Source organism: Diuraphis noxia, unplaced genomic scaffold (genome assembly GCF_037042655.1).
Source record: "Diuraphis noxia isolate RWA-SAM2 unplaced genomic scaffold, SU_Dnox_SAM2 contig0002, whole genome shotgun sequence".
Lineage (NCBI taxonomy): Eukaryota > Metazoa > Arthropoda > Insecta > Hemiptera > Aphididae > Diuraphis > Diuraphis noxia.
Window position 1 is genome coordinate 72,411,042 of NW_028301712.1, and position 72,089 is coordinate 72,483,130.

General features: G+C 30.7%; 1 long non-coding RNA gene and 4 other non-coding genes across 5 annotated transcripts; all 5 read right to left on the bottom strand.

Annotated features, from left to right (window-relative positions):
* Positions 1–1,290: 1,290 nt before the first annotated feature.
* LOC107173426 (uncharacterized) lies at positions 1,291–57,676 on the bottom strand. The gene is made up of 3 exons (XR_001506370.2): positions 57,532–57,676; positions 33,511–33,763; positions 1,291–1,528 (listed from the first exon to the last, which is right to left on the bottom strand). It is a non-coding gene; the product is annotated as an uncharacterized LOC107173426 (long non-coding RNA).
* Positions 53,278–53,349, bottom strand: TRNAP-UGG (transfer RNA proline (anticodon UGG)). The gene has a single exon. It is a non-coding gene; the product is annotated as a tRNA-Pro (tRNA).
* Positions 53,475–53,546, bottom strand: TRNAP-UGG (transfer RNA proline (anticodon UGG)). Its single transcript has one exon. It is a non-coding gene; the product is annotated as a tRNA-Pro (tRNA).
* On the bottom strand, positions 53,723–53,794 carry TRNAP-UGG (transfer RNA proline (anticodon UGG)). The gene has a single exon. It is a non-coding gene; the product is annotated as a tRNA-Pro (tRNA).
* TRNAP-UGG (transfer RNA proline (anticodon UGG)) lies at positions 53,923–53,994 on the bottom strand. Its single transcript has one exon. It is a non-coding gene; the product is annotated as a tRNA-Pro (tRNA).
* Positions 57,677–72,089: the final 14,413 nt, after the last annotated feature.

Below are 72,089 nucleotides of genomic sequence, written 5' to 3' on the forward strand. Positions count from 1 at the left end.
TGGTCATACTGATTTAATAGCTAATTACTAATAAGTGATCATTATTGGTTCACGATTATGTTTTTCTTTGATGTCTATAAATTGTAATAATAATTGATAATACTAATATAATATAATATTGATATATTAATATATTAATATACACATATATGATATCATACTAGTCCTATTGGCTGTAAATTATAATAATACTATTATATTATAAACCTCAAAAGATATATTATTATAATAGAGACTGACTCTTGCTATAACTATATCTAATGAGTAATTATAAAATATTAAATAAACATGAATTAAGAAATTTATATAAGTAATTCATGTGCATTGAAACTTTTTTAAGTATGTTATAACATAACTAGATATGCAAAAAATATTTTAATAATTTTTCTACTCTATAGATTTAAATTTAAAATGATTTTTATTATTTTTTATAAAAATGAAATATATCATGAAAGTTTCAAATATTAAAAAAAAAATAATTTCATGAAATATTAGAACCCTAGATACCGTACAGAAAAATGCAGGTTTAGGCAAATGTAACAATTTTGTTTGTTTTAAAAATTGATTTGTAACTTATAATTGATGAATTTTGGATATATTTAGTTGAAACTATAAAAGTGCTTGAAAACAAAACGCAAACCCTCAATATATATATGTCAGTTGTTAGAAATACTTAAAATATTTACGTTGTTAGATGTACAAACAGTTATTAATATTTTGAATTATGATACAATATATTTACATGAATATTTATTATGGGACTTTCACGATTTTATATATTTATGTAATGAACTATTTTCGTGAGGATTACTAGGAGATTTGAGTTTTAAACGTATACAACTACTAATTTATTCCATAAACTATTATTAATTATTAACTTATAACTTATAAGTGACATTTTATTGATAAACAGTAAAATTGAATAATTTTTTGATATTCCAAATTTTACCAAATTTTACTAGATTGAAACATTGAAAAAATCAAATATATCCGTGTGATATAAATTAGTAATTAGTAAATTAATTTTACATAATTTATATTGAAAAGTCAACAAATCCGAACTTTATCAAATAATGATAATAATTTCTAATATTTACTAATTATTACCACTATATTTTTTATGCCTAAAGGCTGAATTGACTATTATTGTATTGACTTTGTTTCAATATTTTAATTTCATCGAGGTTTTTTGTTTCTTATATGTCAAGATTGATTTCATTTTTGTAGTTATTTGAAGTTAAAGAAGGTACAGTTTATTAAATTTTGTCTCAAAAAAAAAAAAACAATAAATAAATAAATAAATCAGTATATATACTCAAAAATTATAAATATTTATTTTAAACAATTATTAAAATTATTATTATTATTTTGCTTAAGGCATTTTAGAAGCGGCGATGGTTCTCAATGGACCGCTATAAGCCTAAGAAGAAGAAGAAGAAACAATTATTATTTTATTCGTGTTACTTTTATACTATGTTGAAATTCTAGATTGCTTGTTGCAATTGTCCGTTGTAAGCAGTATGAAAATCTGAAAAACAAACCAAAAACGATAGTTTAATAATCTGTGTATCACGTAGTTAATTTTTTATTTTCATTTAATGTTTTTTTTAAAGTTTGTAATATGTTATTTTCATTGAGTGTACCTACATTATAAATAGCTTAAAACGTAACACGATTTGAAGGAGTATAAAAACAAGGAAACATTATTAAACGGAATTAAGGATAACGTAAAGCCAAATAAATGAATTTGACAAACAGACGGTTGTATAAATGTAAGCCAAGGGATGTCGAAAATAATGAGAACCGTCAAGGGCACATATTACCGTGTTCGTTTAAACAAATGTTGTTTACATAATAGATGTTGAAGAATATTTTATTTGTTACGGCGTAATAAAGATAGCTTTATAATAATAAAAGCCAGTAAAAGTTTCTTCTTGTGCCTTATTGTAACGCATTGCTAAATATAAGTGAGAATATGAACGTGTGTAGATTAAAAGGCATTTTATATAATTGTGACGTAAGACATCAATGTGTCCTCTATACTTATAACTTATAACTTATAAGTGTATAAGATATAACCTATACAGTATATATATATATATAATGCACACCTAAGTGCGCTATCATAATATCCGTAGGTACACTTATCGTTCGGGCTTGTGAATTATTCCGTTTCACGACATAACACGACATATGTAATTGTTTTATATAATATAATAAAGTTTTATGTACCAGACAAATACGTATATGCTATGATAATAATTTATATAATATGACCTGTTTACAAATATAACGCATAAAGATGTGTGAGGAGGAATTCGCTTCATTGTAGGTATCATACCATTATCGCACGTTATTCTGATTATGTATATTGTGTTATAATAATTATTTATTAATTATCAACTTTAATAGGTATGTTAAGCAATAAATAACAAGTATGGAATTAAATGTATCATAGTTTAATTTGTATACATATTATTATTATTGACATAATAATATGTATTGCTATTACATACACATAGTATATATATATATAATATCCCATATATATATCAGCTAACATACATAATATTATTATTCTTTATAGAAAATTCAATGTAAAAATCCATCTATGTTTTATTAAGCTTTTCGTATGTGGTATACTTATATACGTACTATACAGTAGAATATGTAATATGTATTATTTTATTTCATTTATTTAAGCCTCAACAACTAAGGTTATTGACAAACATTAACATTAATAAAGGTAATATGTATTATAATAATACTTTTTATATGGTTAATAAATCGTTATCAAATCATAGGTATCTTTACAAATTGTATTTTTACCAATATAAGTGCAATATTTGAAGGTAACTGATAAAAATAGGCATTTATACATTGACATAATGTTATGCAAATACAGATCTCCAAACACGTAGTAAAAATATGGGATTCGGCGTACCGCAAATATGGCTAAGTAATATCACTTTGGATAACTGAAAACAATCCGTCAAACGATAGTTCAATGAATGCAGCTAGGAGTCTTACCGCCTTAGCCGATTTTGCATGTAGGTAATACGCAGTATGAGTAAAAACAATACATAATAAACGCGTAGGTATATAAAAGTAAATTGTGCGATGCACTTAGCTAGTTATTCGTGACTCCCGAGACTCCGGCGCCCGAGAAATAATAATAATTCGTATACCTACATAGTACACACATATTATTATACATTCGCATATAGACTTTTGTCGCGAGTGTGACGGTTAATTTACCTCGACGTGCAGGCAATAATATTATAAAAGTGAGACTCGCACTGCGCGTCAGAGGTCTCCAAAGAGCGTTCATTATTGTTGTTATAATAATAAAAGCGCGTACGTGTCCCCGCTTATCCCTATATACATGTATATAGTGCACACACACGCACACACACGTACATGCACGTCTAACCGGGTGCCGTCGTGTCGTTTTGTCTTTTCAGAGAGACAAATTGACGCGGAGATGAAGACGACGACGACTGCGGGCAGGGGGTTGGGGAGGTAGCCGGAGGCGAGAATGTCGTGAGGTTAAGTATATACTATATAATTCGCATTTTGAATATACTCACACGGCGTATAACAACACAATTTACTTTCGCGCGAGAGAAAAAAATACCTAAGTATATAATATGTACATTTTCGTCCTGAGAGACGCGTGGCAGATGGAGGATCGTAGGAGTGGCGGGGTGAGCGGATGACTGAGGGGTGAAAAAACAACTCCCGCTCGTTATCAAAATGTCAGTTTCGATCCGCAAATTTGATGGTGCACGTGTATGTGTTTACCATATATACATATTATACAGGTCTATATTATATTACGCGTGTGTGTGTGTGCAGTGTGTAGTGAGAGATAAATATAAAAACTATACATTTACTGTATGCAGGAACACGGTTAAGAGACGAACACACATTATATTATATTTTGTAAACGACTATAATAATACGAGTAGGTATATTATATTTTAATAATAATAATAATATTACACGCTGTCAGAACTATTAGGAAATATTCTGCATGGACCGAAAAGTCGAGAGAATTATATCTTTATTATTTTTTTTCGTTTTGCATTTCTGTAGTCGCACCTATTATTCGACGGCTATCAAAGTCAAAATACGATATGGTTGTATTCCATGATGCACTAATAATAATTTGATCACGTTTAATATTATGAGGAAAATATCATTATTTTACTAAAGAAAGATATTTGAAACCTAAAATGTAATATTGTTATTGTTATTATATAATATAACGAGAAAGAGAAGGAAAAAACGTATACAAGACTGACAAAATACGACTACATTTGTATTTTTTTTTAATGTTATAATCAATCGACGAAAAGGTTAAGAACAATTTTATTACCTAAAAAATATTTATTTATTCTGCCCAGGTCAAAATTATTTTTCCTATTAGTGGCCATCTGGTTATAACGTCTATAACACGAACTCTAATTATTTTGCTAGTTCACCGCTCAGTCACGGGTCGTAATACTACAGAGGGTTTTTAGTGTTGTGTTATACCTACTCACAAAGTCTTGAACTGTACATTTCAAATTGTGATACAGTATTGTAGATTGTAAATCACGGTATAAAATTCATATCGTGTAAAAAAATTAAGGACCATGTAGGATCACATAGAAATTAACTATGTTTATGTGGTTTAAAGAGCAGAAATTCGTTAGCACGGATAGGTAAGAACTAAAAATGTGTTCATATTAATAAATATATATATATAAATATAACATACTATTTAATCGTTATATAAATACTTATTATTAAAAGTTGACAAAAGAAAATATATTTTTGATTATGTTTCAATACAATATAATTGAACATTATAATACAATTAGGTATTTATGTTGTACTATGTTCACGATATCTATCATAACTTAGTGAATTTAAATTGTTTTGCTTAAAATACCTACCTTGGATAGTGAATAACATAAATGTAGTTATTAACAATGATTTGCTGCAGTCTTTAATCTTTATCATATGCGATACACGTCAAGCTTTCAATTATTGCCCTTTAAATATTGCTTATTTCGTTTTGAATATCATACTCATAATATATTATTATGATACTCAACATTTTAGAGATTAGTTATTTCTTTGTTTGTATTTAGGGAATTTCCAATGCTAGAAATGTTCATAAGAATCTAAATATCGTGAATACAATGAAAGTCAGCACCCGAGTTCATAAAACTAATGATTGCATTAATATGATACTCAAGGCGTTTGTGTAGATTTTGCAGTCAACTTTTTAAAAAGTCTATGTACCTGCGTTTACCTATTAAATGCATATTTTATTTTAGAATTTAAAATATTTATAATAATAAGTAATATAACTGCATCGTATACTTCCCGATGCGTACAAAAATTGAAGTACAAAACCATGCTTAGTACGCACCTATCTACTAGGTACCTATCATGAATACGTGTCTTTTTTTTACTATTATGTATGTATAAATAGTTTTATTGGTGAACTAAAATATAAAAAAATTGTATTTTGTATTTGTATGTATATATTTTGTAGTGTTATTCACGCCAATCGGAGCACACATATAATATTCTATGTATCTACTGAATTATTATTATTATTATTCACCCGAGCTGTAGGGACACGATATTATTATATTGTCCGATTGCTGGGCGACAATCGCGTGTCGAATGTCCATTAAAAAGTGTTCAATATCAATTTGCACCCATGTTTATGACTGTTGTTTTTAACCCTTTGGCCCCCGGAAGCGGAACTGGACGCCATAAATCTCCGAACATTACCCCGTCATCCCCATTCCCTCGTGTTCCATTGTGCGACGCGTCTGGTACAAGATTTTCAGCCGGTGCGATGCGCCGGCCGAGAAACCAGTTGGCCGCTCTGACCACTGACCCTGATCGATAAATTTGCCATTTTTTCTCCCTCGCGTACTACGCTAACACACATATACACAAAGATAGCGCGTACCCGTCCGGGTTGACCACCCAATTATCGGAGACGCCTCTGACAAACGGCTCGTGCGCCCTCCCACCCCTCGCCGCACGTGACCACCCCAATCGACGGTGACGGCGTGCCCACCATCGATCGTCGAACAACCGATTTTTAATTTTCGTATCAACGAAAACCCGCTAAACCGGTCATCCTCGATGGAGTGAGCATTGTAATACTCGTACACATCGAGTAACTCTTGCACACGTGGGACGACTATAACTACAGTTATAACACACACACACTTTATAAATATATATATATATATAATATTATGTACACCACATGTAGATGAGGTGAACTGGTGAGCATACGCGAGCGAGGTGGTTATTCGCGTGTACTACAATCGTGTTTATATTGTTGCAACGACAATACACCATCGTATATATATAATATATAATATTATATACCGATAATAATATATATGTTTCCGGGTTCAATACACCGACGACGACGACGGTAAATCGGTTTTTAATCGCTTAAGGGTCGGACGTTTTTAACTATTCGTTTTTATTTCATTCGCAGGACTACAAAACCATCTACATAAAAAAAAAAAAAACAACAAACAAACCGGTTAATAATTTTATGAAGTAATCATTTTATTTTGATACTGTATAATCGCAATGGTTTCTCTGCTGGGCGTAGGTACTATGAAATTCGCAAAAGTACCTATAGGTACTACCAATTACTATTCTGAGGAATATTTTGAATTAAATGAAAGGCCACTTTTTTTCTGTTAACAGCTTTCTAATTTTAAATTTGGTTTTCGTGATTATTCTACATTTAAACTAACTTGAACTCGAAGTTTACACAATTTCACATAATCAGCACAGACTTACACTATCATTTTGCTGTTTTTAAAATAAAAATATTTTTATATTTTTCTTTTTATCCTTATTATAGAATTTCTAATTTTTGGCTATCGCGTTCATCGTTGTTTAATCGGATATTTGTTTAGGGCCTTATAAAATATACATAGATACTGTTGTATTATTTCTATAATATTTAGTATTGGATATGAATTAAATTTAAATACAAGAATAAACTTACTTTTTTATAATGTTGTTTAAATTTTGTGTATATTATTATATACGTAGTAATTACATTTTGATTAAGTATAGGATTTTTAAGCATACTTATAAGTAATCATAATTTATGAAATATATAAATATATAAATATTCATAAAATATACTATTTATATATTATATTTTAACTTAAAAATGTGTAGACAATTATTGCAAACGTTTGAAATATGATGGACTTATTGTGCTTACAAAATTATATGTATAATATGTATAATTGAATAATTTTAAAAGAAAACTGAAATAATGAATAAAATAAAATAAATACCTACTATAAATAGGCACAAGAATTGTAATATCATTTAATATGGTAGTGTTGAATATTTAAAAGTACCTAACACATTATTTTATACCTAAGGATGCCTAAATTATATATTTTTTTAAACTAAAAATGTACTATATAGTATTATATATTATTATATTTTAGTTTTTCATGTACAGTTTAATCCTTATCAATAACGTGAAATCTAAAAAATAATTACAATTACTCATTTGTCAATATAGGTAAATATAATAAATTATTAAAATAAACATTAGACCCACCTAGTAACATGATATTATTCTAACCGATTGTAATTAAAATAATTACAATAAATAAATAATTGCGTTTAAAAATTGTTATATTAGGCATACATCATTCTGATTCTTTTACCGTAAAAAACTTTTTAATCTAGCCAATTTATTTTGATAATGGTAAGTTATAAGGTTCATAATTTTGTAAATTGTTACACATGAATTAATTTCAAACTTTAAAGCACAACATTATTTATAGAAATTAAATGTAAAAAATCGAACTTCGAACGAATAATGGTAAAGTTTTGTTTATAGGTAATTTTATAAACATTAAAAATTTAGATGAGAAGGCCGTTTCACACATTTCAAGTTAGTTTTAAATGCTTATATAGATAATTAAAAGTAACAACCCATTATCTGAAGCTTTTAACGTTTTATTTTTACTCATAGTTTTTAAAAACCTTTCAGATTTCAGAATATCATTTATAATTTATAGTTAGTATATTAATATTAATTTATAATTATTATATTAATATTAATTCATAATTTATAATATCAATAGATATTGAGCGTACTTAATCAGTGTACACATTTATCTGGACATTTGGTCACTACTATGTATGTGTTTAATTTGAGTTCAATAATAGATTCTCAGCAGATGTATCTCATATTTATATTTATATTAGTAATTATATCCAACTTGAACTTATTTTTCTGAAAACAAATTACATAATATACTATGCAGTAATAAAAAAATATCATAATACTCAAATATTATTTCATATAATAAAATTAGGTAGCTATTATTAACTTAAAAGAAAATAATGATGTATCCACCATATAAGCATATAACAATAATGTATAGCTGAGCTTGTAATATAAAGGTAGCTTATAATTAATGCAAACATTTTGATTATTTCATTGTGCATTATAGTGGTAATAACATAATGTATTATTATTATTACATATTATTATGTAATGAGAAAAGTTTTAACTTAATAATTAACGAAAAATATTTTTCGAATTATAAAATAATAAATGATAAATAAGTATACAAACATTTCCAAGCTCATAATAATAGTTGACTTGTAATAAAATGATGTAATAAAAAATTAAATTTTCCAAATTTATCATCCATATTTTTGAATCACTATCAAATTCACTTATCAGGAATTTCATATTAAATTTTTAAGCTTCTTGACCGTACCTAAACATGTTATGAACATTTATAAAAAAAAATATTTTATACATTTAAAATGTCACATTAAAAATGGGTCTTTATATTTTAAAATTACCAATGTTTAATTATTGTAGAATATAATATTTTAAGTAATAGTTGAATGTTTCAAGGTTTTACGATAAATACATATATATTTAAATATTGCAACAAACAACTAAAACCCTCAAAAATTAATTATATTATTTTACAGGTGAATATATAATTTCGTTTTAATTTGAACTTCAAATGTTTGCGTGAAAAATTGATGTGGCTTCACATACTCGTAAGTTATTTTTGCTGGGATTTAAAAAAGAGTTGATTTGTTTTAAATATTAATGTTTTTTCACTAAACTTACATTTTTTCATAAGCACTTGTAAAAAAAAAAGAAAATGTTTTGAAATCAGATAATCTAATAACACGCCTATACATTCATCACTCAGTTTAGAATAAAAAAAATTAATTCAATAAACATTGGTAAAAATACTATAACATTACCTATTTTAAATTAATATAAAACATAAAAAATTGTTAACATAATGAGTGTTCCATATTTCCGTTTTTGATTTAGCTAATAAAGGTAACGCGGAATTAAAAACTTTACCAGAAGTTCATTATATGACTTTATAATAATAATAATAGTACCTGTAGTATAATACTGAAATGGTGATATAAAAACAAAATGCTTTTAATATTTTTTTAAATGTATTTATTTATGTTTATCACTATAAAAACATGGTAGGATAATATTTATTATTTTTGTTTGAAAAAAATAACGGTTATTGCCTTTTTAATTTGTTTGTATAAATGTTGACTAATTATTTACGGAAGATGATTTAATTATAAAACCGTTTACTTTATTTTGTAAGCATTTTTATTGCGGTTTTGTCGTAACAGTTATTGACGTTTCATATTATAGTTATTCATTATATTTATGCACAATTAAAATATTATATTTATCCGTAGACGATCGAGTTATTCGTGAGAACTGCAGGCAGCGTGTTAATCATATTCCGCTACAATAATATTATAATAATATGAAATAAAAATATACCTACCCTATACGTGTTTATTATTTTATATTTTTATGGCACATTTGTTATTGGATCTTTGACGTTTCGTTTCTAAGATATATTTTTTTTCCTTCCGTGCATCACGCAGCAGCAGCATACCCATTTGTTTATTATATTATATTTTTTTATAATAGGACTCGCGCGCATCATACGTTTTGAGATGCTCACATGTATATACGCTTTTGAACCGATCGGTGGGGGGGATGGAGGGAGTAAGGGTTGGGGATTGGGGTTGGAGATTTTCTTATTTTTATTACACATCGTGCGAGCGCACTCCGGGAGCTCTGCAAGACGTGTAACCGGCTAAAGATAAAAAAAAATACTGTTTTTTACGGTCCTTTTTTCGGTCCTCGTTACTTTCACGCTATAGGGACTGCGGCCGGAGTGGAGGAGATGGCAAAACCAATTTCCTAGAATTCGAACTCCCGCCCGCTAAAGAGAGCCCACGTATGTGTGTAAGTATTGTATGCACACGCAAGCATAAACACACACACGCGTAGACACTGTTATATAGTATATACACTGTACATGTTATGGAGAAGGGAGCCGATTGGCGGGAACGTGGGGCCCAATAGGCTGAGAGGGATGATATATGGGCGGTGGACACCACCCGCCGGCCTTGGCTTTAAAGCCGCGGTGAGGGCTGACGAGAAGGTTGAGGGCGGTTTCACCCACGGCGCACACGGTAAATAACAAATGCCCCCGGGGGTGGTATGTGTGGTGGGGGTGTGCCGATTGTGCGCACGTGTGTGTGTGTGTGTGTGTGTGTATACGTTATCGTGTGTGTGCTCTTTTAGAAAGCATCCCTCCGGTCGTTTTATTGATTTATGTGTGTGTGTATATGCGTGTGCGAGTGTGTGCACATTTGTGCTCATACACAATATACATATATGCGCGCGCGCATACGTGTGTGTGTGGAAAGGGTAGGTCTTCTTTGCTGGCCCAGGGACGTGTGTACGTGCGCGCATGCTCACGTACGTGTGCATGTGTGTGTGTGTGTGAGTAAAGGTTTCTTCGGCGAGGGATGCGAAATGCTATTTCCATCCCTTTCCGCTACTGTTGTCACCACTCGCCGCCACTCTCGTCCGCACCAGGACACCATTAGTTTGCATGCACTCCTTTGAATGTTGCCTAAACCACCACCACCCTTTTGGAAAAGATAAAAAAAATAACTTTTCCCTCTTCGGGCTGTTCCCGGGCAAAAGTTCTCTCCTTCAGCTTTTCCTGTCACTGGACTAATCGCATTTTGGGCTTCTCACTTCGAACGTTCACGATGCATAACCTTATCATTGACAGAATGACACGAATGATAAAAGACATTTTTCCCATTTGCCACTCTCTGAATGACTACTGGAGTAGTTTAGATACTTATGTGATGTATAATATTATTACCTAGCTGGGTTTGAAAGCTATAGAAGTCAAAATCTATCAAATATGAAATAGGTATGTAAAAAAATTTACCAAAATTTAAAAAAATTGTGGCAATAACTTATTAGTTCTTATAGTAATATGATATATATATTATATATATTTATATAGTAATTTATATTAAAAATATTAGATTCATTGATGATAAAATGATATTAATAGCGTGGTGAAAATCTGATTGAACAAAAATAAAAATTAATAATACTATTTTGTCATTGGCAGTAGGTATTCGTGGTACCTTCAACCAGAAAAAAACATACCGTAACCAAAAAGTTTTGTTATAGTTTATATATTTACTTAACATAGCACAAACTGTTACTAAAAAAACGAACGTTCAAAATCTCGAATAAAAAATAAGTAGGTAATAAAAAAATCAATATATTTTTTTTATAAAATACAAAATACAAAATATAAATTAAAAAATAAGCAAAAGTATGCATTTTAATTATTCGTTTTTAAACCCATCATTCTATATGAAAAAAATGCTAGCTTATATAGTCCGCAATACATCGAAAGCATAATTTAAAAAAATATGAAATTCTAACAATTTCCTATCTTCTAATTATTACCTATAGGTATATGTTTTTATTTTATTTTTTTTTTGTTAAGTACGAGTAGTGCGATTATATTATATAGTTTATCAATGAAAATAATCCGTTCATTGGTACTTAGAAAATGTATAGTTAAAAAATAATTTTACATAATATACAAATACAAAATATTTATAAAAGCTGTTAACTTATTACTAATGTTATATGATTAGTTTTAACATGGAAACTAACATTAAGTTTTTAATTATGTTCATAATAATTATAGTTTTGACATGTTTCATAAATTTATTCATTTCAGCTTTTATCATAACAATTTAAACTCGTTAATGACAGTATAATGATGTAAATAATTATGTCACTGCGATTTATTCATTTTATATTTTGGACTAAAAAATGTATTATTTATTTTGCTTTTATTAAAAAATATTTCTTTGAACATTTAATATGAACATTTACATATTGTCGAATAATAAGTTAACAAATACAAATTGAATAAAAATCATAATCATTTATATTGCTTCAAAATGCTCATGGTTAAAATGTAAGCTAACTTTATTATTGTTTTTTTAAATATGCTGAAGAACGGTAAATAACGTATTATATATTAAATCCATTCGAAGACAACTGTAATTGAAATTTATGGTTTCGGATCGTACGTTATTGGCACCTGGCACATCATACTGTTATATTATTATATTATGTCCATTATGGCCTAAATAAGTATATAGAAATTATGTTTCATTAAAATAATTTGAAATTCGATAGATATATCTACGAATATCTATCGGAAATTATATAACATAATAATATATGTATACAACCGTGAAAAATATGGTCAGCATTTTTAAAATTGATGATTTGAGTTAGAATGTGTGGGTGTGGAAAATGAAATTTGAGAAAGAGTGATGGAGACGAATTTATATAGGAAAGCAACTCAAGAGAATGGAATGTGCGAAATGGAAAACAAACAGGAACGATCGCATGTTGGTACAAAAGAACACTTCAACGTCTTTAATGTTTTCTCAATGTAAACGATTTTCGGGCCTTGCGCCACTCGGGTTTCCTTGAAGTGAAATTCAAAGGTTTAAAAATACAAAATAAGTAAAGCGAAGGGGAACTACGGTGATTTCGTGCTTTTAGAAAGCTCTGCAAATTATGTAGTTGGAAGTACGCGTTGGGGCACTTAAGCTGAAAAAAAACCGTTTCTGAACCTTATTATTTATTTGAGATCCATTTGTTTTATTATATGAATGTCTAAAGTTCTAGTACTATACGTAAATGAAAATAGCTTTGATTTAAACGTTAATTTTATAGAACTTAATGATCATTTTGTTATTCAGGAAAAATACAAACAAATTAATTATCTTTAAAACTATTTATATTCAATGCATAATATATACAATGAATACATTACACAATTACAGTAAATATTATACAATTATATAATAATTTGCAAATAATTATAATAATATGAAAGATCCTTGGTCACAAAAATATTTAACAAATAATTTATAATATTGTTAATTTTTTTACAGGAAAGTTAGTTTTATACGAAATATAATAGCTGCAAATAATTCATACCAAAATGTAATGTATATATATTCTTTTTCTTGTTTAACTTTTGATCAAATGTAGAATGAAAACCTTTTTTATTAAAGCTAACTAAAAATTATTGCTTCTCGAATTATTGATAGTAAACTATTAGAAACTTTAATAATTTTACAGATCATCCACGAGTACCAAACCTACAATTCCCTCCCCCTACAGTCCCACAGGCTAATGGTCCTTGTTGTCAAAGCCTCAACCCCCTCCCCTCCCAAAAAAAAAAAAAAAAATTATGGTCTTATTAAATAATTAAATAACTTAAATAAGAGATTATTTATTAAACGCTTATATTCATTAGTAAAAGTTACTTTTTTTATAAAGCCAAAATATTTTGTTCAATTTATTATGACTTCATATCAGAATAAAACATTATATTATTATTATTTATTAAGTTATAACTTGTAAGTGTGGAATAGTTAATTTTGTATGTACAAACATTAAATTGCAATGTTAAATCGTCATAAATATTCAAGTTATTTTTTTCTGAACGGAGTCAGTATTTCAAAAGTTTTAATGTTAGTTTTAGGTTTAATATTTAAATAGGTACTGAAAACGGCTGGAATTTTTTATGAACTACACTAAAAAAGTAAAAACCCTAAGTAAGTGAAGAAATCTGTTTAAAAAAATGTATATTGATATCTTAGTTTAAAAAAAAATCTTATAATATTTAACAATAATTTTGATTATTCTGTTTTTAAAATATGTTCGGAATCGTTACGTCAGAATATTGGTGATTGGTATTGATGAAATATATATTGAGTTTAAAAGCAACGACGTAAACAAAAAGTATAATCTATGTTATTATTCTCAGTAGAAAGTATATTATTGTTGTTTTTTTTATTATTATAATTATTATTATGGAAAATAAACGCTTCAAATGCTAAGCCATTTGCCTGCGAATGTATTTACATTATTATTAATAGATAGTTTAGTTGTGATTGGTGATTAGGTATATGGTTATGGGATTAGTAGTTTTATACTTTTATAGAATTGTATATTTTTATTTTTAATACTTCTATTAGTTTTATGTTAATATTAAATTTAATTATTTAAAGTATATTATTGTAATCCACGAAATACACGAATGCGGTATCTCACATATTATATATTTATATACGAACAGTTTCCATAATATTCTGTTTGATTTACAGTAATATTATATTTTATATTCGATCAATAATATAATTTTCAACGCGGTCGTAATAATAACTTTGTGACGGATTATTATTATAATAATATACAAAGACGACATTGGATTGTGTACCTGTTGTTTGAAAAAAAAAATATATATATACAAATCTAAAGATTATTATACGTTAAATGAAAAACCAAGAGCGTGCTATAAAGAGAAAGAAAAAAAATCGATAATAATCATAATAAATTTTATATTATTCTGATTGTTTACGATACGGTAATTTGTAACAATAACAATTTATGTTCCACGCTGCTATATCGAATATTGTTCAGTTAGGGTTTGCGCTATTAACCATCAGAATTAAAATTACCATATCGTACAAAAAAATTGAAACCTCGTGCAGTACCTATTATTAATGGGCTTTAAATAATAACGGAAAAACTTTAATCATTTAAATGCTAAACACGTATACCTATTATAGGTAAGACTTATTCAAATCATAAACTTAAACATGGCGTGTCCTATGCTGCTGTTAATAACAACGATGACGAATATTATCTGGAAAATCCCCGGATTCAGATGAAAACGGATATTTCGTCGGCCAGCAAGAGCAAGGTGATTATTATGAGTGCACGCGTGCGTGTGAGTAAGTGCCAATTAAATTTCGGTTCACAGACTACGGAATTATAATTACAATAACAACTGCGTGGACCTAAGATAAACATCGAGATTATACGCGATTTTTTAGAGAGTTCTTATATATGTACCAACTAAGTATATACACATTTAGGCTAGGTACTCGTCTTGCACCCTCCATGGTGCAACCAGACCGAAAAACACCCGATACAATACCTAATCCCCCGTTAATCCAAACGGTCTACATCACACCAGATATTATGGTATATACCTATACAACGGTAACAAAAAAAAAAAAAAGGTAGTGTTCTCTCTTTTACGCGGCACGGCCAAGTACTCGGCACAATGGTACACTGGGTGATTTATTCCGCTGTGGCCCCCAAAAAATCACGTTTTATCTGCTCATCGACCGCAAACATCCTCATCAAATTTTCATCTTTAACCCTTACAATAAAATAATAATATATAACAGTAGTGTACACATACACGTCGAGTCAAATACCTACGGGTCCTTTGTTCGGATATAGAATATTATATGATGAATAATAAATATAAATATCTTTTTGGATTTTTCGCCAAACAATTATTGAATTATTTTATTCAGGATTTAACGACGTGCGCACAACATAATATCGTATACTTTGAGTGTTCGTTGATCGTATAATACGTTGTTGGAGTGTAAAATTGTAAGGCAATATGAGTGAATACAATATCTATTTTAACATTGTTACGTGTTGTCGTTCACATAGATACGACCTGGAAAAGTATACATATTTCGTGCGTCTAGTGAATAGAGCATAGATGAAGATAGGTGTAAACTTGCGAGTACTGAGTTTAGACTCATAAAAATTATTGATAAAATGTTTGAATATTTCGTTTTAATTCGTTGTAACATAATGGTTTTCAACCAAAACACACATTAGAGATTGTTACTTATAGTATACGTATACGTATATACGTGTACGTATTTATTATACGTAATAATATTATAATATTGAGGTTCTAAGAAGGAACTTAGGGCTAACAGCTGTTAATTCAGGGAAATACCACCACTGCCAGTAATATCGAGGTGTGAGTGTGTGTGTATGTGTAATGTTGTCAAGTGGATGAGGAGTTTCTCGTCGAAAATTATACCGTTATAACGGTCGTCGCAAATCGCAAGAATAGATAGATATAGAATGCATACGGATAGATAAATAAGAGAGTGGAGAAGTGAAAACAGAGAGAGACAAAGAGAGAGAGAGAGAGAAAGATAAATAAGACACAATGATGAATTGTCGTGTTGCCGTCGCCGCGTGAAGAAAGACTACCCAGCGGCCGGGAGTCGGGACATAATCGAACTTTCTCGTCCTCCCTACCTCTGCAACAGCACCCCCTCGACAACTTGAAAGTCCCTCCGGCGACACAGCTGGCAGCTTTCGATAAGAGAACGCACATATATACACATACAAACACACATCTACCCATTCATCCACCCACCCACACACGATCGCGCACCATCTGGGGACCTAGTTTGGGCGGCAAGAAGAACGCTCTGCTTGTCAAAGTCGAAAGCCGCACATGAATAATTCACCTACCAAAACTATTGTTTTCGCGAGCGTTTCACAGACATTGCCGCGAGTAGTTGCCAGGGGGATGGTGATGGTCGATGGACGTACGAGAGACGAGACGCTCGGCGATAGTTATATCTTATATATTATCATATTATACATATACCTCCTCTTTCGCTTCCACACTCTGCACTTAGATCTAACAATCTAAGGTATTGGTATATGTATATAAATCCAAAATAATATTATATGATATCATGTATTCACATATAGAGATATAGCATGATAATGCTGCGTGCGTTCGTCCATCACAGCTCATTTGCAGCAGGCACTATGTTTTAAACAATAAAGTTTAGAAAAGTTAAGCGGTTGCAGGGTATAATATTATTATTACTATTATTAAAATTGTTGTTAATGTTTTAGTATTATTTAATGTGTAAAACGTTCATAATATTATATTCTTATAGGTAGTGTTAAACTTATAAATCTCATAATCAATCCTATATCACACTCCATGTCAACTTCAGATATACGTAATATATTAAAATAATCAAGTATTATTAAAATGTTTTGTGACACGAATTCAAAGGAGCAAAATTCAAAGTTTGATTTCAAAGATAACAAAAAAAAAAAACTTAATAACTTGTTAAAAATCTAATTTTATACGAGGTACACTTTTTTCCATTAGGTACAATGGACTTTATATAGACTGAGGCACGCATTTACGAAGTTTTGCTGAGCAAAGTTTCCAAAAAACACTCGTTATTGCGTTTTTCATTTTGCAGTTTAACATTATTATAGGTTATATTAAAACGAGGGCATAACTTTATATGCTATTATCGAGATTCCAACGACATTTATATTTACAAACTATAATTTATTCGGTAATCATTACTATTCGTAAAATTCGTTATTTATTCTAAACTAGTACTACATACATATGCAGTATAAACATACCATACCTTTTTACATTATTATCATTCTGTTATATCCTCCCATGGTTATTTCCGAATTAACCTATTAATTATAGCTTGATAAATTAACCAAACATTGAAACAATTATAATATGGAATACTATTACTATTATAACATAATATGACGTAATCACTGTGAGAGTTACTACGTGTTATAAGGGAGATTAGAAATTAAAAACGTCAGGGTGCTGGGATTTCAATAAATTATTGTGAACACGCTTGCTGTAGTTATATAGGCGAGCATGTGTATAATAGGTATAATATAATATTTACATTGATCCATAAGTCGCCCGTGATAATAATAAAATATCGCCGTTAGTTTATATATATGTATATATATATATATATATATATATAGAGAGAGAGAGAATATAAATTCCATAGCTGGTGTGTAGGCTAATATATATTTAATACGACAACATTAAAAGGCTCTTCGTCGTTGGACTCAAACCAACACTGCCGTTAATTTATCAGGTCGCACATAATTGGGATCAGCTACATATAAATACATATATAGCTAAAATTATCCATTAAGTGTATGCGGGTATTTTCTGGTGGTTACGGGAAACTCGGTTACCGCGATGGCGTGAACAGCATTTACGTGCGTGGTATGTGTGTATACATATATATTATATAGTTACACACACGCCGAAGGTGAAAATATAATAATATATTCAAAGGAGCATATACATATATATAGGCGGGGGCGGGGGACACTTTTGTGGTTGAAAATCAATAGCCAAATTTGGACAGCAAAGGGGTCGGCGTTGTCGGTGGCAGTGGTGATGGCGAAGAGGGGCGGTGGACGGTATATAGAGTGGAATGGTTGTGTGCTGCAGACAAAGTCCGCGCGCGCGGCAAGCAACCCTTGCGGGTGTAGATAGTGGGGAGGTTACGTCGTCGTCGTCGTCGCCGTAGTCGGAAGACGCGCGTGATGGGGAGGGTTTGTAGCGGATGGGGGTGGTGATGGGCAGAGAGAGCGGCTTATTGCTTGGATGACGGCCAAAAGTGTGCCTCGGGTGGAGATACGCGCGCGTATATAGCGGATGGCAAAGGCGGGCAGCGGTCGGCCGGGGTTGGCGAGTAGAGGGTGGTGCTCGCGTTATCGGCAAAAGCCGAATGGTCTACGCACGCACTCGCGCCCGCACACACACATACGCTGCGGCGGCGGTCGGGCGAGCGGGAGTCGCTCTCGGGGGTGAAAGCGTTTCTCACCGGTCGAACATACATAGGTATATATATATATATTTATACGACGGAGCCTTTTCCGCTGGCGCGCGGGTTTCCATGACTACGGCGGCGGCGGCGGCCGGACCCTTTGCCGGAACCGAAGCCATCGGAAAGTTCAATCCCTCGGGCGTGTACATATATAATAATATAATACATATACATATACACACATACGACGTACACGTATAACCGCAACCCGCACATGGCACTGTACCACACACGTCGCCCTCAACTTTCTCTGTGTGTTGTATGTATATATATATATCTTATTCTGCACGCGTACCTATATATATATATATATATATATTATATATATATATATACCACCACTACCACCGCCGGCCACACGCTCGCTTCATATGCGTTCGAGTTAGGGGTAGTCAGGTTATAGGGGTAGTCGACGGGTTTTAGGCGGCGGTGGGGTGGTGCTGCAGGAATTCAATTTCCAGACCGCGCGCTATAACACATGAATAATTCAAGAAAATAATAATGCGCGTGGTGAAATTTTCCGTTATTGTTTCAAAGGACTGTGCTCGTACAGCAGCGGTATATATATATATGTGTGTGTGTGTGTGTGTGAAAGGCATATATTATATATATATATAATGAGTGTGCGCCACACGTTACCATCGCGGCGTTCCTTTTTATCGTATTGACGCGCGAAAGTAGCTGACGGATGCTAAACGGTTTTACCGTTTTTACTCCGAGCTCGATGGCAATTTCAACGAACAAAATTGTTATATGCATACAACTGTAGTACCTTATATACACGTATATAGTAAGTACGAGTTTAGTATATGCGGAAGTTCGGTGTTGGCAACGACTGCATCGGGACCAACGATTCGACGTAACGTTTGTTTTTTAAGCGATAATAGTATATTAAAATATTATATTTATTTCATTGGATTTAATATTTGGTCGGTCATTTGCATTTCATCTGTCAAGGTTTTCGCCACAAGCTTGAACGGTGAAAATAAAAACATAAAAACTCTGCAATATTCCAAGCAGCACGTATACGCGATAATCACTATACAATAATTTATCACCGTTATAATTTTTTCTAATTCAATCATATTGTATCGTATAGTTCAACTTAAATCGAATCTGAACACGCAAACGCTAGTCAATTAAACGATTTTTATTCATACAAAGTTCGGGGGTATTTAATCTAGTATAATATTATTGTGTTCTATCATACACTCTAACTTTGAGACATTATTCATTTCGTACTTTTACAATATATCTGCAGTCTAATTAGTACTTATATAATTGAACTTAAGCATATGTAGGTATGATAATGTGAGTTGTTTTTAAATTACTATAAATTTGTAATTTTTAACTTTGTCATTACTTCACAATTTAAATTATTGTCGGTTCTCATAATATGCTGTTATGCATGCAGTGTTATTTGTGAGGAAAATAAGTATGTCAACATAATTCTTAAAAGTGATAAAATATTTAATTTGCAATTTAAGTCAACTAAATATAAATTTATAAATTCTCGACTGACGACGCTAACTTGTCCTAGTAGCTAGTGCAATCGAACATAATAATATGGCCTTTTTTAAAACTCAAATTCTGCAACTCCAACTTCCAACATTACCTTTGTTCATAACATAAAACAAAATGTTTGACTATAATCAGTATTGTTTGAACTTACTCTGAACTTATTACACTGACGAGTTACGAAGCATATATATTCTGATGCGCGTCGTATTATGTACACTTACTATAGGTATAATATTTAATAATAATCAATGTTTTAAAAAATACTTTTCAAAAGTAATTCAGATAGGTACTTATTTGAATACTTAAATTATTGAAAAGTAAATAAATTAAGTAAGTAAATATTTATTTCAAATAAGTATTTAATTATAAATACAAATACATTAAAAAAAGTATTTTAAATAATATCAAATACTTAAGTCTTTACATTAATGTTTTGTAAGATAAGTGACTAATTAGTAATGAATATAATGTAGACAACTGTACAAGTGTTTGGGTCAGGACTCGGGATACCGTCGTGTTGAGTTCCCGTGCTGCTGTGCTACGATATCATAAAATACCGCAATAGCCCGTTTTTCCCGTAGTAATTTGTTTAAATAATTTATCAATAACCAAATTTAATAATTGTACGTCATCGTCGACGATAAGCAATTTAGGGGGGATAAAATAGTCGAAAAACTAAATAACAATCTTGTTAAAACGATTTTGTATTTAATATTTTTAAATACTCCTGTCCAAAAGCATTTTAAATGTATCTTAAATACCTATAGAAAAATTATTTTATTACTGATATTTAAATATTTAACGAGTATTACAATAATGTTAATTGCGTGTGAACTCGTTGGCGTTGCTTGTTTCTTCGAAACTCCATCGGTTCCTACATAATATCTCAGTAGTGCACAGAGGAATTTTGAAAGTTGTGAAATGTAAATCCAAGTGGATCCACTATCCAAATACCTTTTTTTTCCATGAAAAAATATTTTTTATTATATATTTTAGAAACGTTGAGTGTCTTAATGATTAAATATTTAAATAAATTAGGAAATCACAGTAGTCCACAACAATATTATTAAGTACATTTAGTTATCATAGCTTATAATATCATATTATATGATGGATACCATTTCTACCTACTGATATCGAGAGCACAACATATTAATATTATGCTGCGGCAGTACTTATATTCGGAAATCGGTCTGGGCACCATTGTTATATATATATATATATATGCATATACAGTCAATATTATATTGTGTCAGAGTATACATTAAATTATGTTGACAACACAACCGGTGGCGTTCGATTTTATCAGACGACAAACTAAAAAAATCGTAAAACTATGTACAACCCGCGGTACGGTCTAAAACGCACGCACGCACTGACAATCCCGGATATCCTACATATGCATGAATAATGCACAGGAAACCCAAAATACAAATGTTCTTGTACACGCCGTTATATTTCGGGTATTCCATAAAACGTGAACAGGCATTGTGTGCGCTCGCCGCCGATCCCTGGGACCCACAGACAGTCACGAAAGGGTTTCAATATTTATTTCCCTTTATTATTTATTAACATTCTCGCCAAGGAATCGATTTTTTTTTCACGGACCGTTACTACACACACCTTTTATTATTCAAAAAAAAAAGGACTGTGTGTGTGCGGATATTATTTTATACATAATATACGGATATATATATATATATATACATATATGCATATGAAAGGGTTGAGAGTACAAAAAACCTGTCTTCCTTGAGAAGAAAAAAACATGCCACTGTCACACATCCCGTGAAAGGGTTACATAAAATATATACATATTATTATTATTATTATTATTATTATTATATATATATAAATATATATGTATATACGCCGCGAGACTACCGGGGGGAAAAAAAACGCACGCATGACACACACGACCCCCAGGAGTATGTTAATATAAACTACCTAAAAGGGATGCTGCGCGATTTGAATAGAATGTGTTTTGAAAATTAAGGGTTGTATACGATAACTAGGTTATTATTGTACTTTTTTTTCACAGTGAATGGAAATCGGATACAACGGTGCCAGGGAAGGACCCATTTTTTATGTGTCGACCCTGATTTTTTTTTGTATGCAAAAATCCTAAGTGTGAAAAAGATCAACGGGATCCAAACACACACGGCATCGTTAGACCGGAAATATTTTGAAACTACGGGTGAATTCTGTTTTTTTGTTGTAGTTGTCTCTTTGCCCTCTTTTTTTTTCCTGGGCCATGTATCTCATTATATTTTTATTATTATTTTTCATCCCTACGGGATGTTGTATTATATTTTCATAGAGTCGCTCGTTAGGTGACAAACCCTTTAGCCAATAAGTATTCATATTATTTTGTGCATAATAAAAATACCGCGTAACGAGCCATCACAATACGGTTTACGGTTACATAAATGAAGTCAACTGATGATAGCGAATGCGGAACAGTTTTTGTAAATAATATATAATATTATTATACGATAGTTTTTCAAACATTCGAGTTGATGCACCAAACAAACCGTGTGCCGTGTGTGATATGTTAGTAAATATCAAGTACGCTAGTTTTAGCCTTATTATATAATACAATGATTAACAAATATTTGCGTATTTATAAGTGCAATTGTATCCGTTTATCACGAGAATGTTGAAACAACATTTAGGTACCAGTTGCTGTTTTATGTCGTACTTGCGAAAGTGCACTGATCCGTATGTTATGAATGTAATTCATAAACCATAACAATTCAAAATATATAATACGGACTTAAACTGTTTTACGATAACAACTTTCCGTGTAAAATGTAAGACCACAAAATTCAACTTACGAGAAACGTAGTAATATAACCGTATAATATATATATATATACATATATATATTACGATTAAATAAAGTATTAGATAAAAAAATTATGAATAATATTTTAGCGAGCATATAAAACAATGTTTTTAAACGTTTCAACAATAGTAATTGGTTTATTTTTAAACTCGTGATGAATGCATCATCAACTTGTAGAGATAGCTTTAGCTTTAGCTTAAAGACTTTTAACGACTCTTAATTTTAAAAATATGACAATTTTTGATTTGAAAATTTGAAATTGCATTAAGTGGAATTCGTGGTGAGTGTATAGAAAATGTTTTCGTTTCGATATGTGATAAAACAAACCACCATATTAATTCTCAGTTGACACGAATTAAACGTATTAAAAGAACGGACGAGAGGGATACCTTCGCTGCCGGAGTGAAATTTTGATACATTTAATGACTTGAAACGTCGCTAGTCGATGAACTCAGTCGAATTGGTACGCACGTTCGGGTGGGTAATATTATATACTATACAAGTATACGGCAAGTGATGAGGTGAAATCGAGCCGGAGATCGAAAAATATAGACAGTATAGCCGGAAGCGGTGTGCGTGGTGGCTATGAAACGAGAAACCTGTTGACGACATTATAAACGTTTTAAATTAGTATTTATGTGCATTTATGTATATACCTACTCGAGTGTCTGCAGAGAGCGAAAAAATGTGTAGGTACATATATACGATAGTCTTAGGGTGGCGTGTGCCGTGGTGGAGATGAGAAGACGAGACGGAAAAAATCGCAAGTCGTCGATTTCGTTTATTTTTTAACTGAGCTCGTTGAAATAATAATAAATTACCTCGCGATTCGCTGTCGTCGTCGACGAATATATAGGTATATAAATATTATACGCAACATAATGATGATGGTATATAGTAGCGGTAGGTCAGGACGAGGAGGATGACTATATACGTGAACTTGAAACAAACGCGCGGCGGAATGAGAAACGGTGAGTTGGTCGGGGATGATGGGGTAGGTAGGAAATAATGGAAGTGTGGAAAGGGGGGCGAGAGGGTAAATAATAATAAAAACGCGGGAAAACTTTTTCTCCCATTCATAAGAATAAATTGCTAGTTAAAATTCCGCATCGTATGCACGTCGTAAGCCGCCGCCACTGCCAACACCGCCACCACTCGTCTGCATTACACGCAGGCGATATAAATTACGTGTACAATACGTGTATTTATATATATATATATATATTAATATTATTATTATTTATATTATAAAGTGAGGGGACGAAGACGTCGCGTGTTGTCGTGGTTTAGGTGCATATAGGGAGGCGCGTTGTGTAACATATAAAATATACAATAGCTTATGCAAATGGAACATTGAAAGGATTGTATAAGTACAATCTTCGTAGATGTACGTGCTTAATAAAACCTTTATAAATAATAATTATTACTGCCGAAGAGTTTGTTTACCTAATAATATTTTCGTTTGATGTCGTGAAAATAAGAATATAATACGATTAGGTTACGATTATACCTGCAGGTAGGACGCGCGACGATGACTATGGTTTTGTGGCGAAATCGATGACCAACAACTGCAGTATCCAGTAATAACCTACAATACTCGTATGTATAAAGGCATTTGGATTTAAAAAAAAAAAACCATCGAGTATTCTGTGAGACAAAAGGCTTTTCACATGTAAAATAGTGTATACGGATATTGAAATAAGGAATAACATTGGATGTTAGAGGTATAATTAGAATATAAATAAATTATATTTGATGCAGCTGCAAGTAAATCAAGCGTTTAAATAATAAGACCAATGGCACCACAACCTTTTTGAGCTGTTTAATAGCCATGAGAAATATTTGATTTTTTAAAGTTTTTTTTTCAATTATAACTGTCACTAAATAATTTTTCACATTGTAAAAAAAAAACTTTAAAATTGAAAACAAGGTGCCTCATAAGTCATAAGTTTTTTTTCATAGCTAATATTTAAAATTGTAATACAAGAGATTACTCGTAAGTTTTCCTATCTTAAAAAACAAAAAACCATTTACCGGAAAGTTAAGTTTTTATTATATTCGACATTATCCATGAATTAAAGACTTCTCGTCGAACAATTTTTTAATTTTTTTTGTAATTCCAATAGAAATAACTGTAAATCCAAAATTCTCACCAAATGTCGATTTTATAATTTGCCAACTAAAGTGCCTTGCATCTGACGTAAGATATATAATAAGTACTAATAGTAGTTCATATAACAGCGCGTTGAACGCAAATGTGAAATTCATTGAAAAGCGATTGATTTCCGTTGAATTTAATACATTATTGTACATAATACTATTCTTGAAAAACATTTATGAAATGAGTGCTTCACGTTTTTCGTTTGTTTAAGAAACAAAAAGATCATGATTCAAAAATATGGAAAATTGAACATCAAACTTGAAATCTTGGGATGAAAAATATACATAACATATAACATATACCTACATGATTATGTTACTTGTGGTTAATATTTTTTATTAATCAACACGTTTATGTATGCAGGAGAGCTAATGATGGATTCTTTTCACGTGATGGGAATAAGTAATTCATCGACTTTAACATTTCTACGCAATTGAATTCTACCCACTTCATAGCCAATGCCAAATTTTAAACCGACATACCTTGCACGTTGCACCTTAACCGCGGTGGCTCAACCAAGATCCGCGGATCAACCGAAAAGCTCGATTCCTGGATTGGTACACTCGGACATACGGGTAAGTTTGATTCCAGTGGTACCCCACAACCTCCTCCAGCAGCACCTTCTATAGCTTAATTATCATATTCATTGTCACCTCCGCTGTTGCTGCTAACACCGATGACGATACCTGATATTCCAGAATATTTGTGTCTGCAGGTGTCCGATCAAATACGACATCGCCCAAAAGTAGCGGCTCTACTCCAGAAAACAAAGAGAAAGTGTGCCGTCGTACATCGGTTTTGTATAATCGCAATGGTCCTCAAACTTCCCGGAGAGAGGGAATTGAAAAACCTTATCTTGGCGCTGAGACAATAAAGTTGCTGTAATGTATTTCAGTGTATTTGTATACATCAACTGTAGCATTGTTTATTTAGATACAACTATGTAATTGTTCGTTCAGATTAATAATGCTCAATAAAATAATATAAAACCAAAACTTGAAATAATTTCAAAAACAAAAATATAGATAGGTAGGATTATAATAATATTATAATTATCTTTTTTTTTTTTTTTCCGTTAGTATCGAGAACCGGAGGAGGAACCATGGTGCCAATACTTCTCCTCCGGCCCAAATATTATAAATTATAATTATCTGTGTTTGTAAGTAAGACTAAATAATAACGGATGCTTGTTGTTTATAACCCATATTCTTATTGTTAAGTAATCTATCAGAGCTTACGATTGTTTACTATTATTTATTATTTATATTTTATACAATACACATTTTAATACAAAAAAACGTTGAATTATTTATAATTTGGAAGTTCTTATAAAACTGTGATATCAATCCAAAGTCGTTTATTTAATAAAATTAATTTTATTTATCAATGGATATATTGTATAATCATCGAACATTATTTTAACTATTTTTATTTTAACAAGAATCAATGGCAACTTTGTCTCACCCATGGATGTTATTTATGTAATATTTTTATTTTAGACTTTCAATACTATACATATATCACAATGTAAAATGTATGCTATTCATTTTATTTATATTTGTGTATGCAAATGAAAGCAGCTGATTCGTATTTTTTATGTCAACTCAATATAATATTTTGTTTACTTAAGAAGGTACATTTTCCTGCGAGTTAGCCCAGTTAAAATTATATTTATCGAAGTAAACTTTTCGCAGTTCGTCAAGTAACTCTCGAGTGGTGTAATAATATTATCACATAATATTATGCTTTTGGGGCGGGAATGTGACTTAACAAAACGCACCCGTCCACTGACACTATAATATAGCTGTTATGACTCGCCGTGGATATCGCTATTATTATAGACGCGAACCCCCTAATTTAATATCGTATAAGGCATAACTGTGTTAAAAAATTAATATTAAAATTCGGCCACAATGAACGACTGTTATATCCCTAAAAAACACATTTCTGAGGTACACACGTCATATTATTATGATAACAAATACGTTATTATATAAAATGTGTTTTACAATTATTATCATCTTACGCGGAGAGAACTTTCGGGTGAAATTTATATGACTATATATTATATGTATATCTCATATCTATTGTTTTAGGAAACGTGATTAAATTATCACTAGCAAACTGTATAATATAATCGTGATTCGGGCGAGTTTATAAATAGCAATACGATGATTGTAATATGAAATATTACACGCAAAAATAATAATGTTTCTTCAAACAAATATTTAGTTAGCTTTTAATTACTATCAATTGTCACCTAAACTAAATTTACTTTGAATCGTTATACCTATAAATACTAAAGTTTTCAACTTCGGTCGAATTAAGTTCAGGAAGTATAGATTCTTATAAACCATTCAGTCACCAATAACATTTTGGATTTATCTGCGATGCTAATTTTTGCTATGTTAAAATTATAGTATCATTGTGTCTAACCTCGATATTTCAAGCAGCTTTTAATTTAGTTTTTACAAAAAAAGTTTGGCAAAATATCTCTTAGAACAAAAAAATAGTGATACTGCAGTTTCACGATTTCATTTTGAATCTTAAAATCTATAAGCAATTTATTAACTCATGTGTTCGCGTACTCTGAGTTCTAAGTAATATTTTTTCAATGATGCCAGTTATACCATACAATTATATTTTAAACATATATATAGTAAGATTCTATGTTATTTTGATGACTGATGAGTAATAATACTCAAAACGTCATGAAATGTTTATTACTCTACGAAAAATACAATACCTAGTTAATAAGTATTTTTGAAAAAAAAAATTTTAATTAAATTATAATTTCTACATTAGTATTATTCAAAAAAATAACACCGGCATTTTCAGAATACTTGTTATCGGAAAATACTTGTAAATTTAGTGATTTTAATTTGTACACCATGAGAAAATCTAAAAAAGGTTTCATACAATTTTTTCTCAAGATTCCTATTCTAATATCATAATATTTTTAATTACGGTTCAAAATCATGAAATCGATATAACGGATATATCGTTTATAACGGCGATTAGTTTGATGTATGTTTGTATATTATATACATATATATAATATATAAGGTATATTGTCGGGTTGTCGCAGTCACGGAAATGCTGACTCTCGGATGTTGACATTTCCGACGTGCTTACAACCGAATATAATAATAAATATATTATTGTTTTAGAAACGAGCCCGACGACGTTTTAGCACCTTGCAGAGTACCAATGGATGAGGGGGAAGGGTCAATTGTTTTTGAGGCTTGTGAGCCACGCCAGGAAGAAAACAAGTCAGAGTATAATATTATTATATGAAATCTATTTGAAACACGCGTACTTCTATATAAACCGTCAGCATGCAAGAACGTTGCGTACAGGAATTTATTTCAAACGGACCAAATAATATAATATCTGTCAACGTGACGTTTAAAAAAATAAATTCGCGTACAAATTGTGACAAAGGGGATCAAATGGGAATAATCAAAAAAGGATCGTAAATAGAATTGGATGACGCGTATTGGCATAGCCGAATAATATAATATTGTTTTCTTTCGGCTATAGGCCTGCGGGACGTCGTAAAGCCGTCCAGACACATCGGCGCGCGGCTGCGTATGTTATCGAAAAATCCTTCGCCAACGTTTTTTCAATAATAAAAATAATATTATAATGATTATTATTATTATTATTGTTTGTACAGGCAGGGCTCGCGACGGGCGCGCGTTAATCAAAAAAGTCCCGCAGTGCGTTGCAGGCTTTACGAGATGTATTCGTCACCGCGCTTTATTCTAATATATTATACTATATTAGTATAATAATAATAATAAACATGTACTTCACAAAGGCTGACGATCAAAATTCTGAAAAATTCGTTTGGGAAATATCAAAGGCGCGCTGAATTGGAGATATCGTTTTTCTTTGAAGCTACTCTTATATACAACAATATTATGTCCTTCGTCCTTCGGTGTAAATTAATAACTGTTAAGACAAATACAGTTTATTATAAACAGTTGTTCTATATCTTTTATATTCATAAATATTTTTATTTCTTCTATTTCATGTTTTATTACGTAAGTAATAATGGATATTAATGTTGACATTTATTAAATAAACATACTATTATTTGTACTACATAATCAAATGAAATAATTAAAAAAAAAAAATGACGTATGATCTATAATATTGTCGATTTAATCGAAGTCTTCTTAAGACGTTTTGTATCCGGATATCGAACTTATGTAAAAACGGTACGTTTGTTATGCTACATCCGAAATTTATGCTTGAATTGGAAAAATAATAGAAACTCGAGGACCCGATCGAATATGAAAAAAAATGTGTAAATGTAGAAACAATTTCAATAGCTCATTTAGACATGACATGTGCACATAATTTGTAAATATACTGTGGTAGCTCTGAACAATAATTCGTCCGAATCGCTTAACGAAATTGTATTTTTCTTGTGATCGCGGTGCACCAAAATGTACATGCATATTTGCATAGTAACTATATAATGTAGCAACATCAAAATCGTAAGACCAAACTATGTCACAATAAACGTCCATGTAAAATCTATAAGAATATAATACAATAAATTAAGACGTGAATATAATACATGATTTGAATACGTCATAATATAATAACGCGTCATCGCATCGTGAATGTTTGCTGTCGATATTATGCTTGAAGACGGTATATAATACGATTTGAGACGCATTTGTTTCGAGGAGTAATTTAAGAATTTTTGCATTACACACGATTTTTTCTCTATTTTTTTTTTCGGTGCCTTCTTGAAATTTCACTGATGTACACTTCAGAAGTGTACGAGGGAACAGCGCAGTAAAAGAATAAAGATAAAAATAAAAAAACCTTTCAGATCACGTCGTCTGCTGTTAGTCATTGGATTTCAGCAGAGACAGCGCGGTCGTTTCCAGAGGACGCGTGTGTAATATATCATACACACCATATATGCGTATACTTACCCCACACTCGCCTGTCATCGCACACCCATCGGTGGAGGCGGACGAGTCGTGTATATCGCGATTCGTGACTCATATACGCACCACTTCCATTAAAAAAACGTGTGTCGTATATACGATTTCTTTTTATGCGTTTCGATCGAAATGTGTCCGAGACATTGGTTAGGCTAGGTGGCAGTGGTGGTGGCGAGCAGACCTGCTTATCCACCCCACACGAACGGAATAATAATAATAATAATAATAAAAAAAACGAACGAACGACCATAAAAACTCCGCGCTCCATAAACCGCCCCCGTCGTTGAAACCACCCCGGGTGTGTGTGTGCGTGCGTGTAAGCGCGTATTCGGGAGCTTTAAGGCCGGGGAGACGGGTCATTGGTCGGGAAAAGAAAAAGTCCAAGGAAAAAGGGTCCTTTTGAAAGAGGGACCATGTATAGGGACTAGCTGCTCCCTCTCTAATACTCTCCCTCTTGCCGTCTCTCTCTTTCTCACTCACTTTCACTCTCTAGTAATATATATATATATATATACGCATGCATAGTAATAGTGCAGCCATTATAAACGGCATCGGCCCTTATCGCAACGACAGCGGCGAAGAGCGTTTTCCTTTCCGCCCATCGCGCGCCGCGCAATATAATGTATATACATATATACAAAGCACACATATAAAACTCCGGGAAAAACACTATCGACGTTTTCCTCGAAATCCCTTTACGGGTATTAAAACGACCCGGCAGAATTCTCTCGGCACATTGTGTCGCCCCGCAACCTGCGCTCCTCACCCGCCATCGCCGTCACTATGTTTATATATATATATATACATAGGTACACCCCCTAGCCCCGCATTGCTCAGCCGCCGCCACCGAGCGTTTCCAGCGAACGCTGTAGTGCACCTCCCTATCCTTCGCCGGCGGGTTCTCGGGGGAGAGTTTTCCTTATTTATAATGTGTTTCTATCTCGCGTGGATACGGTCCATATACGACGACGGCGGCGATACGGTGATGCTGAGTACGTATATATATATAAATCGGATATATACTCCACGGGAGAGAAATGTACACGCGCGAGTGTAATGTATACGCATACATACATATATATTATATATGTTGTTCGTAATATATGCTAGCGTGTATATTTTATAATGATATATGTATATAACTGGAGAACGTTTTATTTTTCGAAATGTTATTCACCGCTCCGAGTGTCAATAAAAATTGATGCATCGGTCGCGCGTTAGACGATAATATTATATAATGTATAAGTGTACGCGAGCACCGAACGCGCGGAGAAAATGACAAATACGTTTTTCGTTCTCCGTCGTCGTGTATTCGTACACCTACCTACATTATGTATTGATATGATTGCATAATATTATATTGTGAGAGCGACGACGACATGTTGAAGACGGTCATTTTTCGTCGGTTTGCAGACGGAGCGGATGCTGCAGCTATACGGGATGTGTCGATTTCCCGTTCGTCACGCATCACTATATTACTATAATACAAAATAATATTTTGATATATAGGTACAATATAGGTAGATAACGTCAAAGCTGCAGCAGCATTATTGTATATGTTATATTATTGCGACGTTGTGTACTCGTCGTCGTTATACACGTAGAACGATATTTATTTTATACATAGCTACATGTTTCGGCATGACATTTTGTGTTCCAAGATTTAATTATAATTAGAGCTGGGAATTGAATACATTAAAAAAAACCTGAAGGAATCACTTAGAATTTCAAATATTGCAGTATAAAATGTACTATGAATCCCACAAAACACATTTTAAAACATTATAAACGGATTGGAATCTCAAAAATGAAAAATAAATATTGTAGTATCTATGCCTATATACAAGACTCGTTGTTAAAAAAATATTTTTAATTCAAGATAATATTATTAATTAAGTACGACGTGTGAATAGATTGAGTAAAGTTCGTGTTCAAAAACAAAAAATAAAATAACAATATTCATAAGAAATGTGCAAAAATTGGAAAATAAAAGTTTTAAAATCAAACTCATTAGTATCGTACCTATTCAAACTTTGAGTTTAAAAGGTATATTTTACAACAAACTAATAAAAATATCGCATTATTCTTACAAATCATTGTCCTAATTATAATATTATTAATAAAACGAAGTATAGGTATAATGATCAATTTTACGATTACACCACCATATATCTTATTATACGCCATACGTATGTGTACCTACATAAAAATAAGGAACGTTCTTATTAATAATTATTATACGTTGGATCGAAGAACGAAAAACTCGTGTGATTTTTTCATCTGTTTAATTTCTTTGTTCAACTCGACATCGTGTCCCCGGTACCCTTAAATTTAAGGACATCGTAATAATTTCAATATATTATATTGTATACGTTACTATAATGTATATATCGTGACATATTATATTTTAAAATTAATAATACACGTGGAGTGGTGGACCCACAACGCACGTACGTCGTATTATAATAATTATTGTTGTAAATCTGCGAGGTTCGCATAGGTAATACGTTTTATGGACTGCGTGCGAAACCGATCAGGTGTGCCGTTCGATTGTGATGCGATTAATAACGAATATCATTATATTAAACGTACTATGTGTGGCGTCTGTTCGTCTGTGTTTACCTGTGGGCAAACGACGACAAAGTGTGGAACACAAACGTATACCTCATCTGGCTGCCCCTATTATTATTAAATAATATATTGTGCGATATTCGATGTACGCGTCAGAGTCGACATGACGTCTTTGCGTTGTATTATAATACCTTCCTACATAGTAATAATCAACCAGCAAATAAAATAATAAAATAATATAATAATACTTCCTAATATATGTGACTATACTGTATTGAAAGCTGTACAATATTGTTTTCTATAGTGTAATGCATCAACTTTGTGTAAGTAGGTATACAATTAATAATATGATTAACATAATATATCGCTATTGTGATGCGTATTGTAATAAAAAATAATGTATTACTTTATTTGTTTTGTATCTGATATAAAATATCAATTTTATTTAAATATACCTGTAAAAATATTTCAGTTCAGCATGCAGCTATCAGCAGGACGATGAGGCTACTATTGACACACATTGCATGAACAATGCTAGCTCTGAGCGTTTGGTTTTCCTCACGATGACGTAAATGAATGGCCACTAACTTCTAAGATCATCTCAACTAAAATATTTTTTTTCGTATGTGGATATGTGACATCACAATTGACGTGAATAAACCATAGACGATCGCTGACATCTTATTGATTAAAAATCGATTGATAAGTCTGCAAAAAATAGTTATCATTAATTTTGACCGGATGCAGAGAAAGTGAAAGTGTAAACGTATTTATATCATTTTTTTAATTTTGTTAAATTGGAATAAAATATCTTAAAAATAAAAAAATGATAATGTTTAAAAATTACATTTTGTAATCCCCTTTGTTTTTGAACGATTTATTGCATTTTTAAAAACCACGCCTTCTCTGACACACCGCGTGCACTGTCCTATATTAAATACTTTGTGGACCCTCTACAATCGTTATAAAATTTTAGTGAAATATGGTGCTTAAGCCATCACACTTACGATGTATAGTTGTATCATCCATTATCGACGTGTAACGTTTATATAATAATAATAATTAATATTAATACATATCTTAATTGGCAGCGTTACAATCCCTTCACATCATTATATTGCTCCGGGTGAAACGTTCTCGTTACCTGTTATATATTCGCCGTTAAGACCCGATAATTATTGTAATCCGTGACGGTTCTGATTACGGTTATTTACATAGGGTGGCCTCGCACGATCCTCTCCCAACGAGCCAAAAAGGATTTCCGAGTAACGTGATACTGCGTTCTTAGCTCAGGAAAACGGCAACAACGGCGAACACATATTATATATTGTTAATGTATTAATGTATTAATAACGCTCGGCCGTTTTCGCAGTGCGAGTTTTGCGAAATTAATCGTTCGACGAGAATTAGACGGTTTTGTTAAAATTTCGTTATAATTATATAGGCGAGTTGAGATATTATTATTATTATTATTATACGGGGTTATTCAATATGAATCATCCAAATGCCCTGCACTCGCTTTCCTGGGTCACCTGATCTTACGCCATATATATGTGACTACTTTTTTACAGGATATTTTATGAGATTAAAGAATAAAGGTACTGTGATACTGTGAGCGCCATTATCATCACCAACGATACAAAAAAAAAAAAAAATTGCGAAGTATTAATTACAACAGATATGGATGAATTTGAATAATTTCGACCATTTAGGTGCCGGCAGACATTTTTCTGAGAGAGGTAATCGTCAGGATTTGAGGAGAAATTTAAAGATTTCTGTAATTTTTGCTTTGCATTTTCGTAATTTTCCAAAAGCCTGGGGGGTGAATGCCATAGATTTCCACCCCTCGGGGTGCCAATGGTTCTGACAACAGATACCTACAGATGACTTGCAAGGAAAACGTCATATAACGTCATATTTTATAAGTTTCTACAAATAAATTTTAAACTGTATTCTTTTATTTTAAGTACCTTATTAATATTTAGACTGTATGAGTATAATAATATTGTTATTTATTACTCTAAACCTAAAAATTAGAAATAAATTAAGCATTTGAGATTCGATGAAGAATTTTTTTTTTTTATAACCTTATTGTATTATTATTATCATTGTAAATTTGCAGTATATGGGACCTGTATAGTATATAATATAATTATTACATACGTATTACGTATACATCATAAACCGAGCGGCGCCTGTTGTTTGCCAACGTTTTAACGCATAATAGTAGTCGCTCATACACCTACAACAACTGTTTGTTTTTGGCCCCGAAAAGCAATACACGTCGCGCGGTCAGGGTAATGGTATTGCGTTTTCGACTGAGACGAAAACGGTTAGGACTTAGAAGCCTCACGTGGATAATTAATCGAATCCATTAGCGCTATATAATAATATATAATATATTGTACGACGGTATTACACAGTACGCACATTTACTTTATTATATACCATCGTCCATCATCCAATACATAAACTTCCGAAAGCGTAAACGGGTGTGCCCTAGCTCTTGTGCTCCGGTTGACGTTTCTGCTGCTGCAGGGTCTGGTCGTGATATATAACACACACGCACGCGCGCTCGCAATTTACATATTAGAGAGTATAAATTATACTATATACATACACACACATACACACATACACATATATATTGTACCTGAACCGGCAGAAGAGCGGCAAGGGGCCCACGCGATCGGGGGTCGGTGGTAAAGCCTGTCCTTTGTTTTACTCGGGCGCGCGTTATCCTTCGTGCCTACCCGCCGCCACTGCTCACCCGTACACAATACGTTCGCAACCCTTAATTAGCTGACGGCTGGACTGGCTTTCCTTTCTCCCGTGGGTATCCCTTTTGTACGAGCTCTGCTGTATATATATATATATATATATATATATTATATAAGTATACCACGCAAATGTGTGTGTGTGCGAGTAGGTATATATGCTATATATGTATGCATATATATTATCACCAGTATGTGTATATGATATATATATATATATATATATATACACCTATATAATACATGTATGCGTACATAGTGGTGCGCCGCCGGTGGCCGGGCTCGACCAATGGCAGTCGACCTCTATTGTTTTGTCGGGCGACCCGACTCGATACGACTATAATATTATAATACGCGCTGCGAAACTCACGCTGCAGACCTCATTTGCACCCCCCACACATCCTGAAAGTACGCGTATTATTATTATTATTACTACGACTATCACCATCGTACAACGTGGGATTATATATATATATATATATATATATATATATAACCCCGTGTATATAATATAATGTATACATTGTTTCTATGATAAAACGGACGAATTCATAGGTATAGTTCCGTTTTGCATTGTCTTATTTTATTAATTTATTTTTTTGTCTTCCACGCCGATTAATATTATGTATTATATTTTATATGCATGATAATATTATGCGTATTATACGTACACAAAATGTACGGTGGTGCCCTACAGCGGGCGTCGCGTCGGTTTGTATAAAATAAATAATAATATAATGCACACGAGCGGCTGCAAATAATATCATCGTTACAATATAACACGAGCTAGTCGTTTCCGATGATGAATTATTTCGTAAAATGTACTTTGGTAGCTTAATGTATACTGTTATGTTATATATAATAAACGATCTTCTGATTCAGCTCGTTGGCGAAAACCTGCACAGTGAATACACCTGAACCCATACATTTAAATTTGTAGAAAATGCATTTATATGTTTAATTTGTTGTAAAAATTAAAAACATATCTTAGTTATCCTAATTAAAAATGTTCAAATTATTATAAGTCCATAGTAAATTGAAGATCTGAGGGTAACAACAAGACATTTTTAAAACAGTTTAAACTTTAAAGTGATTCCTGAAAATTTTCATTAATTGGAGAAGTTTTGTTGTTACCCTCGGGTCTTCAATTATTTTTTTATTATTTTTTTTGATTTGTTTTATTTGTTTGTCATTTGAGTTTTTTTTTAAGATTATTATTTGCTGTTAGTTATTTATATTTTAGCTCGACGTACTTACAATATAGCTAGTACTTCATATATAACATTAAAATCATTGTGGACAGTTGCAACTATTGTAGTTATTAATACGAAAGATAAAACTAATTTAGAAATATATCCATTTTTTTATTGATCTATATATAAAACATCGACTGTTAGGGCCATTACTTTGACATTAGGAATAGAACCTGATATTTGATAATTAAGATAATTATACATGAATGTGGGAGTATTAAACAAGAATAGACTAGGAATTAATAGGCATTACCTTTAGCAGCGATAAACGGAGGAAGAAAGGTAAATATTAGTTGGAATGGTAATTGAATTTAAATTTGAAATGATAACGTGGTAGAAACAGCTAAGGTTCTGTTGGTGAAATTTCATTTGACACAGCTTTTTTTTTTTTTGCTGGGTATGAGCATCTTATAGCTTATAGCTTATAGCTTATAGGAGACGTTTGAACTGATTAGAGTGTATAATATAACTGTACCTACCTATATTATTATATTACATACCTTTCCTTGAGACTTATTAGGTAAGTATATAGGTATATTATATATCACTGTACAAGGTACATTGTATCTATCTATTAACTATATGACACGACATTGTAATATTGCAGCCTCATCATATGGGTTTTTTTCTTTGGGTGCATCTACACCTTAGATCAGTGGTTTTCAAACTTTTTTCTAGGTGTCTTATTGCGAATACTAGAATTTTATGAAAAACCTTTCTATAGTTTTAAATTATTTATTGTGAGCAGTAGACCACCGTGCTCTTTGAAAATTCTCGTGGTGCACAGTTTGAAAACCACTGTCTTAGATCGTATTATACAATACTTTTTTACATTGTATAATTATCTATGAAGTGTATGCACTATACAATGATGAATCCGCGACAATTTAGCACAGTCATTTCAGCGTAAGACATGTCATGAAAAACGCATTGTTTTGTCAAATAATATTTAAACTTATGTAAAATTTGTAGGCTAATGACCTCATCAGCAGTTCTAGGCTTTATACTCAATAATAAATAATAATAAAAATAAAAAATACTATACCTACATTATTTACGTTTTGTAATTATTATAGACTGGTTCTACGCTGAATAATGAATATACATATATAAATATAATATATGAAATCAATAAAATATGTTTTTGCGCTTTTCGCTTGGTGATAAATGATAATAATAATATATAATACCCATATAATATTATTATATTTTAACGTACGTCGTAATAAATCTCTTAGCGATCGCAAGGACCACACAACGCATTAATATTAGATAATAGTATAGGAACCTATATAACATATTATAATATTTATAATATGAAACCACCACAGCTTTTTCCCATTTTGCCGCGTTACTATTAACTGATAAAACAGTGAGAAATACAGTGAATCCCTCATTTAAATATAGTATATTATATTATGTACTTGATAAACATCCACCGTGGGTATATTGTCGCCGCTTTGACACTATCGATCGACTCATTTCGAGGACTTATCGTAGACACACACTATACCACACCAATGCCACTCAGTTTGGTATTCGGGTGCGGAATCATCATGTGATAATAGTAATATAATATATTCGTCATTATGCATCGTATATACGATACGGTTTAATTATATAGCGTCACCCGCTCAAGTCTATCGTCGTATTTCAAGTGCTGAGATGAACAATCATAATGATTATAATTATAAAATATTAATGACCGACTGTATATTATGTAGTATTGTTATATTGGTTGTTTTAAATGTATACCTTTTAAACGTTAATTGCGTCTAACGAATTTTCAATGTGACCAAAAATTCATCAAAACAAACATTGACGAAAACGAAATCGAGTTAGAATTTACATAAAGTCTAGAACTTTGTGTAACAGATATTTATACGATAAAAAAAAATATATAACGAAATGTGTACGAAGATGTTTAAATTGAAATTGCTAAATTTACTGCCATTACAAATGTATAATCTTTAAACAGTTATCAGTTTGTCACTTTTTGATTTTCAAAAAGGTACATATATTGTGCACAATGTACTTTGTACAAAGTTCACATACCTACTGGATATATTGCAGCGGACACTATGTTAAGTCGTATAACATGTATTCTTTAAATTATAATTAAAACAGCCTCGAAAGTTGAAATACATGTATTGGATAAATAACGAAATTTGTAATTTTGTAGAACGATTAAATTTTATTTAGAAACGTTTTTGGAGCGTATATATTTCATCGGTCATATAGTATACAATGCTTGCTTATAAAATATGTGGTTTTGAGTATGGCTATTTATTCGAAAACATTATAATATAATATACAACTTATAATTTATGAAAACTCGCAGCGAAAACGTTATAGGTACTTTTACCATGATATATTATAATAAATCATCTTAATATATTATATTATTAAACATACTTTTATTTTTTTTTTTACCCGTTCATGTATTTGCAGCTATACAACGCCGCGACATCATAATAATGCGAGTATTATACGTGGAGAGAAAAAAAGAGAGAGAGAAATTGTGATGATGGATCGAATGTGTGAGTAAGTGTGACAGAGAGCTACAACCCCACTGCTCGTAATTAATAGCAGATTCCTCACATATTGTAGGGTACAGTAATTGTTTTTAGCCACTATAGGCATCACTATACACGTGTTATCGTCGCTTTATATATATATATATATATATATATGTGTGTGTGTGTAGAGAGTTTTAACGGCCTTGTCTGTGCACGGTGGCGGTAGTTTTTACCATATATATACATGATATAATGCGATTTTAAACGCACTAAAATTCCATCACGTACGATATTTTAATTAATTCACGTCACACGGCGTAAGTTAGTATGGCTTTTATGGTATACTGTCCCCTAATTGATGGCCGCATATCTTTACAGTTTTGAAATTTTGATAAGATCATATTATGCTGCAGTTTACGACGTTTTTCCATACATTATACATTTATACTACGCGCATAATTTGAAATCAAAAGTAATAATAATATAAATATCGTATATTTAAACGAATATGGCGCCTCACCCTGCGCTCTCTGCTGCAGCGCGATGGATATTTTTGGTAAGCGGTCATGTGTTCAAATGCCGTATGTACGAACGTCATGTGTATGAAAGATTGTCTGTTCGAAAGATCGTATGTACGAAATTAGGGAGATGATAAACTGCGGCAAAATTAACCTTTTTCTAAAAGTCGATATGTACAAACTACAAAGTTATCGATCATGAAATTAAGCCACCGATAAAATATGTATACCGCCTATTAGCTAGTAATAACACGTATTAAACGTAATTAAACGATAAACGTTTCGTATTGTTATTGTATTATTTGTATTAATATATATATATATATATATATATATATATAAGGTATATGAAATAAATTGACGGAGTTTGTAAAATGTATCTTATCGGTTTTGTTGCAATTATCGATAAATGAAAACAATACGGCATTTACCATAATATTTATTATTCATTAATTCGATCATCTGTGTAAAAAATTTAATTTAAAAATATCAAAAAGTTGTAAAATAAATAAGTCGTTAGTAAATGTAAATGCTCAATAAAAAAAAAAAAAAAAAACTAAAAACTTATATTATAATATGATATTCCTCGTAGAAACTAAGTAATATTGATGTTTAAATTATTTAGTCTTAGAACTACATTTTTAATTCTTTTTTTTTATTGATCTTTATAGCTTCGGCGACATGGGTCATTAGCTTTATACATAATTTACATTATACTATTACTTAAAACTTACTTGTTTTAGGTGACAATTTAATTACAATAATAAGGGCTGTGGACTATATTTATTCTAATTAAATGTATTTATCTATTTTGGTTGTCCTGAGGAATGACATGATTTTTTCGGGTTGACAGTCGGGTCCGATTGATTCGTATAAGTTGATTTTAATTCTTTATTCCCTTTCTTCGTTACATATTTTTCTTTTCTTATTCTAAAGTCTATTATTTTTTTCAAGTTCCTTATTATTTTCGAAATTAGTATTATTTTCAATTGCAAAATTATTAAACATAGCTATACCAATGGTACAAAAATATTGTTATCAATACCTCATGAAATTGACCCATGAATTGTAATTATCTGTTTAAAAATACCAGGAAAAGCCTTGAATTTTCAATCAAAAATTGAAATTTTCATCAGTGAGCCAAAAATTTGATTCTCTCAAGTATATACAATTCTAAACCATTGTGAAAATCATAAATTTATTAATTCTTTTGATTACATTTTTCAAAAGGAAATATTTTCTTGAAATTGTATTTTGAAGTTCTAACTTCCAAAGAGGTATACAATTTAATGAAACTAGTTCTAGTTCTTTGCCTTTTCTTTGTCTTTTTACGATTAGCTTAGATACGTTTTCAGTTACTTGAGATAAAATGATGACATTGCAATTTGCAATTTCCTTCAGATATATTTGATTTGGTGAATCTTGTGTAGCTTGAGTAATTTTTTAACTTTATTTCTTAGAATTTTAGAATTATGTTTTACTGTATCTGGTGCGTGAGAATGATCACTAATAATAAAACAATTGTATTGTTTATGTTCAACATGCTCAAATGTTGTCCGAAATGTTGCTCCACATCGTTTTGTACATTTCAAATAATATATATTATTTTTATCAAACATGAACTCATAGTTATTTACTAATAACATATCCTTGTTGTGTATAGTTTTAAACGTTTTTAAACTCGCCATTTAAAAAAGAAAAATAATTTACACAAATTATACAAAATATTATTTAAAAACAACGATCAATCAAAATTAAGTTCGATACTTTTGGAATGATATATTAAACGGTACTGATAGATGACACACAAAAAAAAACTTTAATAATATCTATAAGACGTTAAATCAATAAAGATAAAATCGTGTGAAATCTAGTATAATAAAAACGCGATTAATGTTATTTTTTTTTAGTTTCGTATATTGATAATTTCGAACATATATGACCTTTCGAACATAAGGTTTATCGAACAGACAATCTTTGGTACACATGACGTTCGTACATACGGCATTCGAACACATGACACGTTACCGATGTGTTTGTCTCGAATTCAAAACCGACGTATACCTGGCGGACAACTCACGATAAATATTTATGCTTATTAAATTATATTTTTATATGTCTCAAAACGAAATAACACGTTTAGAGTTAGGTATAAGTACACAAATTTATAATAGTGGAGTAAATAACACGCGATTAATAAACGAACAACGCTATAATAACAATGTATAAGGCTCACGGTTTTTGTGGTTTTTGTTATAACATCTATAGTTATATAATATACTTATCACGATGTCCACAAGCTGAAGAGTGAAAGGAAAAGTTATTTCATGGAAAATATTATATTTATATATTTATTCATTCCAGCTGAGTGGTGGGTGAAGAACTTTTATGAATAAGATTTCAGATGCTAAATTATACGCGTTGACACGGAGTGCAACAGTTTGAGTGCAGAGAAGAATAAGAATAATAAGACGAATAAGAGAGGAAGAATAAAAAAATAAAAAATAAAAAATAATAATAACAACAACACGCAACGAGTGAAATTATGCCATCATCAAACGGCGACGGTGGCGGCGATGGATGTGGAGGCAGTAGTGCGAGCGGCAAGTGGGAACAACAACTACGTGTTGAACGTTGAAAAAGTATAATAATAATGATGATGATGACGATATAGCGCCGACGAGGCTGTCACAATAATAATAATTATCACGAGCTGTGTAGGAGGAGACGATCATTGTCGGACGAACGACTAGTTTTGACAAACGCTTCGACGTTGAATGTACGAATATGTGATATTTATATATTATATAATATTAAAAGTTATGTTTAAACTTATATATTATATATAGCATACAACGATGCTATAAATTATAAATATTATATCATAATTTATCATTAGAATTCTGATTGTTATGTTTACACTTTAAAATCTTGTAAATTACAATATATTTGACCTGGAGTAGTTGTCAGATTGTATATGCGAGAGAAGACAAGCTTTTTCGACTATTCGAGAGTCCGGTACGGTTATAGTGTAGCCTAGACTCATAAATCAATACCTACGTTTATAATTATATAGTCTAGTTATAACAAAAGTTATTGTGAATTGTGTCGTCTTGCGAATATTTAAAATAATATACTTTATTTTTATAACCACTTCATCTTTACAATATTCAAGATTTCGAAAATGTCCGTTTCATAGTTACTATAAGGAAATCAAAATTGAAATTAAAAAAAAAAATGTCAAGCGAGTTTGATGACTGCAGTAGGTATTGGATGATAATTAATAACAATTTTTTGTTGTCCTGTGTAAGAATTTGGTAGTTTATAATATAATTTTATACGGCAAAACCACAAAACGGACAAAAACGACAAAAATTGTATGCACACCAAGTTTTTAATTTTAGTCATTTCACGTGTACATTATCAGATAGGATTATTGGAATAATTTATAACACATTAGCTGCAGTGGCTTACGTAAATAGATAAATAGATCAGTATTGTATGTTAATCGAGAAAATATTCAATGAAAAAATAATAAAAGTCACTACCTATATCGCTCGTGTGGCAATTGAACGTTTGACCATTAATCGTCGGCAGTCGCGTGCTTAAATGATGTGTCTCTGCCCCGTGTTGAGTACTTCATCTCTACCTTAGAGATGAGATATGTTCGTATGATACTTTGCACATGTTTAGATTTCAATCAATTACATCGATAATGACCTATGATATATATATATATCTATGATATATAGACCATTGTCTTAGATAGTAACAATATTTTGAACGCGAAACGACCTCGGGCAAGTGCAATGCATGCGAGATCATAATTGTCCCTACATGTATATATAGGTACTATAATATATATATATATATATATATATATATATATGGAATATGTTGTCGGCGGAAGCGGAGTGGTGTGATAGTGAAAGTGGTGGAAAATAAAATGGCGGGCCGCCATCCCCCGCGGTCAAAATACGCGCACAGTTTACGACCGTCGCCATGGTCACCACCCTCGCGTGCGCCCCTGCACCGGCAACAACAGCAACCGACGAATGTCCGGGACCCGCCCGCGCGTTTGACGGCGGTAGCGAATTATCTTGCGGGGGTAAGAATGTTGTGAATATGTGCATGCATACGAAAAACCGCATATACGAGCCTGCCAGTTATGCATCACGAGGAATATGCTTATTGCAAAACGATTCTTTTATCGAGTAATCCGGAAAATCTTAGAAAATGTACGTCTCAAATCGAATTTTTAAATCATTTTATTATTTTAATAAATAATATATTATTATATTAAAATAATTAATGTATTCATATAGACGCATATTACGTAAAAGAATAAGTTGAACGTTTTTTGTGTTTACAATAAGGTATATTGTCCGGTTTAAAATAAAAGAATCCCCTATACGATGACGACTCAAATACCGTATACAAACATAATAATATGTTTATATTATGTGCCTGTATAATACGATTAGGTATATAGACTATATAGTATGAAGCTATCAATATTTAATTTAAAAACATAGTAGCACTATTTGTGATTTTTTTTTTAATTGTATTAAAATCGAGTCTTTTACTGCATTATATACAATGGTAAGTATGCTATACAGGTATAATTTTTTTTAAGATAAGATAATATTTATTGGCCAAAAGAAAATAGATAAAATAAATACAAAAATAATTAATTGCATTACATATAGTACCTACATTATTAATAAATTAATAGAACAAAGAGAAAAACAGTTATATTTATTATATTGTTTGGCCCAGTTCACCACTAAGGTAGTGCCTCGTATTGGTGATATTGGAATTTCTAAGTCATTTATACGTCATAATTAATATAATTGAAGGTTTGTTTACAGATTTATATGTTGGTTATTTAATAAGTTTAACTCTTATTACCATGAACTAATATATTATATCATTCATCATCAATTTAAATGTAATGATTAAATTATAATCGTAAATTCGTAAATATATTTGTTATAGCACCTGGTGTGCTGAAACATTTTTAAAGAATAAATAAAAATGAAAATAATAAAATAAGTTTAACTAGAATATAGTTTAATAACATTCACAATTTAAAATACGCATATTTTATATAATACGGTCCAAAAAATAACACATTTCAAATTAAAATGTATGTATAATATTATTTACATAGAACAGCACTATCTATTCAAAGTTATATAAACTCACATATTAATATTAAGCATACATTGTGTGTAATTTTACTCCATTTTTTTGTTACCCAGGGTATCAATCTCATCGTATTGACTATAGGCAAAATATAATTTTTATTCGAAATCATCTATCGCTCGTTCGTTAATGAATTATCAATAATTATTATTACCGTACTCCAGTTTTTGTTTATGTTAATATGACATAACGATAGAATTTAATGCTTCAACATTTACATATTCTACTCATATTGATCGAACATCGCCATGATAATATTTGCACCTATAATGAAATCAACCGTTGCCAGTTATGTTCGTGGCAGTTAAGACTTTTGTTGTGCGAACAAACCGATGACAGACACGTGATTCTGCACCCCAAAACGTATATAAATATTATATATATATATATATATGTACTTGTATTATAAATTAACCGAAAACCGAACTGTACGTGAAGCAATTTATGTACATTTATTAGCGGATTTACACTTCAACACTGTATCAAATGTTTACCGAACGAATTTTTAACATTCATACTGCGATCATTTATGTGATTTTGACCAAATATAAATATATAGGTACCTACTATAAGTCTGTAGATACAGTTATATCAATTTTTGTGTTTGGCAACCACTTGAGACCCTGAACACAATCGAAAAAAAATATATATGTGAGCCAACAAATTCTTGTTTGATAGTTTCTCTTTAAAACGTCAAGTTAAAAAAATTGGCTCCGGCTACAGGACGTACATCCTCATCATCAGTTATATATGGGATTACCTATATGTACCATATTTCTGAACTTCGAATGCAATTATTGGTTGTAAATCGCTCACACACACACAAGCATTGCCTTTTATTAATAATATAGATATTGGCGCATTTTCGTCACGCACCATCCGTTCAGCTTTATGTAATAATACAATATGTGCGCGTATCATATCCCACTAGCATAATATGTATGCAGTTCCAAATTTGTTTCCCGAGAGGGTTTCGTACATATTATTATATGATCTCTGTGACAATATTATATACTCGCAAGTATAATATCGTTGCCGGCGTGGAGGGTCCTGCTTCTGTAGCAGGACTCACGCGCGCCAATGTTCCTACTATTACTACTACGTCATTAATTCAATTCAAATATAATATATTATTATGTGTATGCCTCGCGCTAATAGCGATATTATAAAATTGCGTGCCACTACGTGTCGCACGCGGTCCGGGAGCAATAAATTTCACGTCACCCCGGCAGTTTATAGGTATAGGTACATATTATATGTATATATAGTATAATATAATACGTGTACATAAAATATAATAATAAAAATATTTTATTGTATACATATACCTATTAATGGTCAATGGTCCGGTGCCTATAATACACACACAAGGCGTGACCCCTTGACCCTTGGCCCTTGGCCGGGTGCGGTCAACCCTTTTTTTTTTCAGAAACCTTTTTGCGCGTGTGCACAACACAACGCCCCATCGTATAATATTATTATAAACATTCTGCCGACGACGACGGGGTCATCGTGGCGGTGGCGTTGTCGGTGGACAGTCATTAATAACAATCATTTCCTTACCGTCGACCCGACGACAACAACGAATTATTCACGAGACATTAAGTCGGCCGACGAAAATATTTATTGTCATTTTATGGCGCACGAGCGCCGGACATTCGGCACCTACATTATTATAATAATACTTGTTCATTGTCCACCGCGGTGCACCGGTTAATTGGCGATTTGGAATCAACAACAACAATAATAATAATAATAATACGTCTATTTAAATAAAAACCTACAGATTATAGTATTATGGTTTAGGGGGTGGTATGAGTGAGTACTGCAGCAGTACTTATATATACACTTTGAATAAAACACATAAATGTTACAATAAACAAATTATGCGAATGTGCGATATCTATATGCGATAGCCATGCCATTTTTCAATCAACCATTTTATCGATATCAGTCATTTACCCATTATAAAACACGACAATATTGACAGTTGTGGCATTATAATGGTTTTTAGCTTCTCTGCACCGTTGCGAGTTAGTTATCGTTCTTATAGTTACATTGTAAAACCGGTCCACATGACTTGCAACATAATATTCGCCAATGCTTTCGTGTAAGAAAGCAATACGTGATAACTAGGGCCCGGATGTTTAAACACTTAAAATTACTGTAATATGCATGCATTTATGCACTAAAAAATTACGAAATATGCGATCAAAATACGCGCTAAAAAAAAAATGCATTTTTAGCCAATAAAAACACAAAAATATGCAAAATAAAAATAGTATTATTTGATTCAATATAATATGATTTAAATTTGTGCCTAGGTTAGCATTTAATTGGATGACTAGAAAAAAATATGCAATTTCATAAACATCCGAGCCCTAGTGATGACGTTGTCTATAAAGTACAGAAATTATGACAATTCCTAAGCGATGATATCATTCCTTCCGCTATTAGGAATTTTCGTCATTTTCTAAATTGTCAACATTTCCGGTATCATATATACATGTATATATGGGTATACTATAATATATTATTAATATGGATATTAAATTAATTGTAATAGCTAAATATAATAACAGATCTTGTGCATAATGTTCTCGCACTATACTATAGCTGGTATATAATATGTATTAAATATTATTATAGCAGCTATAATTGTATGATATACAACGTGGGTGTATTCGCGATAATACGCATTTTGATATAAGACTAATAAGTAGTTATATAAGTAGTGGTATACCTAGTAAAAATAACACTTATAGTGTGTTTAACTAAAAGTGGTGCATGGAATTTAATTATATTGTTTTTTCAAAATTTATTTCTGAAGTGGTAACCATATTAATATGTGCAGACATTTGTGTTTGTCACAAATTTAATATCAATAAGTAAAGAAATTAGGACGACTAAAGCAATGGGGTTCTCTGCAGCACGTAATTTATTGTGTTTAAAAGTTATTAAGATCGACCCAACTTTGGAAATTTTCTGGTAGATCATGGTTAGTGAATGATACCATGCGATTACAGCGGCCAATGATAATAAGATGAAAGCCACGCTACACGATGGAAGGCGACGTTCTTTACTGCTTCACTGTGACAGCTATAGGTCGAGTATGAAATTTAATTTCAGTGGTATTTACTTTATTGCCACATTATCCATGTTAATGTGTAGACATTTGTAAATGCTTAAAATAAAATAATATCGATCAGTAAAAACATCAAAACTACTATCTCCAATATTATGACTACCTCTGTCTGTATATAGTTCTATACTTATATAAACATAATATTATAATCACGATATGAATGACGATTTAATTAATATTTTTCCACCTCTAATTTCCGTATTAGCGTTAGGTATCAAAATTTGCGGTTATACAAGTAATAATACTATTAATTGATTAAATTCAAGCTGCCGAACTTACTAAAGTTTTTCTGCGATTCAGCGGTTTTAAGTTGTAAATTAAATATGATATGAATTCTACATAGCCTACAGCAGGGGATGAGAACCAATTATGACGATCATTAAACTTTAATAATTATTGTAACGTGTCCATGAATAGATAAATTTCGCTTTATATAATTACATCGAACAATCCACGTAAAATAATATGATTTTATGAAATATGGAATATTATATTGCTATAAATAGAAACTTATAAAATAACTATGTTCGGTTATCTTCTAGAACGATAATGAAAATAAATAAATAAATAAATAACTATACTGCATCAGTCAACCACGAGATTTATTAAATAGATTGTTTTGTATAGTTACATACACAGCTTTATATGAAAATGAAAAATATTATTGTTAAAGTGATCTTATACAAAAACAAGTTATTCTATAGTTTAAAATATTAATAATATTATCATTTAAAAACGTGTTGTTTTAAAGTATAATAATTTTTATATACAGAATTGTTTTTATTTTTTTTAGAAGACTCTCGGCAAGACGGACGATTGAATGGAATTGTTTATTATTCGAATTGCATTGGTGTCATATCAAATATAAACATAGTATTATGCTTTGTTAAGAATTATTACGACTGCTGCAAGTTATATTTCAAAACATTATACGTCTGCGAATCTTACCTCTCCTTGTTAAAAAAAAAAAGTAAACATTTAAATTTTTTTGTTGCTAATGTGAATTGTGTTACACAATGATATAACGACTTTGAAAAAATATATACATATAATTTAATAGAGGTAACACATACATCACATTATATATGTAGGTATATATAATATATGTATATTGTTTATATAAATATTATTACGTTAAGATAATTAAACAAATGTAAAATACAAATTTTAGAATGTTATTATGTGACAAAAGAACAAAATTGAATATATCATGTATTTGATTGTTATATTTTACAGAATAATAGACAACCTATAAGTACATAATCTTAATTGAAAGTATGACCTATAAAAACAATATTATTATTACACTTACCTACAGTTTTTTTATTTTTTTTTTTAGCCATAAATGGGGCCATATTGGGTTATATATATCACAGAATACGTGAACAAATTAGTTAAATTATTTTTTTCCTAGGAAAATAAAATAAAGTCGATATAAATGTATAATAAACATGGTATACTTAATTAATGTAATACCTACATTTTGTATTATTGAATGCAGTGTACGGTTGTCTAATTATAAATTAATTTGTTTGTCCATCATTGGTATAAGATTATTAAATTACTACAGATGAATTTAACTACATAACTAGTTTATATTTTCTAGTTGCGTTTAATTTATTAAAACAAGCAAAACGTATCATTGTAATATAGTAATATAATCCTATTTTATAAATTGTAATTAGTCCAAGAAGGTTATACGAAAATAAATTGTTACATCTAAAGGAGAAGATGAGTTGCAACTTATTATTTGAGTAGAAAGTCCCGAAGGTTATGAATCATTAGGGGAAACGCGTCTAAAATGTATACCGAGAAATTCACATTTCAATAAAAAATAAAAAGTGGGTAGGTAAGTGGATGACGCTTTGTTAAACAGTAGGTTACGACTTAAAAGTAAGTTACTGTAATGTATGGTGTTAAATTAAATGATATAATATTATTATTATTGTATATGAAACACGAATCTGAACGGAGACAGTTTGTCGGTCTTAGATATTTTATATAATATTATATCTATCATATTATAGCTGTTGTAATAATATATTAGACATTTTGTATTACATTTTCAAGCTTTTTGACTCAACGAATACAATTTGATTGACATTAATATTTTATAGAAATAAAAACTAAACAAATTGAAAAATGAAAATGACAATAAACAGCTAAAAACAAGTTGGAATATTATAAAATTGTTGTAAATTAAAGGAAACGACAAAATAAACATTTGGTATAAATTTCAAGTATCTACAGTTATTCGTTTTTGAATTGCAATAAAAGAGGAGAATATTGTTCCATGTGAATATCTTATGTTGTAAAACTGTGAACTTCAAATGCTCATAAAAATTTTAATTGACTTTACAGTAGACATTTTTTTAATCGATAAGATAACTTATGAAGAATCTTGCAATAAATTTTAAAGGTTTTTGATTGAGTGAACTTTTTTTATCCACATTAATTTTAAGAGATCGAAATTTTTAACCATCGAAGATTTCATATGCCTTTATATATAGCTCGAAGTGAATACTAAGAATTTAAAATTTTGAACTCTCGAAGGCAACCAACTAGATTCACTTTACCATCTTAAAATATACTGAAGTTTAAAATCGAAGCACTATTCTTTATTCCGACAACTGATCGTGCGTGTGTACACAGACACACAAAAAAACATCACAGTAAAATCAATACCTTCATCGCTTCGCTCAGAATATAAAATAACGTTATACATATATAACAATATAACACAGGAATAGTTCACACATTATATGTATGTAGTATGTACATTGTAAAATATAAAACACATATTATGACATACCATACATAATGATGATGTAATACCTACGTCATGACTTTTATCGTTATATATATAAACAAGAATAGCCAAAAGGTAAGTACTAAAGTATATTAGTATAAAACATAGATATTATCTATTATCTAAATCGAACGAAAAATGTATGTATTTAAAGCAAGTTTAAATTTAAATTATTACCGAAATAACATATTGAATTAGCAGAGTAATTTTAAAACTTTCGTATAGAAGTGATTTATTTTAATTCGCTAAAATGATCTTATTCTCATTTTTCATTTAAGATTATAATTATGCAATATGTACATGATGTTCTTTACATCAGGTTTTATTATAATTGTAAAAATCTTATATTTTAAAATGTATATACAGATGAAAATTATTATTAATGCAACTTTTAAAGCATAATAATTTAATAAATATGTACTCATTAAATCGACTCCTGCAATCATGAACCCATAGTACAATCGAGGAGCTTGAAAACAACCATTTTTAAGCATATTTTATTTCAAGTTCATAGGTGATTGAAAAAAGACAAATAATATAAATTTTAAAAACTGTGTGGAATGTGGATCTCTAAAGGATACATTAATGGCTTTCTGAAATAATTTTCAAAAAATTGTTTTTAACTAGATATTAACGTTACTGCTGTAGATTGGGACAAACGCGATTTATTATTATTATTTGATATTTTGATCCTCTATCTATAAATACCTATAGGTATCGTTATTTTGCTAACGGAATAACGTCACAGTGAAAAAAAAACGGCAGCAACGTTTCTGACCGAATTCGAAATCGGAAAATATTCAAATATATAATGTGCACGCGTTCCAACTAAATATTATTATATTATTATACACACCAACGTCTGATTTACACCTATTTGTCAAATGAACCGGGTTCATATATTCAGGTATCGTCGTTCTAGAGGTCGTTCCAGCGATATATATAACTACTATTATAATATTATGTACAATGTATACATTGTATACGTGCATACGATTCACGTGAAATTAATTGCGACGGGGTAACTCCTCCTGATTTAAGGAACGGCTTCCTTGCGTATATATACATTACATTCACAAACGAGAAAAGGGTTAAAGGGTACCTTTGATGTGCGTCGCCGGGCGGCCACTAAGGGCGGCCTCAAACAGTAGTATATAACACACATACACACGCACACACTTATACAACACACAAACATAATATATTAATAAATATACACGCCCTAGAAACCCTTAGGGGTATTTCGTAAATTAGTTCCAAGCGCAAACACGGAATTTCTCTATTGTTTTTGTTCCGTCACGCTAAAAATATATATATATATAATATCCACAGCGTAGACGAGCACAGTAAACATATATATATATATGCGTTATATACGCTTGTGTATTCGTGTATTTGAAATGTACGTTGCGCACGTATATTTATATATATATATACATATATCATAGTATAGTGGGCCGTCACATACAAATTGCAGCATCGTTGTGGGTGATTTTTGCGCGTCGTTGTTCCTTCGATTTGCATAATATATACTGCAAGTGGACTTGATATATTAATATTAGGTACCCAGTATGGCAGTATAAACCTGTAAACTAGTGTACAATTATATAACATGACGTGTCGTTGCAGGTCGGCAAAAAAAAATTAAAAAAGTGAAAAAAGGTATGTATACCAGTATAGTAGGTAGTATTTTAATTTTTGGAGACAATGAAACTATACTCGGACACGGACGAAAATTTTGTGAAAAAAATTGGTTTGAGGGGCCGTCTGTAATTAAAACCCCGTGGGACCTCTCGCACCCAAAGCGAGAATAATACTCCTAGACCAACAGGCCGCGATACGTGCTGCAGTTTGTTGTCAATGGTCGCGTTTTATAGTAGTCAGATTTCTGCAGAATTTCTCCCACTGACACGCATTACTGGATAAAAGAGAATGTGTGAATAAAAAAATAATTCTCAAATAAAAGTAAATTAAAAAAAAAAAATTTGGTTTCGGGCCTGTCCGGGATTTGAACCCGGGACCTCTCGCACCCAAAGCGAGAATCATACCCCTAGACCAACAGGCCGCGGTGAATGGATATCACAAACAGTTGTGATTTAGTTACAGACGCGCGTGATCGAAGCAAAAACAAAAACAAAACACGCGTAATAGTAAAAGGTAACGAAATAAAAAAAATGCAAAAAAATCGATGGGCCTGTCCGGGATTTGAACCCGGGACCTCTCGCACCCAAAGCGAGAATCATACCCCTAGACCAACAGGCCGCGATGAAGAAGTCACGTGATTGTATGTGGCTTAATGCGAATGATCGGATGTTGGCAGCTTTCTATATTTTCCTTTCACTCACAAGTCGTCGTTTTGGTCGAACCGGTTTATCGACAAAAATAAAATTAAATTAAAAAATGTAAAGAAAAAAATAGTAACAAATAAAATTTTAATCGGGCCTGTCCGGGATTTGAACCCGGGACCTCTCGCACCCAAAGCGAGAATCATACCCCTAGACCAACAGGCCGCCGTTGTTCTGAGTAAAAAACATTCACCATTTATAACAGAACGTGTCGAGTGTACTGGTCGTCATAGAACCTGATCACTGTTGGAACGTGGAATAAAAAAACTTCGGAAAAAAAGCAAAAATTTACTGGGCCTGTCCGGGATTTGAACCCGGGACCTCTCGCACCCAAAGCGAGAATCATACCCCTAGACCAACAGGCCGCCATGAAAATGATCGTCATTCTTACTCTTTTTAAGGTCCATTGAAATACATTCATAATAATTTCACTCAACACGATTCACTGGATTATTATTATTATTGATGTTCTACACTTCTGTACCAATCTCTCACGACTATCACTGGTACTCCAACGCCGTTCCAAGGAATACGTGACGATCATGACGTGCAGCTCGCTGCGTTCTATATTGAGTATGGATAGTGTCAGAATACGTTCCTACCCATTACATCTTTATACTTAACATTCCTATGACCTTATAGTATATATATAATAATAAATAATACACGGTGATTCACCAAGCTAGAACCCAGTGTTTTTCTTAATAATAATAAATTTAATAAAATTCTATTTTTTTTTTTTTTGTGATTTTGAAGTACATTTTAGAATTTCAAGATTGTTTAATCCGTTCAAAAAATTTGTTATCCTGTAGTTTAAGGAGTGTCTTATGGTGAAATATTTTTTTTTAATTTAGAACTAACCTTTTTTCCGTGAGGCCGTGAATTATATTATTATAATATGATGCAACTGATGATTTTTATGAAGATGTTGATTGTTGTTGAGTCTAAATTAAACTCAAATGATTAGATTCTGTGTTATTGAAATAATAAATATTAAAATTGGTATTAAGCATTTTTTCATGGTATTAAGTAAGCATATTATTACTTGTAATAGCACCACGTGTGCTGAAACATATTATGATTATTATAAATAATTTTAAAAAAGTGGATATATTATATATTAATAATACATAGGTGATACATATTATATACAAATGATAATAGTGATGTATTATGGTCTATGGGCTATGACCAGATGACCTTACAAATATTCAGTTGTCGGATTGTAGACGGTCTTAGAAAACTATTCAACAGTTGCTGTTGGTATCTATTGTATTTTGTAATATATTTAATCTAGTAATCATTAAGTACATTAACATTTTATAAAGTAAAAAATATACAAATCATCATTACTGATAGGCGATAGCCGGTTACCTATTGACTAAAGTTGATTAGCAACAAGGGCAAAAGACACTCTTTAAATTACATGCAAAATCTAAGTATGAAATTATTAAGTTTAAGTTAACTTGATAAGTTCAAAAAAATCAGAATTTGAATAAATACATTATTGCATTAATGAATAAGTAAAATAAAAAATGAAGGTGACCATACATTGTGAATCCCAGCTCTATATCTATAACATAGTACTTCATACTTCATACTATAATATATAATCTTTATTTTCTAAGATTACAAAATCTTAAATTTTTAAATAAAAATAAAAATATTTTTTATCCTTAAAAATGTTTTTTTTTTTTTAATACTAGTAAAAGTAGATAGTCGCCAGGTAGTACCTACTATGGTTTTAATTTTTAAAATAATTTTATTTTTCTTACTTTTATTACATAGTTGAATAAGATGCTTATATACCTATACCAGAATTATATTATTTTTTTTGGTATTTGTAATTTGTTTATTAACACAATTCAATAGAACCAATGAAATCATAATAATTTTATGTTTTTATGTAGGTACATAAAACATGCAGGTCTATTATCTAGTCTTCAATAGGATTATAATTATAAAGGGTTATAAAAGATAAGAAATAAAGATTTAATTTTGATTTAAAAAATATAAAATTACGGTTTTAGTTTAATATTACCGCATACACCTACTTAGAATGTAATATAATATTGCTAATCATTATTTCCGAGAATATCTAGGTATTAAGGTATTATGTATATTGTATTATTGTTATGATTTTACTTATTATTATTTATAACTATTTACACTATCTACCTAGGTACATAAAAAAGTAATTTATTTTAATTTGATATCAATGTGTATTTTGTATTTTTAACTGTCATTTGATACTATATATTACTAAAAGTACGTACATTTAAATCTAAAATACTATGACATGTGTCTGTACTATCCAATTTTTGGTGTTAAAAATATGTCAAATGAAACAAATATATTTAAAATTTGCTCAAAATTATAATACTTAGGTATTTATAAAATTTACATATTCAATAATTATAACGATATTAATCAATAGACATTCACCGGATATCAGTATAATACTATGCTAAAGCACTATAATATTTTTATGTACCTATATTATTGAGCATATAATGATTTATAAATAAAAACATACTTCATCTTTAAATATCGAAATAATCGAATATCAAGAACAAGTATTTGAATACCTATGTAAAATAAAGTTAAAACTAAAATGTTGAGAACAAAGATATATTCAATATTTATTTGAATATAGTTAAGCTAAAAAAGTATGGTGTAAACAGCGAAATTCTAAAGAGGTAATATTTTAAAATTTATTCAATAATCATTAAAATAGTAAACTCAATTTTAACCACTCATGTATTTTTATGGCTTTTTGTAAGTCGTAAGACATCAAATTTGTTTCTGTTTTACTATGTAATAAAATCTAATAAATCTTTTGCTACAAACAGTACATTTGATATTTTAGGCAGTAATATGTTTTTTGTGAGTTATATATTTATAGGTACCTAAAAATCCTTCGTAAATTAAAACCTACCTATAGTAAGTAGTGAAGTTTTAATTATTTTTTTTCAATTTACAGTATTTAATAATTAATATATATTATGATGTTCATACAAATTAAACATAAGAATTCGAACTATGGACTTAGGCAATTGTCATTATCAAATTTTGTCAGCTTTAAAAAAATGTTGATATTTGGTACCTGCAATTTATTAAAAAATTTATTTTCTATGCCAACTGCTTGAATTCGTAAAATATACCTAATATCAATTAATGACAACATAATATTACATGCATGCATGTCTAATATAATAATATTTGGTATCTATACTTATACATAATTTATAAATCGTGGCAATTCAACATACGCTGTCGAAAAAAAAATTAAAAACAATTGTCGAGTTGACGTTATCCTTACTTATGTAATATGTAGGGATTATTATATTAAATAGTTAATTGCATTGTAAAAAATATTTACACTTAAATATAAGCGGTATTAATAAAAATAAAAATAATAATAATAGATTTACCTATACTCGATCAAAATATTAGCCTTCTGTTTTGTAGTTAAGTTTATTAAATTATTGTACATTAACTAGGTATATCTACTGTTAGAATTCCTTTATGTAATATTATGATTAATAATATATCGCATCGTATTCCGTTATGGCTTGGCGATGTTTAATACCTAATAATATAATATATTATAATTGATGATATATTTGGACAGCTACCACCGATTGTGGGCGGAGGAATAGCCGAGAGGTCAAGGGTTCGCGAGGGCGAAACTTCCCCCAAAACGGAATGAACTATACTGCGTATGCGCGACGCTTACGAGTGTTATGACGCGCGGGACTCAAACTGGTTTGGGGCGTTTTACGGTAAAAATAACAAAATATAATAAAATAACAACAATCACATTATGACATACGTCTGCGGGCGTATATGCCACAATAATAACAAAATACAATATTCCATATTATTATTACAGTACTCACCGAGTGGGTTTCAGTGCAGTTTTGATCGCGCGTTCCGTGTGTCCTCCACCGTCGACTAGTAATATTTAAATATGCCTCTTCTGTGGTGCGTTTAACCCTTTCGGTGGTGTTTTTTGAACCACGTCGATCTAAATTTGCTTTTTTTCCTCTCTCTCTTTCACTCACACTCTATTTCACACTGTTCCCCTCGACCCCCGTCGTACGACACCCGTTTGCGGCGCCCTTCTATACCCTATATTATTATATTGTATATATTATAATATTACATACACGCGCCGCGCCACCGGTTCCCCGCTAGAAGGCACGTCAAATGCCGAACACAGCCTCCCAGAATCGAAGAGCGCATAAATTTGCATACCCTTTTTATTATTATTATTATCAAACATAGGTATGCACGCATATTATATATTATTATTATAATACTGTGCGTGTAATATTATGTAGGTACTGTCGTCGTTATACTGGTGCACCTGGATGGCTGGATTGACGAACCCACACTCGCATATATATTATATAAAATACAATATCATTCAATACCATTAGTGATTCGTCAAAATCGGCACTTCCGAGTTTATATATAGCTACCTATAACATACATTTATATTTCGAGTTGTATTATACTATAATATGCGTACGACACGACAACATATATTATTTTATTGTTATCACTACTTATATCACTACTTATATCGATGTTTGTACCATCATATAATATGTATCATACTTATGACAAGTAAGCGTACACATTATAATATATTGTTATGAGAATTATGACGTTATGTACATTTTGTCCGAAATATTTTTTATTCATCCGTACATTTTATTGAGGTATATTTTTCGAAAATATATTTTTTTCAGACTTAAGGCTATTTTGTATTTTAATATAATTTATTTGGTTAAAAATATGAGTAGAAATTGTTTAAAATTAGTAGTTAAGTAACTGGGAAAAATTGTATGCATATACTACAGTAAAATTCCTGCACAAATGTATAATATATTTGTTTGTTTGCATTTCGTTCGTTTTTTTATATTTATATTTTATTAATCTTTTTCTACAATTTTTCTAGTTTTTATTCCCTGAATTTTCAAATTGATAAATGTATCACAGTAAATGTTGGTTTTTAAATTTTTAACAGAAATGCATGTACTTACATTTCAAAAATATTCAAACATTCTATTTTATACGACTATGCGGTGAGTATTCTGACTCATAGGTAATATAAGGTTTATTTGTGTGACTGTGCACTGTGCAGCATAGGCATCTACCTATATTATATCTATATAGTATGAATAATAATAATCGTTTATTATACAAACGTGAAAAAATGTATATTATTTTTTTCGAGTTGTTCGACGTACATTAAAATCTAGCTTATGAGAAACTTGTTTTTAATTTTCAAACTAATACAGAAATATTAATGTACCTATTTTGTTTTTAGAATTATCAAAATCTGTCATTATTGCTTACATAAACGTAATATCATGTGATATAGTGTGTCCTATAAGTTAGCATATCTATATATAATTATATGTTCTTTTTCACTTATTAAAAATAAATCTGATTTAAATACATATTATTATAGCTATTGTTATCCAAAATATACCTATTATCGTCTTGCTACTGCTTAAATTATACATTGATAAAAAATGATTGTGAGTTGCAATATTCTAAAGGTAGGTAACCTATCTTTTATCAATATAATTTGTTAACTTGAAAAGAAGCATACCGGTTATACATTTTTATGATGATACTTACTATATTTTAATTTGATATGTAATTACTCGTTCTCTCATAAATTTGAAGCATTTTACATTTCTAATTGCATAAAAAAAAAAAATTAATTTAATGGTTCATTATAAAATTTAATAATGGACCAATCATTAACCACTTTTTCAATTTTAAGGAACCATTTAACTGACTATTGATTCATTAAATTGTTAGTATTTGATTAATCATTAATATTTATGCAACTCTTCATAATATATACTTTTATAGTTAGATACGTACTTATGATTTTTCTTTTAAACAAAGTTAATATTATTGTTTTTCAACTTTTATTTAAAGTATAAAACAAAACAATATTAATAATAGTACTAAGTACTAATATATTACAAAAAAATAATTCTTCAAAATTGATTAAAACTTACACTTATAATAATAAAGATTGTTCTTGTATAATTAAGCAAATCAAAATTGTTTGACCTATCGATTGTTAAACGTGAAAATATGTGTTAAAAAAGAAAACCACGAAACAAAATTGTTATTTTTTGATTACGTACAGCAGCAGTAAAAAACTGCGACGTCTGGAATGTTTTTAATCTGTTGTTTTTGTTTTCTTCTCTCGTTTTTTTTTTTTTTTTTTTTTTTAATCGATGATAAATATTTATGGCACTTGTTGCATGCAAATTAAATCCAGACACCGCTGGCTGAGGGTGGATGGATAAATTACTTCTTTTAACAGCAATAACAAAGAAGGCGGCAGCGACGTTGGCGTCGTGGTGGGGAGTGGCGCGAGGTGCATTAGAATAGTAATAATAATAATAATAATAATAATAAAAAGTAAGAAAGTTTTCCTCGCGGGAGGGTAGTTAAAACATTTGGCCTTGAGGGAAATATGAGTCAAGGTCATAATTAAAATAAAAAGAGCACAGAAAAGTTCAACACTCCCCTTACCGACGTCGCGCTCGGTCTTTAGTGCAGTGGCACGCAATAAAAAAAAAAAAAAACTACGAGTACCTACCTAATAATAATAAACACAAAAGCCTCCCTCCTTTCATCTCCATCCACCGTTCGTTAAATGATTATGTTTCGTGAATTTTTTTAAGATTTATTTTCTTTTCACCCTTGACCTGAATTAAAAGACTCGAGTATAATTTATACACTGCTCTTTGCTGGTATTTCGTGAAACACGGAGGCCTACGAGTCACGATGGATCGATTATTAGATGTTGGTACAAATAACCCTGCTGACTGACAGTAACTGCGTTGTTGAAATTACAGAAAAAAGTGACGGAATACACTAACTGGTCAAGCATGGTACTTGCCGGTTTTATTACTGGGCTGCAGTACAATAGCTACAGAGTGGCACAATAATTTTAATGGATATAATAATATAGTTAAGTGTTTAAATTGTTTAATTTAATTGTTTGAATAATAATATTATTATCATTATAACAATTCCGTGTCAAAGAGACGTAACGATTATTTTGTACATATTATATATAATATAACGCAATTGTGAAATGTACGTCTTATTACTAGATTTGTAATAATTTTAATTTTTTTCTATATAATGAGTAGATGTATCATTATATGGGTCTACGACAATCATGATAATGAACATCATAAACAATTTTATAATAACCATATTCCTATTTAATTTTAAGAAACTGACGATTTTTTCATTGGATCACAATAAATGCGTTTTATTTATTATGAATCTCAACGTATCCACAGTTTACGCATAGAACGTGCAAAATTATAATTTTAATATTTTTTTACATATTAAAATACTTTTTATAATTTGATTTTCTATTTAATCGACGCAAAATAATCGATATAATTCAGTTCTGATGGTAGTATTTTGGATTTCGTTACACAGCAAATAATACAATTTAATAAGTGTGGAAAAAAATAATATGATGTGCCTTAATTGAACTCTTTCGAATTATATATATATATATATTAATATAATAATATATGTACATTGTACAAGTGACAAGTCAGACACCTAAAGTGATACACAATTTATATACAACTAATATGGGTAAACTGTACCGTTGAAGATTTCTCGCTAAACCTTCCTTCGACAATACAATTATATGATAATAATAATTTATACTCGTATTAGTACATTACTGTGATCAATTACGATAATATATTGATATAATATTATGACAAAGATTTTCTGATGTCTGTGGCAGTCATAATAATATTGTTAATAAATAAATTATAGACTATGCGCCGTGCAGACGATAATAATAATATATAGGTGAATTATGCATATTAATAATAATGATGTTAATACAATAATATAATAATGCGAATAATATAGAATATTTTGAGCTCGAGATCTCACCATAATTCGTAACTTTAAAAAGGGTTGTTTAATATAATTTGCAGTACTACAAATTCGCACAGTCGTATTAAAGGTATAATATTATTATTATATTATTTCGTTTTTGGCATCGTATTAATATTAATAATAATAACAGTAATAACTCCGGTGACCTAAACCCTTGAATTCTTTGACAAAGAACACGATTTTTAATATGCACGACCGCGACCTTGTATATTATTATGTACTGATATAATACGAGTATAGGATGCCTTAAAATCTATTATGGCTGTACCTACAATGTAGGTATACGTATTATAATATTATAGTTCCGTCTCTAGCACCGCGACGATGGACGGCGACGACACAGCTGTATCAGCACAATACAATATTACATAATAATATTCCAAGGGCTTTCTCAGATTAAAATTCTCTCCACGATCTGAATCTACAGTAAGTATTTATTTTCATATATATATATATATATACGTCTACGACACATACTGTCGTGTACCGCATGTATACGACTTATCCCTTCCGGGTCCCCGCGAACCGCGTGACAGGTATACCGCGGTGGTTATATGTAGGTATATATGTAATAAACCATTATGTATATACCTATACGTATACGCAAATCGGTACCTACGCGCATAATATTTGAATATAAACTATTATGAGCGCGGGGCTGCTGGGTCTTGTTAATTCCAGGTGGCCCGGACTGCAGCAGCATCAAAGGGTTACAATATATTCGCGGCAAGTAAAATGTATAATATATATTATTCACAAAAGGAAATCGTTGCCGATCGATTGACGGCGGCGGCGGCGTTGGTATAATGCGATTGATTATTATTATTGTAGGTACCTTCTACCTTCTACTATATCGTATACGTGCAGTTATAATATTGCAGTACACACATAATATGCAGGTGAGATCTACTGAGATTTGCATTTCCCACGGTGACTGTTGTAGCGGATCCCATATACCTAACACTATAACGTACATAAAATGATATAAGCTTGGGTACACGATTTTTGTAACCACGTACAGGGTAAGCATACTGCAATGCTTATATACCTCCGTTAATGTGAAAATATACATATTCATATATTGTATAGTGTATAATGTACAACCGTGAAAGTATATTAGTTTGTACTTTTTTGACTACGATTAGGCACCTACGACCTATCTAAATTTGTACGAGGTATTATATACTATAATTATTTTTATTGAAAGAAATTTTCATTTTTTTATTTAACAAATACGTCTCAACTACCGGGATTATTGGAGTTTCAAAATACATATTATAGTTTACTTAATTTTTACAAAATAATAAATTGTAAATAGGTGAAAAATTGATACAATAAGTTTTAAGAGAAATATGTTTACATTTTGTGTGATATTCTAAGTTTTGCTAATTCTTTTATATTTTTTGCAGAAGGTTGGTCTCTTTGAGGAATTCTAATATTGATGATGTTTTCTCTTCGTTTGGTGCAAGTATTTCACACAAATTGTTTGGGAGCATCAGTTTGTGCCTGGCGTCTTTTATGAGGAGACATTTAGTTAAAAAATGTTTTACTGTGATCGCGGTGTTATCTGAGGTGCATATCAGTTGTTCCTTTAAATTTAAATTTAATTATATTATATAACTATTAATAAATGTCCCCACAGATGTAGTCATAAATTTCAATAAACAAAAGTATTGAATGTTGACTATTTTATTATAATATTATATCTACTAACCTAACCTAATTTTACTATATATTCGGTATATCTAGATCTTTAATATACAATTACTAAGATAATACACAGTGAATTAAAATAACAATTACTATCCGATTACGCGAATACTAATTTTGTAATGTTGATTAACGGCAAAAAACAACTTTGCTGTAAAATCAATAAAATTTCATGAACTCGATAAAATTGTTTTGATTCGACTAAAATAATCAAAATCATCAATTCTATCGTTTAAAATATTTTGTGGCCATATGGTCACTTTATATGTACCAATCATTATTCCTTATAAAGTTATAAACAATCAGTTAATATAATATGAAAGTATTTTATTTTTGTCAAATTTCGATTAATTTTCAATAAATCACGTTGAGCTATACTTGTTTTATAAAAATGACAACATTTTTTATATGCTTTTTATTGTCTCGTCAACAAAATAATAAACTTATAATATATTTTCCTCGAGAACGAAAACAAAGACTACTGTATCTCTCACGTTTTCGGGACACTCTATTACGGACTTGCAATAAAAAAAAGTTATGAATGTTCGGTAAAATAGTCTTTGGGAAATAAAACGACTTCGTATTGCTAAGAACTTAAAAATATGTGAATTTCTGCCATGCCTAAAATATTTGTAGGTGCCTAGCAGTGCCTATAAATATAATAATAATATGTAAGAATAATATCACTTCAATGTGCAAGCAAAACGTTGTAGAAACAAGAATGACATTTTTAAATTTTTTAAGTGTGCGCCGCGGAGTAATAAAAAAATGTGTCAAACATTAATAATGACAGCGTATTATATTATACAATTGATATTACTTTGAGAAATATAACATTAAATTAGTTTTGACATCCACAGTGTCGCTCGTGGATGAAAACGTTTTATAAAAGACTGCGAATTCTTTTGACATAGATATATCTAGTATAAAATATTATACAATATACATAAATACATACAGAAGGATGTTATAATATCAAATATATTTATTAATAGAACTTTTAAATGCCGTACATTCATCGACATCAGATCTAAGCTCAATATAGAAGACAACCTGGAAGAAGCTCTAAGTCCACAGCCAATCAACATAGAAAAATTAGTTAATTATTTAAAATTAATCAAACTACACCAACTAATATAATCTAGATATATTTCAATCTCATTTTTTTATACTATTATTATCGTTATGTATATATTATTATTAATGCTTCATACTTGTGTTAAAAAATATTAATGTTTATAGCTAATAACCTTTGTTGTTGAAGTTTAATTAAAATAAAAAAAGAACTTTTAAAATGAAAAACAACAATATATAAATTCGTCGTTTGTATCAGCTATATTTGTGTGTGAATATACAACAAATAGGTGATAGGTAATATAATTTTATTATTGTTGCATACAACATACAAACTATACACGATATTATAAATACTTTATTGATATTTAACATAATATTACGGGTTTAACTATCGAGCTTTTAAGCAGGTGTTTGCAATATAATACTAACTATTCACTTTTTGTTTAGTTATTCTGTCGCGGGAAATTTGGAATTTCGAATAATATATACATAACAATTATCGTGATATTTTATTGTAAAATATGTACAGATACTATAATATACCCGCGCCTAGGTATAAAATTAAACTGTCCGATATTATCAATATAGGCCATGGTGTAAAACAATTAGGGCTATCGGATTCCTAAATATTATACTTACTTGCAAGATGTTACACATTAATAATAGTTAGTCTTCAAATTTTCGAGATCAGTGTTAACAAATTATTGCAGTCTCGACGTTGAACCAATTACAGAACGGTAGAAATTATTAATTTTCACATATTTAATATTAATAATGTGAAAAACGGTTTAAAATAATATTGCGTTTCTTGTACTCGTGTATATATAGCGCGCGTGTAGTGAGAAACTAAGAACCTTTTTTTCTATGTATCGAAATATTTTACATAGTGCCATAACAATGTATACGTTAAGACCAATACGGTCATATAAAGCCTATAAGATCGACATTCAGTTACTATAAACTTTTTTTGCGACCGAAAACGTACGTGAATATCATACCTCTCGTTTTCGGTGGAAGTGCAGGTCAATACAATATTTTTGGAGAAACGGCTCGTAAAATAACATGTAGGTACGCCACGCATCTCTACCAACTCATATAAACACACGCGATATTATTTTATATTGTGCAGAACTTGTGAAATAATATTCTACGCTGTGTTTTTATACAATATCAAAATGATTTAAAATATTGACAAGCAGAAATTCTACACACACGAGACCTGCAGCAGGCTATAGTGGCGTGCGTCCACACACTCAATAATATATAACTCACAAAATATTATTACACAGGTACCTACTGCGCCTAACCTTCATCTCTATAGTGTGACGGGGTGGGTACGCGTCCATAATAATGTGTGTGTGTGTGTGTGTATAGGGGAGGTCACGTTGCACGTACACGTTCCGTAGTACTTTCGCGCTCGCATATACGTAATGTATGCTTGGGTGGGCGGCGGTGAGATGAAGAAGTGAGGCCGAGTGCGAGCATAGCAAAACAATATGATCGATTTTCGCCCGTTGTCCTCTCTGCCGCTCGTCGTCGAGGTTAGATGCGTGTGCGTGTGTGCGTGGTGTGATGTGGTGCGTGGTGGCCTCCCTCTCGCACGCCGCGGCCGCTGCCCGACCCCCGAACACCCACCCGACACAGCGGCCGCGTTCAATTCGTTCGGGCGGCCATCTTGTTTCGGGGGTGGACGACGGTGTGCGCGCGCCCAGCACACACGCATGCACCACATTCGCGTCACGTGTGCCACCGACGACGACGACCAAGCCGCCAGCACCGCGATTGTCCGCGGCCGAATACGCAGCGGATATCGTTCGCAAGAATAACCGAATTATTGCTTGAAAATCTTATGTTTTTTTCCAAATTTAATGATAATCGACATTGAACGTATCCCGAAACCGTTTTCACGGAGCGTTGCATATAAAATCACAAAAAAAAAAATATATTTTTAGAACATGATAATAGACTTTGATGATGTGCAGAAACAATAGAAGAATATAGCTCACAATGCTGTATTTGGGCTCTGTTCTGTTATGATCGCTTTTCTCAAATCGATTGTCCTGCAGAACGATTGAGTCAAACAATACCTACCCTTAAACATCCCTCGTATAATATTATGCTGCAGATCGCCGTGAATCACTGCAGATAACTTTCTGAACACTTATACTAACCGCTAAAATAACAGTCATATTTTGCTCCAATAAACTGCTGCAGAATCAGCTAACTTTAAACAATTCAGTAAAATATGATGATATTATTTAAAATGATGAATCAACCAGATTCTAAAGTCCAATTCTCGTTCTAAATAGTAAATTTCATTTTTAACTGTCATTAATTAATCAATTAATTATGTAGAGCATATTGTATAAGTTAGGTACATTTTATAAAAATATTAGATAAAAAGTATAATATTATACTATAAATATTTGTCGAGCTACAGTATAATATGACAATTTACCATTAAATAAATATAATTTTGGTTTTCACAATCTTATCACATTTTTTTTGCCATCGAATTTTTGCATATTGCAATTATTACACATCATGGAGTAAGATTCTGACAAATCTGAAAAGGAAATGTCAGCAGCCAATTGTGATCGTATTGAACGAAAACAAATACCACGCTCCTTGTTCCGCTGCAAAATAGTTTTCGAGAATTTCGTGTTCCTCCCAGGAATTTAAAATAATATAATAATATGTAGGTATATTGTATGTATAATATTATATTAGGGTACCGGATCACACAAATATTAAAGGGAACTAAATGGCGGACCAAACAGCAAAGGACAACCAAACAACTATATACAACTTCTGGATATTGTAACTTATGATGACATTAAAACTTATATTAAAAACAAATTTCAAATAAAATGCAAATGCGCTGGTTGATACAACTGACCAACCTCAGGGAAACAAAAACATGATTTTAAACTGGCAAGATCCAAATCTCAGCCGGAGAGAAAAAATTATAATCATTCGTCTCCGAATAGGCCACACAAGGCTGACTCGCAAGTTCCTTATAGCCAAAGAGGAGCTTCCTCAATGCACATTCTGTGGGGTGGCCCTAACAGTAAAACATTATATAATAACATAGTTTTACCAATCTTCCAACGAACTCAGAAAATTCAACATTCCAACCAACATTAATAATGAAGTATTAGGATAAGGCATCGAAAACATGGTAAATAGGTATGTTAATTTTCTTAAGACAAACCAAACATATACAATACAATTTAAACCTTCTGCTAACGATAACCATAATATTAATGTTACCTAGTGGAAATTACACAAAATTAATACTATATTAATTGTATAATTTAAGTTCTATAAATCACTCATTATGTATTAAACAAAAAACTAATCACCTTTGCTGTTGATGTCTTTAGGTTCAATAATAAAAAAAAAAATTATATTATTCTTTCCTCGTTGACGCGTTCCACCACCCGTTTCCTGTTGGCCCCCTCCCTCACTTTGACGTCAAACTCCCGTCGTTTTCGCTCTCCCTCTTAACCCCTCCATCCACTGTTCATATAGTATATCTGTATACCTACCCTGCATCGCACGACGGTCATATAGTAATGTATTTTCTTTATGTCAGCCTCACTATTCGGAGGGAGCGTGTATAGGATAGGAGGGAGCGCATAGGATCGTATCTATATATTATAGCTACAGATTCGGGGAGAATCGTCGAATAAGATTATACCTATATATAGAGAGAGACTTACCACGCGTATGATTTATATATACATATATATATATATATGTATGTACATAAATCCACTCACCCCATCAGCCTAACCCAATCATTCCACCCCCGTAAATTGTATTTTTCGGTGCACTTGTTTTCGAATTTTTTGTTTCGTATATAAACACCCATAGCTGGTTATACTTTGATATATTTTTTTTGTCGTTTTATACGTCATATAACATTTATATATATATATGTCATTGCACAATGCATTTGTATTTAATTAAATAATAAGTACATATATAGTAGCCAGTATTAATTTAGAATCTCTTGCTTCTAGACGTAATTCTATAGATATTCGTTTTATGTCCAAATTAATAAATGACGATATATCCTGTCCGGATTTATTTCATTCATTATTTAAATTTTAATGTTCCCCAACATAATTCGAGGCATCATTCTACATTTTCAATACCATTTCATTGTACCTTATATGAATATAATAATCCACTAGATCGCATTGCTCGCGAATGTATAAATGAGCTGAGAAATGTGGATCTAGTTTTTACTCAAAATGTATAGTTTGTAAGCTTAGTCTCTTTAATATGTTGTAAATATCTTTCCTTATTTAATGCTATTGTTTAAATTAATCTGTTGTTATTTTATTTTTATTATTCAAAATTGTACTTATAAATATAAATATTATGTTCATAACTTTGTATTATTAAACTTATCACTAAATTGTACTTGAGCCTACTAAGGCGTTTATATCAATAAATAGATATTATATAATATGGTCGTAGTAAATTTTATCGTTTTGAATTCAAGTGACATATTATATTATATTACAATTCATGTTAAATTAATTAAAAAAGTACTAACGATTTGTTGTAAAATAAAATGTTTTTGTCACATGTAATACAAACAACCCCTTATTTACCATATGACTAGAAAAAAAATTGTTTACCATATGAATTAAAATTTCCAAGGAAAATAAAATATAAAAAAGTCAACTACACATCCTTTTACTGTGTTTTATTCTCTGCAAAATATCATTATGCATTTGTGTTAAATAATTATGTTTTAATTATACGCGGAATGAGACATAACGTATCTAATGTTAATCCATAGCCTCGTATATATATTATATAACTTATAAGTTATATGCACAAAGGATTCCAATTTTTAGAAAAGCGTTCACGATAGATTCAAAGGCTTGACGGTGGCGATGACGACGCCAGGAAATGATACCGTTATTGGATTCCAGAAGATAAATGTCGGCACGAGACTGAATAGCACTCGCGTATGGTCGTTTTATATATAGCGAGCTTCCTAGAAAACACTTTATATATATTATTAGTAAGGGTAATATCCTATTCTCGTATACTTCCCAAAACAATTCATCGTGTAAGTGTGCGACGGTTTTTGTCAGAGGAAATGCCTTTTGTTCAAAATAGAGAGAAGTTTAGGAGATGATATTTCGCGCGTATATAATGCGGAAGACATACTTGTATGTCATATTGACGTATAGATAGATATAGTCTTAAAGGTTATTACCTATATTATATTATTATACTGTTTCAACTATCTAAATATGATATAGAAACCACTAAACGTGATCTAAGTCGTGAAATGAAAATATGATGACGTTTACACGATAACTACCCAATGACGACGGCGCGCCGCGGCGAGTCGTTTATATAGTTTTATACTACCACGCGATTAATAGGTCAATATCGTTGTCAAATTTATACAAAATGTATAATATTATAATATTATAAAGTTACAAAATATAATATTTTATCTGTTGCCAAACGATGAGCATCTGTATACGCGCTACACGATCGTATATTATTATTTGTATAAGCGTATGCTATTCCAGAATTGCAATGTTTCTCTCAATATTGGCACTTAAATTTTTAAATATCTTAAATCACTCTGTGAAAGTTCAATGACAATAATATTATAATATACAAACAACAGATTTGGACGCGTACGATCTACTATAATAGATGTTTGTTGGTTTGAGTAACTATATTATTATAAATTATAATGTTACTTTATAAATAGGTATATCAAAATCTACCTGTTCTAAAACTGTATAAATTCACTATATTATTTATACTGTTTTTTTTTTTTTTTCATTGAAAGTTTTACATTTTGAATTATCAATTATTATAACATACAAATAACAGATTTGAATGCGTATGATATGATCTACTATATAGGATGTTTAATAGTTTGAATGTCCCTAACTGATTTATAATATTACTTTGCGAGTATATAAAACTTGTTAACAAACTAAATACATTGGTACGCGCATAATATGACACTAAATAATACCCCAGAATTTATTGCGTCCTACTTTTTTTTACAACAGAGCATATATTATATTATTACGACGTGTGTATATTTCTTATGGTAACACACCTATCTCGATCGTAAGTTGAATTTCAAAACCAGTTTTTTTGCTTTTTAAATCGAGAACCATGAAGAATCATGATTCATGATATATCACAATGTTATAAATGTCTAAAAATTTAAACAGTTTGAAAATATTTTAAATCGTTTTTAAACATGTAATTTAATTAGGTATTTAGTTCAACTGTTGTGAAGTGATATAATTAATATAAGTAATAGTTGTAAATTTATGAACATAAAATTGGGTTATTTATTTCTGCATGGTCTAAATTTTAAAACATTAACAAATATTTAAAGTTAACTTCCTAAAAAATATTATCATTTTATCATTTTAGATAAATTGATAAAGTTAAAGTAATATGAATCAATTTTATTTTTAAAAGCTCAAGATAACAAAATAATACGAGTATTGTGTTATATTTGTACAATATACTGTGCTTACTGCAGATAAAAATAGTTTGATATTAAAATGATACCTACCATAGTTATAAATTTATAAACTTATAACAATGGTATCTCATACCAAATTTTTCAAGTTTTCAAACCAACTTCATCAGTTTATAACTATATACCAGACACCTATATCACTAATATATCTATGGGGTTATTCAACTTTAAGTTTTTTTTTTATCAGTAATTCAATAAATTACTGTAGTTAATTTTAAACTTTTTATTCATTGATTAATTTGTTTATCCAAAAAAATTGTCTGTAATCTACAATGATAAGCAAGTAATAGTATACAACCATACACATAATTTTAAATATAATTTTTTTAATGATTAAAATTATTAAAAGGTAAATTAAAATTATTTTCTAATAACAGTGGTTTTTGTCGAAAATGTATCATTAACCACATTGGGATTTATTTAAATTTAAAAAAAAAATGTGCTCACAGTAACTATTATAATAAATTTAAGTAAATTAAATAACTTAACATTGGTTAAGATATAAATAAATTCTTTGAATAATACGATAAAATTTAAATATTTTATAGAACTAACCAGATTAAATACTAAATTGCTCAGTCGACATAAAACAAACATTCAATGCTGAAAGACATTATTGAGTTTACTTACCTAATTAATAACTAAATTTATATTATTGTGAACGTAAAATAATATATTATAATATTGTATTTTTGATACTTACATGATTTCTTATTGTGAATTTTATTTTTTCTGACAACATTAAAAAGTTTCAAGAGTTGTTGCTATAATCGTTTTGTAACATTATATACTATATTATTAGGACTGTACAGTTAATAATTTAAAACGATTAAGAAATTAAAATAAAAGTTTTATTATAGCTAAGGATCATTATTATAATTTATAACGGACGACTTGAATATTTAATAAAAATACATTCAACACAAAATATAAGAATTACGGGGATTTTATCACAAAACACAAGTATCTTATTGTTCCGCGGTAATTTTATTTTAGTGTAATATTAAATTTCCTGTTTAACTACATAGGTACCTTATTATAATATTATAATTTAATATTTAGCTACGTGTACATATTTTTAAACCAAGGGTGTTGTGAGCTCAGTTTTTCAACGACACATCATTAAGCTGC